Source organism: Spinacia oleracea, chromosome 2 (genome assembly GCF_020520425.1).
Source record: "Spinacia oleracea cultivar Varoflay chromosome 2, BTI_SOV_V1, whole genome shotgun sequence".
In the NCBI taxonomy this organism is placed as follows: domain Eukaryota; kingdom Viridiplantae; phylum Streptophyta; class Magnoliopsida; order Caryophyllales; family Amaranthaceae; genus Spinacia; species Spinacia oleracea.
In genome coordinates this window covers 108,988,029-109,057,499 of record NC_079488.1, presented here as the reverse complement: position 1 = coordinate 109,057,499, position 69,471 = coordinate 108,988,029, and the positions used below count along the sequence as shown (strand labels likewise).

At 36.0% G+C, this 69,471-nt stretch overlaps 7 protein-coding genes across 16 annotated transcripts; 5 read left to right on the top strand and 2 right to left on the bottom strand.

The window, feature by feature from the left end:
- Positions 1–2,852: 2,852 nt before the first annotated feature.
- LOC110782100 (probable galactinol--sucrose galactosyltransferase 1) lies at positions 2,853–12,184 on the top strand. Of its 6 annotated transcripts, none has more exons than XM_056837763.1 (13): positions 2,853–4,684; positions 4,894–5,144; positions 5,455–5,545; positions 5,724–5,772; positions 5,887–5,978; positions 6,104–6,211; positions 6,332–6,457; positions 6,565–6,987; positions 7,085–7,226; positions 7,558–7,625; positions 7,733–7,867; positions 8,056–8,273; positions 11,572–12,184. In XM_056837763.1, exons 1-13 carry the CDS (start codon positions 4,491–4,493, stop codon positions 12,036–12,038), a joined length of 2,364 nt encoding a protein of 787 aa, XP_056693741.1. In that variant the 5' UTR covers positions 2,853–4,490; the 3' UTR covers positions 12,039–12,184. The 6 variants fall into 6 exon arrangements, with proteins under 6 accessions (XP_056693741.1, XP_021841876.1, XP_021841877.1 ...); XM_021986184.2 differs by lacking the exon at positions 11,572–12,184 and adding an exon at positions 9,897–10,473; XM_021986185.2 differs by lacking the exon at positions 11,572–12,184 and adding an exon at positions 8,841–9,896.
- Positions 12,185–13,742: 1,558 nt separating this feature from the next.
- Positions 13,743–16,751, top strand: LOC110782101 (probable amino acid permease 7). The gene is made up of 7 exons (XM_021986188.2): positions 13,743–13,932; positions 14,035–14,268; positions 14,383–14,476; positions 15,302–15,516; positions 15,612–15,745; positions 15,908–16,135; positions 16,225–16,751. The coding sequence occupies exons 1-7, from the start codon at positions 13,842–13,844 to the stop codon at positions 16,627–16,629; spliced, it is 1,401 nt and encodes a 466-aa protein (XP_021841880.1). The 5' UTR covers positions 13,743–13,841; the 3' UTR covers positions 16,630–16,751.
- Positions 16,752–17,748: 997 nt separating this feature from the next.
- On the top strand, positions 17,749–21,766 carry LOC110782104 (probable amino acid permease 7). Its single transcript, XM_021986193.2, has 7 exons — positions 17,749–17,927; positions 19,006–19,242; positions 19,323–19,416; positions 19,608–19,822; positions 19,920–20,053; positions 20,162–20,383; positions 21,093–21,766. The coding sequence occupies exons 1-7, from the start codon at positions 17,858–17,860 to the stop codon at positions 21,492–21,494; spliced, it is 1,374 nt and encodes a 457-aa protein (XP_021841885.2). The 5' UTR covers positions 17,749–17,857; the 3' UTR covers positions 21,495–21,766.
- LOC110782102 (proteasome activator subunit 4) lies at positions 21,327–46,569 on the bottom strand. 4 transcript variants are annotated; one of them, XM_021986190.2, is made up of 36 exons: positions 46,230–46,569; positions 44,236–44,338; positions 44,043–44,155; positions 41,815–41,937; positions 41,575–41,676; positions 41,313–41,478; positions 41,085–41,201; positions 40,904–40,971; positions 40,705–40,806; positions 40,405–40,621; positions 40,033–40,266; positions 39,832–39,959; positions 39,449–39,566; positions 39,152–39,367; positions 38,912–39,067; positions 38,718–38,794; positions 38,386–38,594; positions 37,832–38,045; positions 37,357–37,436; positions 36,703–36,820; positions 36,437–36,607; positions 34,642–34,810; positions 34,458–34,501; positions 34,283–34,325; positions 34,032–34,177; positions 33,758–33,852; positions 30,522–31,414; positions 29,303–29,581; positions 28,976–29,071; positions 28,303–28,481; positions 28,136–28,217; positions 26,648–26,772; positions 25,903–25,992; positions 24,786–24,939; positions 24,588–24,661; positions 21,327–21,345 (listed from the first exon to the last, which is right to left on the bottom strand). In XM_021986190.2, the coding sequence occupies exons 1-35, from the start codon at positions 46,388–46,390 to the stop codon at positions 24,620–24,622; spliced, it is 5,430 nt and encodes a 1,809-aa protein (XP_021841882.1). In that variant the 5' UTR covers positions 46,391–46,569; the 3' UTR covers positions 21,327–21,345; positions 24,588–24,619. The 4 variants fall into 4 exon arrangements, with proteins under 4 accessions (XP_021841882.1, XP_021841883.1, XP_021841881.1 ...); XM_021986191.2 differs by lacking the exon at positions 21,327–21,345 and adding an exon at positions 23,607–24,078; XM_021986189.2 differs by lacking the exon at positions 21,327–21,345 and adding an exon at positions 23,607–24,003.
- LOC110782202 (transcription factor MYB80) lies at positions 22,678–24,772 on the top strand. The gene is made up of 3 exons (XM_021986329.2): positions 22,678–23,060; positions 23,185–23,314; positions 23,744–24,772. Exons 1-3 carry the CDS (start codon positions 22,928–22,930, stop codon positions 24,447–24,449), a joined length of 969 nt encoding a protein of 322 aa, XP_021842021.1. The 5' UTR covers positions 22,678–22,927; the 3' UTR covers positions 24,450–24,772.
- Positions 46,570–47,860: 1,291 nt separating the features above from the next.
- Positions 47,861–53,908, bottom strand: LOC110782105 (protein MOS2-like). Its single transcript, XM_056837762.1, is given in 5 exon segments — positions 47,861–48,304; positions 50,152–50,225; positions 50,744–50,853; positions 52,569–53,592; positions 53,595–53,908. Coding segments are annotated over 2 exon segments (1,080 nt in total). The 5' UTR covers positions 53,689–53,908; the 3' UTR covers positions 47,861–48,304; positions 50,152–50,225; positions 50,744–50,853; positions 52,569–52,606.
- Positions 53,909–60,224: 6,316 nt separating this feature from the next.
- LOC110782106 (KH domain-containing protein At5g56140) lies at positions 60,225–68,553 on the top strand. 2 transcript variants are annotated; one of them, XM_021986196.2, is made up of 7 exons: positions 60,225–60,678; positions 61,862–61,947; positions 64,359–64,504; positions 65,153–65,272; positions 65,382–65,501; positions 67,241–67,384; positions 67,928–68,553. In XM_021986196.2, exons 1-7 carry the CDS (start codon positions 60,563–60,565, stop codon positions 68,075–68,077), a joined length of 882 nt encoding a protein of 293 aa, XP_021841888.2. In that variant the 5' UTR covers positions 60,225–60,562; the 3' UTR covers positions 68,078–68,553. The 2 variants fall into 2 exon arrangements, with proteins under 2 accessions (XP_021841888.2, XP_021841889.2); XM_021986197.2 differs by having other exon boundaries at positions 60,322–60,678; positions 65,385–65,501.
- Positions 68,554–69,471: the final 918 nt, after the last annotated feature.

Below are 69,471 nucleotides of genomic sequence, written 5' to 3'. Positions count from 1 at the left end.
TCCTTAACTAAATACAAAAAAAGTGTAACTAAAACATTACAATTCTTAACTAAAACTAAAACTAAAACGAAAACCACTAGCGAAGCCATCAACCACTTGTGCCGCATAACCAGCAGCTTCGTTCCTTCCCATCGCCGCAGGCGCATCGCCAAAATCGCCGCAAAACCAGCAGCTTCGTTCCTTCGCATCGCCGCAGGCGCATCGCCAAAATCAAAGCCAACAAGATCGAGTCAAAAAACACCAACTCCTCCACTACCACCTCCATCGACTGCTCCGCCTTGACCTTCGCTCATTGCCGACGACGAAGCCTCGCCTATGCATACGAAACCACAAAATCGAAACCAAAATCAAATTAAATCAAACACAAACACAAAATCGAAACCAAAACAAAATCACATAAATATTCACATTAGAAAGCAGAATAAACTACTAAAATTGAAGTAGCAAAACCATATAAAAAACCTAAACCTTAGATCTGAACAACCTCCTTCGCAGCCACCAGCAGGGATTAGCGTAGCCACCGCAAGACTGGGAGTGTTCCTTTGATCTCCATATTTTACGCGGCGGTGGTGATGGAGATGCGAACTTGAATGCGCGGAAACGAGGCTCATCCGCGCTCTGCGATCCCCCCATCGATGGTCGTTTGCTCACCAATATGCGGCTATGGCCGCGGTCTTCCGTCCGGAGGCCGACTTCTCCTCCATCACCACAGCCGCCACCTCTTCTTTTGTTACAAGACATCAACAATTAGGGTTTTGAAAATCAAAATTGTGAAAATTGAAGATTTTCAGAGGTTAGAGAAAAGAGAGAACCAAATGAAGGAGAGAGATGACAGTATTACCTCAATAAGCCACCACCGCTGCCTTTTCCGTCGTCTTCTTCGTCATCTACGACGGCGATTTTGACGGGAGAGATAGGCGGCAGTTTCGAGGAGAGAGAGAGGCGGCAGTTTTGAGGAGAGAGATGCAGAGGAAATTGTTTAGGAGAGAGAAATGAATTAGGGATAGAAAATGAAAATAAAATTGTTAATATGTACTTCCTCCGTTTCTGAAAGTTCTTTACGCTTAGGAATATGTGTTCAAAATATGAAAACTTTGATTGTAAATTCTCACTATTATATACATCAAAACGTTACATATAATATCTTGTTAGATTGGTCACGGTATGTATTTTCAGAATATCAACTTTTTATATTCTTTTCACATACGAAATTGGATATATTAGTAGTTAAATATTGCATTAGAGTCCGTGCAAATAGTAACTGTAAAGAACTTTCTGAAATGGAGGTAGTATATATATTTTCCAGAAATTCGCTGATGTCATGTACACGTAAGCAATCCGTGTGGCAGTTTAGGTGACAACAAGGCGGTCTTTCCTGTAAGACCGTCTTTTACAAAAGTTTGTAATATATATATATATATATATATATATATATATATATATATATATATATATATATATATATATATATATATTAGATTTGAGTTTTTGTGGTCAATTTGTCTCTAAGGTAATTCGGAATCCACAAGTAGTCGTGATGGTGTTTCAACTCTTGGTGAAAGTAACGAAATTTGCATGAATCTCATATAAGTGACTCTTTTATATGGTAATGACATTTAATTTTTTTTTTGTTATAACGAAAGCAAAGAAAGATTAAATAACGTAAATAAAGAACACAAATATTTAACATGGTTCACTAACAATGTGTTAGTCACGACCACATGCAGAGGGGGGGAGTTTTATTGATATTGAGAAGTACAGATTACCGAATACAATTAGGTTATGACCTAGAGAGTTTATATAGTGTTCTCTAGATAGATGCGGAAAAACCCAGAAAATAGGCTCAAAACAGCGAGATTGCCGTGCTGGGGCGTTGCAGTAAGGGGTTTGAACGATTCAAGACATTATTCTAACATTTTTTTTAGGTTTTTTTTAATGATTCTAATATATGTGTTTCTATCAGTCTCTTTGACTCAAGGGAAGTGTGAAGTCAAGCCACTAATGATTGGTTTTACAAGATCTTGCATCGTTAAGAAATGGGCCAATGAAGGTGGCCCAACTAGGCCCAAGGAATGACTTACACATCCTCCTACACACTTTCGGGAATGGAGGAATTTAAATTTGACATTGGTACAAAAGCTTGCATCATACGTGGGGCGTTGGAGGAAGAAGAGAAGGGTGATTTTCTGCAAACTGAAAGGAGTTATTTCATTTCTATGAAATTTGATTGTGGTTGTTGCATGTTTGATAAAAAAAGGACTAAGAAGAGACATCAAATTCTTAAGGATGAGTTGCTCCGTCTCCAGTTGCGAGTTATAAGTTCATGTAAAGTTATGCTAGACAACTAGGCCAGTCAAATGAGTCTACTTGGGTTTTGTTAGGGTTAGGACGTTTTGGCTCACATATCATTTCATTAAACACCCATATAACAAGTCTATAATGGGTTGTTTGGTGGACCAAACGAACTTGGATTGAGCTCAAACTTTTGGAGTCCCACATATTTTGGTCCAATAAAGACAATGGTTGTGTTAGAATATATTGGGTTTTGAGGCCCGCACGGGCTGGATGGTGCATCAAGCTTCTTAGGATGCCTCCATAAGGTTCTAGAATACTCTTGTTTATCTGTTTGTTTCTAGTTTGAATGAGTCAAGAACACCTTTTCACAGATTTGTATAGAGTTTTATAGAAGTCTCCTTGTATTTTCCGGTTCCTTTGGAGGTGAGAACTTTCTAGATACTTAGAATACTCTTTTGAAAGAGGGTTGTAGAATATGCTAGAGTAGAAGTCTCTAGGACTTAAAGGGCCTATAAATACGCCTACATTTATTTGTACAGATCATCAAACACGTTCACACCTCTCTCAAGTGATACAAAGAATTCTTTTAAAATCCTAAGCACTTGTGCCTCGTAGAAGCATTTAAGTGCCTTGACTAGTTAGTCCGATGTAGAGCTTTCAAAACGGTTACACGGGTCGGGTCACCTCAGGTCTCGGGTCATGGGTCATGATCAGGTCGGGTTGTCACGGGTTACTTTGTCACCCAGGTTTAGGCCGGGCTCGGTCGAGTCATGTCGGTTTATTTTTTCATTTCGGGTTCAAGTAGGGTTTAGGTCGAGTCATGTTCATGTCGGGTTCAGTTTCGGTATCGAGACTTATCTATTTGGGTTGAATTCGATTTTCTAGCAGGTAATTTGGGTTCAAGTCAAGTTTGGATCGGATAATTATCGAACCGATCAAAATTCAGGTCGGGTTCACCCCGTACACGGGTCTAGATCTGATTTGATAACTATCAGGTCTGGCCAAATTTTTAACTTATGATTATTTTTTTCTTTATACTTTAATAATTAATGTTCAATTTATTTCAAATTTGAGTTTTATTCAAATCAGATCATCAATTGTTCTTGTCAAATCAATGCATATACAAAGTTAAGATGTATTTTGAGTCAATAACTGATTTGTTCATCTCAAAATATTCAAGCGTAAATTTTTACTCCAAAGATCGGGTCACTAACATGTTATTTCGGGTAATAATGGGGTTTAGGTCATTTGTTGCGTGGGGTATCGAATCGGGTTCATATCATTATCTGGTCGGGTCAGTTCGGTCATCAGTTATCGTTTGATCGAGTGTCGGGTTCTGGTCTTACAACACAAGGTTAAAATGGGTCATCGATTTTTTCGGGTCGGGTCGGGTATAGGTCGGGTTACGGGTTACCATTTTTACCAAAATTTATGTTCATAGTCGGTTACGAATTCGGTCGGTTCAAGATGAATTTTCGGGTCGAATTAGTTTTGGACAATTTTAGTTCGATGAGAGTGTTACGTTAATAAGCAACATGTTAACCAAGGAAAAACAGGTTACGACATGATATTTAGCCGAGTTTAAAGAAATTGGGTTGACAAAGAGGAGTGTTTTCATACTCAATCTGGTGTTGTTAATTGGTTGTTGCGTGGTGGAGTTTAAAGGTTCAACGTTATGTAATAAAATTGATTTATTCAATCAATTGAGTATGAAAACATTTTTTTTGGTTGAGTAAAACTCTAAACTATCCAATCGAAGGGTGCGTTCTATTCGCCTATGTACTCATTTGAATTAATCTAAACTTATTTTATCTTATTTGAATTTATTTTTCTGTGAATTACGACTATTAAATCCATTATCATTGGTTTAGGTACAATCAGATAATATTTTATGCGAAATTATTAATAGAATTTGTGATATTTTTTAAGGATCACTTCAGGATATCGATCCGATCAGATCCGGTATGACATGACTGAGTTTAGTCAAGTTCATGCGTTTTGATTGGGGAAGTATTCCCGCCACCAAATTAAAAAAAGAAATATAAAATATAAAATATAATTGGAGTAAAATATTGGGGAAACCCAGCACAAGAACTAAAATTTCCTGGTTGCTTTCGTATAATTATTGGAGAAAATCATCCCAATCTTCACCAACACAACCATTACTATTAGCATTATTGATTAGGAGATCGAAGATGACAATTGGAGCTTCCATTAATGTCACACCGGATAAGAAGCTGGTGGTGTTGGGGAAGGAGGTGCTCACTCAAGTGCATCATAATATCCTTCTCACTCCGTCTGCCGGAGATGCTTTCGTCTCCGGCGCTTTCATCGGCGTTCATTCTGATCGTATCGGAAGCCGTCGTGTCTTTCCAGTCGGAAAACTTCAGTTTGTCTCTCTCTTCTCTCTCTTACATTTCCGATTATTGATTCCATTTTTTGTGATGCATTTTGGTTGATGTTTCTGATATTCTATACCGATTCAGTCACTAATTTAGTAAATTCACTATATTACATTACTGGATTCTTCTGAAATCTCATAAATTTACAACTTATTAAGACTGGTTTTATAATAACTAAGTTCTTAATTACACGCAGGGGGTTGCGGTTTATGTGTGTATTTAGATTCAAGATGTGGTGGATGACGCAAAGGATGGGAGATTGTGGACAACAAATTCCCTTTGAAACTCAATTTTTGATTGTTGAAGCCGATCAAGGGTTTCCTGAGTCCGGTGAAATTGGCATTGGCGGCGCAACCTATGTTGTTTTCCTGCCCATTCTTGAAGGCAACTTCAGAGCTGTGCTCCAAGGAAATGCCCACAATGACCTCGAAATCTGTCTTGAAAGTGGTATCATCATCATGCATTTTTGTTTCTCATTACTTAGCTATTTGTACAAATACTACTTTCAGATGTTTGCGGATTTGTTCTGTTCAACTTCTTTCCGCTTATTTTAGGGAAAATAAGTTTTGATAATTTCAATTAAGTTCATAATAAATAGCCAAGTACAATTTATAACCAAGTTTTAATAAATTTAGATAAATTCGGATAAGTTCAATTAAGTTCATATATATTCAAATAAGATAAGTCTAGTAAAAACAAGTGAAAATCAGGTGAATAGAAAGCACCCTTAGTGTGTATTTGATGAAATTGTTGGCAGGGTGTCCTGAAGTTCAACAATTTGATGGGAGTCATTTGGTGTATGTGGCTGCTGGTTCTGACCCATTTCATCTCATAACCAATGCTGTCAAGTAAAGATACTCTTTGTGTTCATTCATCACCTTTTATTGCTATTGTTCTTCTGTTATTTCTAGCAGAGGCCACTTTTCTATTGTTTACATGCTGATTAATCCATCGTAATTATTTGATGTATCTAGTTGTAATGTGCCTACTAAGTTCTCATGGAAGAAATCTCTTAATTTTATGCAGGAGTGTAGAGAGACATCTTCAAACATTCTGCCATCGTGAACGAAAGAAGGTATCATAGGTTCTGATAAAAAAACTTATTTTCCTCGTTCAAGTCTATAGTCTTGTATACATCTTGCTTTTGTTGTCTAACAAGTAACAACATCTTTGTTATATTGGGATTCAGATGCCAGATATGCTGAACTGGTTTGGCTGGTGTACTTGGGATGCCTTTTACACCAACGTTACCTCAGAAGGAGTTAAGGAGGGATTGCAAAGGTATTACTATGATTCCAATCTCTTTTTGCTCGTGTAGTCATCTTGAATTGTAATACTAAATTACTCAACTGATCTGAGATTAACCAAAATTATACTGTTTTTCTCTATATTATTATACTTATTAGTTTTGAAGAGGGTGGAATTTCTCCAAAATTTATCATCATTGATGATGGATGGCAATCGGTAGGCATGGATTCCGAAAGTGTTTCATGTGAAGAAGATAATTGTGCCAAGTCAGTGCTCTTGCTCAACCTGATAATACTTTTTTTCCCCCCTGTAGTGTCCATCATTTAGGCGTTTGAGAATTAAGTTTCTGATTGAACATTGTTGCGTACTTTTTGGTCCATCAAAAGTTTTTCTAATAGGCTAACACACATCAAAGAGAATCACAAATTCCAAAAGAATGGTAAACAAGGACACAGAATGGAGGATGGCTTCCGTGACACCATTACAGAAATTAAAGACAATCATGCTGTTAAGTACGACTTTTATTTCAATTCCTATCCATACTTATTAACAAGCTACCCACTTGATTAATTAGTCCTTAATTAAATTAATTGTGGGGTTTATGTTTGTTTATATATAGGTATGTCTATATGTGGCATGCAATAACAGGGTATTGGGGAGGTGTTAAACCGGGTGTTGCTGAAATGGAGCATTATGAACCCAGGTTAGCCTATCCAAAAACATCCCCAGGTGTTGAGTCAAATGAGCACGCGGAGTATGTTGATAATTCCTTGGAAACCATGAGGAAGAATGGACTCGGGCTTGTGAATCCTGAAAAAGTTTTCAACTTCTACGATGAGTTACACTCGTACCTTGCCTCAGCTGGTATTGATGGGGTGAAGGTTGATGTCCAAAATGTCCTTGAAACACTTGGTGCTGGTTATGGTGGAAGAGTTACTCTTGCTAGAAACTATCACAAGGCTTTAGAAGCTTCTATTGGTAGGAATTTCCCTGATAATGGGATTATATCTTGCATGAGTCATAACACTGATGGCTTATACAGGTACTCAGATCAGCAATCCTCCTCAAGATGACCCTTTCCTTTTATATTTCTTCTTCTTCTGTAGGATTCATTTTGATGTAATTTGTTTGCCATTCAGTGCCAAGAGGGCAGCAATTATAAGAGCATCGGATGATTTCTGGCCAAGAGATCCGGCATCACATACCATCCACATTGCTTCAATTGCATATAATACCTTATTCCTCGGAGAGTTTATGCAGCCAGATTGGGATATGTTTCATGTAAGTTCATGTAGTGTGGTTCTATTTTCCCCTTGTACATTTTTCTCATATCCCATAATTTGTCTCATTGAACTTGAGGCTCCGTTCTATTGGACTTATTTAGTCTGAACTTATATTATCTGAACTTATATTATCTGAACTTTAATGAACTTATCTCAATTTATTTTGTCTGAAAATTATTTATTGTGTTGAGATAAACTTATTTGTGTGTGAAAATTTTCTGAAAAAAATTTATTTTCTTTAAACTTATATTATATGAAATAAGTCAAAATAAGTCGAAAAGAACAGAGCCTAAAACAGTAAAACTAACTGCAATCTTCCTTCCTGTCAGAGCTTGCACACTATGGCTGAATACCATGGAGCAGCTCGTGCTGTCGGTGGTTGTGCAATCTATGTTAGGTATGTTGTTTTACTCTGAATAAATGATTAAATTACCGTAAAAATGATTGTTATCAGTTCGAGCATATCATTTTACTTATGGTTATATATATCTGGTTGATTTACAGTGACAAGCCTGGACACCATGACTTTGATTTACTGAGAAAGCTTGTACTTCCTGATGGTTCTATATTGAGGGCCAAACTGCCTGGCAGACCAACCAGGGATAGCTTATTCTCAGATCCTGCTAGAGATGGTAAAAGGTAATATAATCAAGCTGTTACCTTTACTAAGCCATTTTTCTCCTCTGATTTGGCTGTATGCCAACTTATGTGATCCTGTTTCCTTCTCATTCTAGTGTTGCCTATTGTTAATGGATCCTGTTTCCTTCTCATTCTAGTGTTGTCTATTGTTAATGGATTTTATTCAATGGTGAATAATCACGCTGCAGTCTTTTGAAGATATGGAACATGAATGATTACACTGGGGTGATTGGTGTTTTCAACTGCCAAGGAGCTGGTTGGTGTAAGGTTGGAAAGAGAAATTTAGTCCACGACGAACAACCTGATGCAATTACTGGTTCTGTTAGAGCTCATGATGTAAATTATCTTAACAAGATTGCTGATGCCGGATGGAATGGGGATGCTGTTGTATATGGCCATCTTCGAGGTATGTCTTCTCTTGGCATGCGTTCATTAACCTGATTTTCACTTATTTTTCATAAACTTATTTTAACTGAACTTATTTAAACTTATCAAAACTTAATTTAGTTATAAATTTACTTGGTCTACTTTATTTTTCCTAACTTAGAACTTATCTGGACTTACCTATGTGAACTTATTTCTCCTGAAATAAGTGGAAATAAGGCGAATAGAACACAACCTTAGCTTTGTTCAAAATAGTCTACTGTTTCTTCAAAATAGTTCAGATAAATTCAAATAATATAAGTTCAGAAAATAAGTTTTTTCAGATATTTTCACACACAAGTAAGATTATTTGATTTTGCAGATAAAATAAATCCAGATTAGTTTAGATAATATAAGTTCAGACAAAATAAGTCGAATAAAACATTTTTTCTCAAATGGTTTACATTATTATTATTATTTTTTTTTTTTGACAAGAAGGACTAAGAACAAACAAGACAGAAATTAAAAAGAAAGCAAGAAAATCTGACGCCGACGAGCCTGGCCGGCAAGAACATGGGCGTCCCTAACCATCGATCTCGGCACCTTACAGATGGTGAAAGAGTGAAGAGAAGCCAAAAGACGCCGAACCTCCGCAAGAGACCAGGAAATCGACATTGGAGGGAGGACCAACCGTTGCAACAGTCGAACCAACGTGGTTGAGTCTGTGAAAATCAACAGAGAAAAGAACCCTCGCTTCACAGCAGCCTAAAGGCCAAGGACACAAGCTCTGAGCTCTTCATGAAGAGGAGAGTCCACAATACAAGCCCGAGCACCGCCTCCAAGCGAAGCAAAGGAGACAAAATCCGCGAAAATCCACCCTGCACCAGCTTGGTTAGAAACTGGAATCCAAGAACCATCAAAGACAAGGCGGACAACATGCTGAGGGGAAGAAAAACCCTGCAGCCCATCGGAGAAACGAAGCGGAGGAGACTGCGGCCTAGACACTGACTGGTGAACCTCAGGAGACGAACCAAACCCCACCACATCCTTAAGTCGAGCAGACCAAGAGTCGAACACTACAGACAAGGCTGCCTCCGAAAAAGACGAACCACAGAATCGAATGTCATTCCTGACAACCCAACAGGACCAAAGGGCAGCCAAAAAAGAACCCAACAACAGCCGAGGCATGCCATGTGAAGAAAACCTAGAAATCATATCCGCACACCATGACGGAAACATGCCGGGAGAGGGACGCGGAAGCAGACTACCTCCGAGAGAAACAGGCCACCAAGCGCGAACAAGAGGACAACAACAAAATAAGTGCTCAATCGATTCCTGAGCAGAGAGACAAAAACAACATTGCGGATCCAGAGGAAAACCCCGAGCCTGAAGAACAGCGGCAACTGGCAAAGCGTTATTCAGCAATTTCCAGACAAAGATTTTGAACTTGGGGAGGATGGGAAGACCCCAGAACCGCTTCCACGAGCTGACCGGGAAGGAAGGCAAATGCGAAGCTGAATATAACCCTTTGATTGTGCATTTAATTGTCAATTAGTTACTAAAGAGTCAATTGATTGTGCATTAGTTACTAAAGAGTCAATTAGTTTACATTAGTTACTAAAGAGTCAATTGATTGTGCATTTAATTGTAACGTTTTTCATTGCAGGGGAAGTTGTGTATCTTCCACAAAATGCATCATTTCCTGTCACACTGAAGGCAAGAGAATATGAAGTTTTTACGGTGGTTCCGGCGAAGAAGTTGTCGGACGGTGTGATTTTCGCCCCGATTGGGCTGATTAAGATGTTCAACTCAGGAGGTGCAGTTAAGGGCTTGCAATATGAGGCAGAAGAAAACTTTGTTGTTTGCCTCAAAGTTAGGGGTTGTGGTGTATTTGGGGCATATTCCTCAATCCAACCTAAGAAGATTAGTGTAGATAATCAAGAAATAGATTTCCAATACGAAAAAGCCTATGGATTACTAACCTTTACATTGACAACTCCAGAAAGGGAATTGTACCTCTGGAATGTAAGTATTCAATTATAAAAAATGTCAGTATTTTATGGGTGCGAATAAGCCCCAAGAGCATGCAATTTAATACAAATTATAAATGAGATTTAATTTTTTTAAAAAATATGTGACGGATATACATGCTCTCAGTTCTAACCACTTCATCAAGATATTATAATTATAAAAGTGTTGTGCTTTCATCACATGATGCAAGAAATAAACTCTTTAGATTGATTACCTTTGGTGTTTCAATTAGTCTTAATTGTCTTGTTAGTTTGTTCTTCATTTAAAATACTTGGTTGCAAGCTTGATTAATGAATTTAAATTATTATTAGGTTTTGTTTATTTTGACGGATAATAACTTTGACGATGAGAAAAGTTAGTGGGTCATGGTGGAGAGAGTAAGTATATTTTTATGATGGTTTCAGATAAAATAAGTTTAAAGTTCAGTTGAGTTCAGATACAATCAGTCAAATAGAATAGAGTCTATAGTAAATTGTTAATTTTCACCAATGAGATTCGGCCCAGTGATTAAGACGAAGCGTTTAATCATGATAAATATCAGGCTCAAATCTTTCACACTATTTCTAATTTGTATTGCCCTTACATCGTATTCACACCTACATGATAGTAAAGTGTTAAATTTTTTGAAACAGACGGAAAACAAAAGCGTGACATTTATACTGTATGTAACGCATTGATTCGAAACTTAGTGTCACTACTTAAACGAGAGCTTGTTTGATTTATTTTTATCTTGCAAAACATAGGTAAGATAAAAGACAAGGAATCATGCATAAAATAGGTCGCAGTAGATGCCACGTTATACAGGCAACATTGACACGCAGACCTGCGAGGCATCAAGCTATGCATGGTTATATATACAGCCACTATACCACTTGTCACCTCGTTAACCACCATATCAAAAGTATCATACTCTAAGAAAACATACATGCATTATGTTTAGTTAGTACTACTTGATAGTAATCCAGAGAAAAAAAAAAGAGAAAAGAGAGATATGGCAATGGATTATGAGTATAATTATGATCATGATTTTCCACGGACAATTCCAATTAGTAGCGGTGATGATAATGATAATGATAATGATTATTACTATCAAGAGAAGTCGTCAATTGATGATGGGTCGTTGTTAATGAAGATAACAAGAGTGGTTGGTGCGACGGCGGCTGCGGTGGTTGTTGGAGGACCATTGTTGTCGGTGACGGGGGTAACACTAGCACTGACACTCACACTGGCGGCGATTGGGATCCCTTTGATGGTTCTGTTTACGCCACTTTTGATATTTCCGACTTTTATTCTGGTGGCTACTGTTGCAGGCTTTTCCGTGGCGGCGGTCATGGCTTTGGCTGGGATTTCCACTATGAATTCCGTGTTCCGCTCCGTCCGAGGGTTTTACTCCGACGGTGATCGCCGGAAATTATGGGAATCCGCCGCAGATGAGACAACCACCAAGGAGGAAGAGGAAGATGAAGATGAAGATGAAGATGGTGTGGTTTCAGACACTCTTGATCGGCAAAAGCAGCGGAGGCAGGAGGAAACAGTTGGTAAAGAGGAGGATGTGGATGAGGAGGAGGAGGAGGAGGAGGAGGCGGAGGGAGTGGAAGAGGAGCGGCGCCGCCTGTCTTCGGAGGCTGATTTGGAGGGAGAGGAGGAGGATGTGACGACGGCTGCACCACCTAGTGCAACAGCTAGTGTTACTGTTACTGCTGCTGATATTACAGAGAAGAAACCACAAGCACAAGCTCAGAAATCGAAAAAACAAAAGAATCCCAGAAAGAAATAACTAGCTAGCCATTTACTATTTTGGAAATTTGGTGAATTTGGTTGTTTTTCATGGTGTTTTTGAATGTATTTCTAGAAATGGTCACATAATATATGTTTTAGTTTGGTGGTTTGATAATGCAACTGTTTAATTGGAGTATAATTAAATCAGTAGATCTTCTTTCTGTTTCTGGTTTTCTTTCTAATCAGAAATGGAAATGCTACTTCCTATTCTAAATCGATTCTTAAAGTAGGTAGAGTGGGGTAGGAATATAGGATCATATCAATTACAAAGGGTCAAAGTTTTTTGAAGTTTGACAATTAAATTGTAGGAAGATATTCAAGGATCAGAATTGATGTAACTCAAGAAATTTGGAACTAGTTTTTTAATTAGCTTACTAATTTTGCGGCAACTATCTTTTACGTTTTTTTTTTTTTTACAAGTAGCAACCTTAAAAAATAGTTGTCAGTAAAATTGATAAATGAAAAATAGTTGTTCATCAGATTTTACTTTAGAGAACATAAAAATGTATAGACAAACCCAGGGAGAGTGGTATATGTAGTGGAACCTTTGATAATAATATTTTCATAAATATTTTGCTTCAAAATCGTAGGTGTTATAATGTTAGTGGTTGATTGTATATTTGTAGTTAATAATTGCATATTAGTGTAAGTTGATTGTATATTATTTGTCGTTGACTGTATATTTTATGATTATTGATGAATTACTATAATGCAATATTATTTATTGGTAAGTGATTGACTGTATATTTATAGTTGTAGATTGTTTATTACTCCGTAGTAGAAGCTTATTATACATTGTGAGCTGTTGAATGTGTATTATATAGTTGTTGATGTATTATGATAATACAATAATGACCGTACATGCGGTCCATATTTGATGACATATCACTATACTTTAACCCACATTTAATGATATTTTTATAATAAAATCATCAATTATTTACAAAAATGCCATTTAATTGGAAAAATTTCTCAATCACTCTGATTAACTAAAAACGTCTCACAGAACCCACTGTTGGTCCCATCTTTCCCAGACTTATGCCGAATTTTCAACCACAGAGAATGATAGAAACAAACAGACTCAACAATACAATCAACTAGGACCTTGTTTTTCACTTTAATAGTCAATGGTAATATATCTTCTAAAACAAGAGTTAGGACAATGAAAGTCATTTTTGAGGCCACAATTAGCCAAGCCAGAGAATATATAACGTCTAGCTCCACTAGATACAAATCTAAGTCTGAAGTGAACTGTGTTCATATAGAATACAAATATTTTTTTGTACCAACACATAATATGTTTTTGTATTACTAAAGATGGTTGTATTTGAGTCATTTGTGTCCGTAATCCACTTAGAAGTTTAGCATTTATGTGCTCCATATGTTATTAAGAGTTGGGTGAGTGAAATTGAGACAGAAAGTGGACGGTAAAATTTATTCTATGTGAGAGTAAGTTTATTTTCCCGGCCTTGACCATTTTTATTAATGGGACAATATATCTTTTGGAGACAGACTGAAATGGCAAATGGGGCAAATAAATAGGGACAAAGGGAGTATCTATCACACTGATCGAGACATTCATCGGTTATGATTGATTACCTGACGTGTCGTCGTGTCGAGGTCAGACCGGCAGGGTATTACGTAGGTAGGACCCTTGCATATGGACCTTGGTAGAGATTGAGACTTATCGCCAACCACATTCCCAACTTGCAAGAGCCCATGCTACCCTAGTATCCTGCCTCTGTTCTTAATAACATAAAACATGACTATTGCTGAGTACTGAGAGAGTTGCATTTTTCTGATGGCAAAAACCAGTACTTTAGAGATCTATGCTTCTGCTTCTGCTTCAACTTCCCCTTATGATTCTGATGAAGATGCTACAAAGAGAACTGGTAATTAACTAACTAACTTACTAGTTCTACTTTCACTACATATATACTGTCTTTTTAGCCTGCAATACTTTTCCTGTAACGCGAAAAATGGAATTTTAACAGGAACTGTATGGACGGGTGTAGCTCATATAATAACAGCAGTGATTGGATCGGGTGTGCTTTCCTTAGCATGGAGCACCTCCCAACTAGGATGGATTGCTGGCCCGGTCTCTTTGCTGTGTTTCGCGTTTGTTACTTACCTATCTGCTTCCCTGTTATCTGACTGTTACAGGTCCCCCAACCCTGTTACTGGTTCCCGCAATTCTTCCTACATGGATGCTGTCAAAGCCATTCTTGGTATTCATATATCAAATATATATACACAATCTTGTCAATTAATGCCTTTTTTGCAAGCTAAAGTACGTGCATTTGATTCATTCAATTCTTATTTTAATTAAAGTGGTTGTACAGGAAGGAAACAGGTGTGGTTCTGTGGTTGTTTACAATATCTAAGCTTGTATGGTGCCGGTGTTGCGTATGTCATCACTACTGCAACCAGCATCAGGTATACTAAGCTACTTATCTTCCTTGTACTAACTTACCATATGTTCTTTTTCATGTTTAATTATGCGCGCCCTTCTTTACTCACTAATTTCCTCTGTCAGAACTCAGAAGTAATGGAATAATTTTGTTGAAGAAGGATGATTAGCTGAATTACTCGTTAATTTAAGCTATAATGCAGAGTTACTAGTTAATTTAAGCTAGAATGCTCATGTTTTCTCTTTCTCACCTCTTAGAAAAAGGATGACTAGCTTCATTACTCAGTTTGTTTAAGCTAGAATGTAGTAACGGTGACAAACAGGTCGAGTATTAAGGGATGGAGGGAGTATTATTCACCTGGTTTGGTCTAATTTTTCTAGTTCTTTGTCTGGTCTGATCTAAATGTTTTCTATGAGTATTTTTTTTGTTTTTCCTGGTCTGATGTAATAAGCAATAAGATTAAGGTGAACAACACAGCCTATTTGTCCGTTTAATTTCCCATGTCAGAAGTAAGGGAATAGTTTTGTTGCAAACGGATGATTACTGTTAGTTTAAGCAAGAATGCAGAAATGCTCATGTTTTCTCTTTCTTACCTCTTCAAAAAAAAGGACGACCAACCTAATTATTCGTCTGTCTAAGCTAGAGACTAATAGACTTTGTTCTCTTCACCTGGTCTTGTAGGATTTTTCTAGTTTCTTGTCTGGTTTAAATGTTTTCTGCGAGTATTTTTTTATTTCTTTGATCTCTAATACGGATTCATCAATAAGAATTAAGTGAAGAGAACACAATTTATTAGTCCGTTTAATTTTCTTCTTGCTCTATGATTTACTTAACTTATTTAATGGTACAGAGCTATTAGAAAATCAAACTGCTACCACAAAGAAGGGCACCAAGCAACATGTTCATATGGGGATGGCGTTTACATGCTGCTATTTGGGTGTGTTCAGATAATAATGTCTCAAATACCTGATTTTCACAACATGAAATGGCTTTCTATACTAGCTGCCATCATGTCATTTGCCTACGCAACCATCGGATTAGCCCTTGGCTTTGCTACCGTGATTGGTAATCAATCAATCCCAAATACTTAATTTCTTTCTTTAATCTAGCTTAAAACAACATCTGATTTCCCTAATCATTTTAATTTTTTGGAAATGCAGGAAATCGAGCTATAAAGGGAAGTATTACTGGAGTTCAAGCTACTTCTTCCTTTAAAAAAATGAGCTTATCCTTTCAAGCAATTGGAGATATTGCATTTGCCTACCCCTATGCAATCATTGTCCTAGAAATTCAGGTTAAATTACTACTACCTCCATTCCTGAAAGTTATTTACGCTTTAATACGTGTCCAAAGTATGAGAATTTTGACTGCAGATCTCATTATTATATATAGAAGTACATCAAAACGTTATCATGTAAGATCTTGTTAGATTTGATTACGTTGGATGCATGTGCAGGACACAATGAAGTCCCCTCCAGCGGAAAATCTAACAATGAAGAAGGCCTCGATGGTAGCTGTCTTAATCACCACCTTCTTCTACCTCTCATGCGGATGCTTTGGCTATGCTGCATTTGGGAATGATACACCTGGTAATATCTTGACAGGGTTTGGATTCTATGAACCTTACTGGCTCATTGACTTTGCAAACGCCTGCATTGTTGTTCATCTGGTGGGAGGATATCAGGTATAATACGTTATTACAGTAATCTATAACTTTATACTAAAACAGACACCAGGAATGAACTTCTGACTCATCAGTGTGGGTTAATGCAGGTTTACAGTCAACCAGTATTCGCATTTGTGGAAGGATGGTTTGCTAAAAAGTTCCCAAATAGCAAGTTTGTGAATGATTTCCATTCAGTGAAGCTGCCTTTGTTGTGCAGTGATCTGAAAGTGAACCTGCTGAGAGTGTGCTTCAGAACGGCTTATGTTGCATCGACAACAGGGATAGCGATGATTTTCCCGTTTTTCAACCAGGTTTTAGGGTTGTTAGGGGCCATAAGTTTTTGGCCTCTTGCCATATATTTCCCAGTAGAAATGTATATTGTCCAGAAAAATATGAATGTTTGGACAAAACAGGGTATTTTACTTCGAACAATTAGTGGTTTTTGCTTGCTGGTGAGTATAGTTGCATTAGTTGGTTCAATTGAAGGAATTGTGAGTGCCAAGTTAAAATGAAAAAGACGGTACTTTTAGTTATATAATGCTTATCCATGAATGCATAAACATGTTTTCCATTGATGTAAACACTACACAGATCAATTGCTGATGATATGAACATGCTAGGACTAATTATCAAAGTGGTGTACAAAGACTCTTTTAACTTATTTCATGATCTATTGCCTATATTGCACGAACACAAGTCAAGCGACTCAAGTGTAGCAAATAATGCAACCATTATTTATTTTTTTTGGTGTTAGTGCCCTCTCAATTGTTATTACGGGGGATCGAACACGAATTCTCCCTACCAAGTTCAACCCCAATCACCACTGAATCAACAAACAATTGGTTGCAACCATTATTTGTGCATCACGCACTATATGGCTTAATCGTGTTAATGGTTTATATGATTCATGCATGACCTCTGTCCATTGTTTATTTATTAGAATATAATAACAACCACAATAAACCAACACACGTTGATGGAGTTGATGGAAAATTTAAGGTCGATCCTCATCAGTTGTAAATGGTTAGGAGAATAGGAGTGGCTCAAGCTTAAACTTATTTAGCTTGGATGACTAACCTGTGATAGGCCAGTACTGGTTCAAGAGAGTCTTTACTCAATCATTTTAGGGAGTGTTTGGTTTGGTATGAAACATTTTCCTGAAAAATATAGTTCCCCTTTTCAATCATTTTCCATTGTTTATAAAAAACGATTTTTTAATAACTCACACAATAGTGAAAACATTTTCTATTTAAAATGAAGGGTAATTACTTCTCCTCCTTACCTTCCCTCTTTATCCTCATCAACCCCCTCCCATTTTCCTCTACTCTATAAATTTCCTTTCAAGCAACCAAACAAAGAATATATGTTAGAATTCTTGATGGTTAGTTTCAATTTAATAAAAATGAAATAAATATATGCATTGTTAGATAGCACTAAAATAAAGAATATATCCATTCCTTACATTTGTCCTCAATTGGATGGCATTCTAGTACTCCGTAAATGACGTGCACAACTAAAAATGTAAAATCCGTACTTACTAGAACTAACCACAAAGTTAGTTGCTTACGGAACTCATTAAACACCAATACACGTAGTAACTAAAATCCAATAATTGAATGTTCGGTTTCCCGCTTTTACTGGAATTCTTCCTTAAACAAACACCATATAATATTCCCTTTTTTCTTATTTCATTCTCCTATTTTTAGTCACTTTATCAAGTATCAAGATTAAGGTTAGATTATGGGAGAAGAAGAACATAACAAGAACACCCCTTTACTCCAATCATCATTAACACCCCAGAAGAGAACTGGTAATTACTACTCCCTCCATTTTTATTTTCACTTGCATCACTTTGAATGTATCATTATTTATGTACTAAGTTTGATTTGAATATTTTACCAATATATAGTAATCAAATGTTGTTATGTAAAACGTTGTTGAATTCAATACATAATTTTTTATAAACATTAGCTTTTTATAATTTGTTCAAATAGAAAATTATAGATAATTAGCGGTCAAATGATGCACCGTCAAGTGTGGCGGTCTAAGTGATGTATTGAAGTTTGTGCAAATAGTAAGCGTAAAGAACATTAAGGAACGAATGTAGTACTTAGTTTGATTTGAATATTTTACCAATATATAGTAACCAAATGTTATTACGTAAATTGTTGTAAATTAGTCACAATACATAGTTTTATATATAATATCAATATTTTTTATACGAAGTTTAATTTTTACATATAGAAAATTAGAGATATTTAATGGTCGATCAAATGAGGCATTGTCAAGTGTACCGGTCCAAGTGATGCACGAAAAAAAAAACTAGAAGGGATAATTTTTTTAATATTTCCTCCATTCCGGAAATATTGCACTATGTTGACTTCACGCTTCCCAATACATGACTTTTACTCGTTATCTCTCGAATTATGTACAAGTAAAAATTATAAAAAGTTGATATTTAGAAAGTATATATCGATACGAATCTAATAAGATCCTACATAATTACTTCCTCCGTTTCTAAAAGTTCTTTACGCTTTGGAATACGTGTCCAAAATATAAAAACTTTGATCGTAAATTCTCACTATTATATAAGATTTCTTCAATTGGTCTCAGTATGTATTTTCAGAATATCAACTTTAAAAAAAAAAAATCATATACGAAATTGAATATATTAGTAGTTAAATATTGCATTGGAGTCCGTGTAAATAGTAACTGTAAATAACTTTCTGAAACGGAGGCAGTACATACTTTTTACGTATGTTTTACAAAAGATGGTCAAAGGAACAACGTGAATAGTGTAAAAGTCAACATGGTGCGATATTTGTGGAACGGAAGAAGTATAATACAATATTTTGAAAGATTATAAACAATCTAGTTGAAAAATGCAGGGACATTATGGTCAGCAGTAGCACACATTATAACAGGAGTGATAGGGTCAGGAGTGCTATCATTGGCATGGAGTTTGAGTCAATTGGGTTGGATAGGAGGTCCAATTGCAATGCTTGTCTTTGCTTTCATCACCCTCCTTTCTGCATTCCTCCTTTCTAATTCTTACAAATCTCCTGATCCTGAATATGGCCCTCTTCGTAATCCATCTTATCTTGAAGCTGTTCGCTTCAATTTAGGTAATTAACTTTGACCATTAATATCTCTGGACTTATATATATACTTGTCTTGATTCTCAACTGTAAGTTTAATATTTTAGGAGAGACGAGGGCTTGGCTTTGCGGTTTCTGTGTGCATATTAACTTATTTGGGATAGGAATTGCTTATACTATCACTTCTGCTATCAGCATCAGGTAATTTTACTTGTTTTCTACTTCACTTTCCTAGTTACTCGTTCTATGCACCTGATTTTCACTTATTTTTCCTGAATTTATCTTACCTGAACTTATTTTCCCTGAAATAAGTGGAGCAGAACATAACCTTACATGATGCATGCTTAATCATGTTTATCTCACTCGAGCATCACTATCATCTTGGCATGCAGGGCGATACAGGAATCGAACTGTTATCACAATCAAGGCCATCAGGCAGACTGCAGTTTTGGGGATACTCATTACATATTAATCTTTGGATTTGTACAGATTCTTATGTCTCAGATACCAAATATGCATGACATAAAATGGGTTTCACTGATAGCTGCAATTATGTCATTTACCTATTCCTTCATTGTACTTGGACTTGGAACCATTCATGTTATAGGTATAAAACCACATTAAATTACACCAAATCAACTCTAGTTTATCTGAAATTCGTGTGCTTTAGTAATGTGTTACATCTATTTTTACTGTCATCTCAGAAAATGGTATGATTAAGGGAAGCATAAAAGGAACACCCACCAAAACTGTCATGGAAAAAGTGTGGCTGGTTGCACAAGGACTGGGAGATATAGCATTTGCTTACCCATACTCCTTAATTCTTATTGAGATTCAGGTGCCTTTCTTTTTCTGAAATCTGATGTATATGCGAAATATAATACAGAGGTTGAACAAGAGTTTAATGTACCCTGTTTGTAATGAACTAATGATGTGTGAAATGCAGGATACTCTGAAGTCACCTCCGTCAGAGAATGAGACCATGAAGAAGGCTTCAACGATATCTGTTGCAGTGACCACCTTGTTCTATCTCCTTTGTGGAGGGTTTGGGTATGCTGCTTTCGGGGATGATACACCAGGAAATCTTATGACAGGATTCTATGAGCCGTATTGGCTCATCGGCCTTGCTAACGTGTGCATTGTTCTTCACCTTGTTGGAGGATATCAGGTACTGAATATCTGATTTCATGTTTCATAGTTCTAAAGATTTAGGTTGTGTTCTCTTTCACCTGGTCTAGTTTAATTTATTCATTTTCTAGTTTGGTCTGATTATTTTTTGTGAGTGTTTTTTGTTATTGTTTTCTGCGAATGCTTTTTGCCTTTTCTGGTCTGGTCTAGTTGAATCTCGCAATTTGGATTATACACCCAAGTGAACGATGCTCACTATGCACCATAATGAACATTCATTGAGCACCTAATGAACATGGACAATGATTTCAATGTACGTACAAGTGCAATATTTCTGGTCTGATGTGGTCTGATTGTTTTCTGCGAGTGCTTTTAACTTTTTCTAGTCTCTTCTGGTTGAATCTCGCAATTTGGATTATACACTAAGGTGCACAATGAGCACCTAAAGAACATTCATTGAGCACCTCATGAACACAGAGAATGATTTCAATGTACGCGTACAAGTGATATATTTTAATATATGTTCTTTGGATTTGAACTATATGTTCATTTACGATATGTTCTTTGGGTACAAACTATATGTTATTTATATCTGAACTTAATGTTCATTTAAAAACAGGGTGCACAGTAAGCATTGTGTACCCGGGTGCATAAACCACATTTTAACCGATCTAATAACCAATAAGTATAAGGTGGATAGAACAGAGCCTTAACTGGTTTCGGTAGTTAACTGCATTCTTCCTTGGCAGGTATTCAGCCAGCCGCTCTTTGCAGCCGTTGACAGATGGTTTGCTCAGAAGTTCCCTGAAAACGAATTCATCCACCATTCACACACTTTGAAGCTTCCATTGTTGCCGTATTTGAGGGTGAACTTCTACAGGCTGTGTATTCGAACAGTTTATGTTGCATCGACTACAATCCTAGCAATAGTATTTCCCTATTTCAACCAAGTGTTAGGGATTCTTGGAGCTCTCATCTTTTGGCCTTTATCAATATATTTCCCTGTGGAAATGTACTTGAATCAGAGAAATATTCAAGCATGGACAGGATGGTGGATTTCTCTAAGAACTTTCTCTTATGTTTGCTTAGTGGTTACGTTATTTGCTCTATCGGGATCAATTGGAGGGCTTGTAAATGCAAAATTAAGTTGAGAGTTTACTGTTTTCGTGATCGTTGTATTAAAGGAGACACCGGAAGATTTGCTTAAGATCTCATGAAGGTGACCTTTACACATAGTGTAGTTTGTTTGTTTTTTTGGTGCAAATGAGCACAAGTGCAATAATAAATTATAAATAGGGATTCAAATCTGCGACTTATTGTACACATACCCTCAATTAGACCAAGACATTATTGGTACAGAAAGTGCAGTTTGTAAATAAGTGTTTTGCTTACTTAAGAAGTTTGTCAAGAGATTTGTATTGAATTTTATAAGTTTGTAGACAAACCTTACTATTGTTAGGAAAAGTTACGAACCCACGGTTAGTAAAGACTAAAGAGTAAGTGGTTATTTTTTTTTCTTTTTTTGTTTTGCTTTATATGAGATGAATGATAATAGGTCCCACATGCAAACTTTCATATAGGTTTATCTATTGTTGGTAGAAGGTTCGTTACAATCAAGGTTTGTAAAATGATGATGTGGCATGAGAACAAACCTCATTGAAGTTTCTTCTATTGGTATTGCCCTTAGTGACTGTAAGATAGATGTGCATTTGTTTGTGAAAGGAAGATATGTTATGTACTAGTATTTCTAACAATGCAGCACTACTAATCCTTGGCAATAAAGTAAAGATTTAACAAGTGATCAAACACACATCCTTCTTATAAGAGAAATAATACAGAGAACAACCCGCGAAACATAAATGCATACATAACGCAATATTTTTCTCTCGTAATAACACAAGATTCCGGAAGTATACAATGGATTACGCGCCCAAGATTACCCGCCTAGTATATAGGTGAAAAGAGTGAATTCGAAGCCCCCTAACAAAAACGAATAAGAGTTACACTTTGAGCTGCGCACGTGTGGGATGAGGAAACAAGAGTTAGAGAAGTGGATATTGTGTGGAATTGGATGATGGAAACTGGGGAAATCTGAAAGCCAACTAACACACATTCGTGCAATAATCCCAGATTGAAAATGGAGAGAGAATATGAGAGAGAAGGATAGAAGGAGAGAAAGAGAGAGGAGGGTGTGTTGTGATGTGTGTTGACCAGGTGTCTTGTGGGTGAGCTACCAGCCTCTCCTCTCACACACTCTCAATGGCGTTGAATTCTTTAATCAACTCATGCACCTTTGGTGCCCCTTTTAATCAATCCCCTTTCCTCCTTTATTTTTCCTTTCTTCCTTAATCTTCCTTCAACTATATAGTACTAATTCTTAATTATCAATTTCTTAAACCCATTTAACACTTCTTAATCTTGTTTCTTCCTCTCTCTTTTCTTTTTCGATTTCCTTAATTCTTGTCTTGACTTTTGATTACTTATTCCTAATTAAGCTTTCTAAACTAGCAAACACCAACATCAGCAAAAGCTTCCCCTGTTTTTTCAGAAAAACACAGAAAACAATATAACAGATCGATCGACCATGGGTAGAATTCCCTGCTGTGAGAAGGAAAACGTAAAGCGAGGGCAATGGACACCTGAAGAAGACAACAAACTCTCTTCTTACATTGCCCAACACGGCACCCGGAATTGGCGCCTTATTCCTAAGAATGCTGGTTAGTTAGACTCTCTTTCTTTCTTTCCTCTGTTTTTCTCTACAGGATATTTGAAACAATGAACCCAGAAATAGTACTAGAAATCTTTCTTTATAAAAAATTGACAATCCAAACACATAAACAGGTCTACAAAGGTGTGGAAAGAGTTGTAGGTTGAGATGGACAAACTACTTAAGACCTGATCTTAAGCATGGACAGTTCTCCCAAGCAGAAGAAGAAACTATTATGAAGCTTCATGCTGTTGTGGGCAACAGGTAAACAACACATACCACATTCTACAAGGCTGTTTTTGACTTTTTCCCCCTACTACTCCCTCCGTCCCAAGATGATAGTCTTGTTTGACTAAAAACACGAATTTCAGAAATGTGGAATATAGTGTGGGAAATTGAAATAGAGTACATTGATGATTAATTTGTATGAGAAACTAGAATATAGTACATGTAAAAAGGAATAAAGTACATGGCGAAAGGGAATATAGAACATGGGAGGTTTTCAATGCAGTATTTTTGTTTTTTGGGGTCTCAAATGAGGGTAATATGGAAAGTATTTTACGTTCAAATAAGGAAACAAGACTATAATTATGTAACGTCCGATTTGGAATACAGGATTATAATTTTGGGACGGAGGGAGTAGTTATACAACAACAATTAGTGATGAATAATTTGGAATTTTGTTTTTTACAGATGGTCACTAATTGCTGCTCAACTTCCCGGCCGAACTGATAATGATGTCAAAAACCATTGGAACACCAAGCTTAAGAAGAAGTTAACAGGAATGGGAATTGATCCAGTTACACACAAGTCTTTCTCTCACCTAATGGCTGAGATTGCAACCACACTAGGACCCCCACAGGTCGCCAACCTAACCGAGGCGGCCCTCGGGTGTTTCAAGGATGAAATGCTCCACCTCCTCACCAAAAAGCGGGTTGATTTCCAGCTACAACCTACCAGTTCACAGGGGGGAAATATGAACTCCGCCTATGGAATGAATAATACTAAACCAGACACCAAGGAAGATACTGTAGAGAAGATTAAACTTGGATTATCAAGAGCTATTCAACAACAACCAGATATGATACTCTCAAACAAGCCCTGGGAATTGGAAACTACTAATGTAGGAGCAACACAAACTCATGTTAATGGGGGTTGTAATGCATTTACTGCATTTCAGTATGGTCAATCTGCTTTTGTTGCTGAAGAAGATGGATCACCATGGAACCAAAGCATGTGTTCCACGGCAGGAGACCAATTAGGGCATTTGAAACTCGAAGATGAAAATGGTGAAGAGTCTGAAGGTGGAAAGGAGATTAGAAACGGATCTAGCTTATTCAGTACTGATAGTATTCTGTGGGATTTGCCATCAGATGACCTAATGAACCCCATGGTCTAGGGTTTCCGAAAAGGAAGAAACAAGAGAGAGAGAGGGGGAGGGGGTTGCATAGCCAGTCTTTGAGAAATAATGGATTTTATTAACCTCAATATTATAAATGTAAATAAGCTACATTTACGGAGGATTTAGTATAATTACCATCTATATAGCCTATTCCTATCAGTGAAACTTCAAGCAAAATATGATGAGGAAGATGATGTATCAGCAAGAACCTGCGATGTGGTACATAATTGATGTAAGCCCACTAATTAGGGAAAGATACCAATAATATCAAACAATGTATGTTTCAAGGTCTAGTCAATAGAAATTCTATTGCTACAAAATTCAGATATATACCTCTAGCTGCTCTTCAGTAAATTGATCTTTCTGGAAACTCCATGTGTCTGCATGAGTCCGTCGAAACTCTGCAACAGCTTTAGTAACAGTTGATCTCACAGGTGATGGTTCAACAACAAAGCGAGCCAATAAGGTAACATGCTCTGGCAACCAACTGAAACAAAATAATGTATGTCATAAATATGGCCCAATCAAGTCAAAAGACCATAGGTAAGCAGCCAGAATCAAGCTTTTCAACTGATACTTGATCAGAGGCAGATTTATTTCAGAATAAAAAAATTGTTGAGATTTTTTCCGTTGAATTCAAATATGAAAAGCTAAAAATAAAGAGTTGCATAGGAAATTGACCCCCTAATGAGTATGCAAATTCAGATTTTTACCACATTGCATTACAATCCAAAGACAAAGGTGAGGATAAACTGCAACTGCAAACAATATGGACAAAGTTTCTCACTCGCAGCAAATCAGTACCCCTCCCTCACTGTTTAAATAGTTATCTCACTTCTTCGATCACATTGTAATGTTTGGTTTATATGATACCACCCAAAACCCCATGCTGGCTAACAGATTACATGGCTTTTTTCGATACACAAAAAGGGGATTCAAAATCATCAAATTCATTTCCAGCTGAACTTGTCAGAGAACACATTTTTAGACAAGTGGGTGATAGGTAATACATTCACCATTGAAAAAGAAAAGATAGGTAATATATACAATAAGGAAGCGATTCTCTAGCAGTAGCACTTTCCAGATGCAATGTAATTGCTAAAACTAGCCTGCTTCACTGCCTTGAAAAGGATTAAATATTAGTGATACAAGTTGGATCCTAGGTCACTCATCAATGGTAATGGAAAGAAAGGTATTTAAGCCCTTGGCACAAATGATTTCCAGTAGGAGAAATCTTATAGAGAAAAATTATCCCTTCAAAAGAAATCTAGAACTGACTCTGTGGAAAATTTACAAGCAAACACAAAAAGCACTTATATCTAGGCAAAGCAATCAGAACTCCACTTTATACCGTGAAGTGGAAACCAGACATCTCTATAGATATGGCCACGGATTTCGAGATTTGGCAGCAACAGTCAAGAAAATCTAAACTAGGAACTTCAATAATTACCTTGGCATATCATATGGAACCGACAAGACACCAGCTGCCAAGGCAAGAACAGCACCATGAACAGAAGCAACAGAATATCCAGCTCTTCTGCTATTTCACAAAGAGAAATAATACGTTAATCGTGCATTACATAGCTGAATTAACAGAAAATGCAGACACCAGACAGACTCAGTGTACTACATTACTTATTTAACAGAAAATGCACTGACGGCAGATGGACTCGGTGCATCAGATGCACAATAAATATGGAGTATTCAAGTAGGCAGTCCAGATGCATTGCATCGTACCGAGTACTAAGCTTTGAAACGTATCGGCATGAGAAAGAATCAAATAAACAACAATACCTAAATGCCATATTTGTGAGCAAAAAAGCATGTGGTAGTCACTGGCAAATTTTCTACAGCAACCAATTAGATAAGGGAAGTTATTAGAGTGATCCTCATCAGCTGCTTATGTTAAAAGATTAAGTTATGAACTTCTCAACCTCCGAAGCAAGCAGATACATCTCCTTCAAAGCTAGAAGACAGTCTAAAAGCACACAAAATGGAGTAATGGACAATCACTGTCCGGAGTTAAAATGAAAACAAAGATGACGTGAATGATATAGTTTTCATTCAAGAGCTAAACACACTGCCTTACTCTTCCTTAAACAACCAAACATTCACAACCCAAGTACAATGAGAGAAATCACAACAAAAGTTTACAGCAGATGAATGTCAAACCAAAGGCTTATCAAATATCCAACCTCTGTTTTCTCTTCTTGAGAATAAGAGTCGCCTCTGAATACGCCCTTTCACGGAAGTCTCCTGCAAGAATTTCATCCCCACCCTTCATCAACCCAGCCAAAACTGCTGCAGCATGCTCTCGCACCTGAAACCAATTTATTATCAGAACAACAACTACATATAAGGAAGATTACTGAGACAAGAAGCCGAGTAACCGTAGAAGAAGACACAGTTGATATCAGTTAACAAGGTACAGATTAACTTGGATAAATTGCATGGATGTATGCAGATATCAAGCAAAGAACCCAAGGATAATAGTTGGACTAGAGAAGGGATATAGTTGGACTACAGAATCCCTTGTGAGGAAGATGACAACCAAACTGAAGTGAAAATATCACAAAGATGCTAGAAATTTCCTGATATAGGTTACTTTATTCAAAACATGCCAACTACGAACTACCTACAAATCTACAACATGTGGGTTAAACATGTTAAAGAAACTGGGTTACAGAGATACGATGAATGAGATGGGGCAGTGAGCATTTAGAGAGAGTGAGAGAGTGAGAGACTCGATTAGATGTGTAGCATTCAAAGAAATTTAGAAGTACAACTGACTATGCAAATGATCTATCCTTTGCATGTTATATATATGGTGGCCATGTGAGCCACGAACATACCAAGCTTGAAGAAAAACAAGCTAAGGGTCTGTTTGGTTCACCTGATTTTTGATTGAAATTAACTTATCTGAAAGTATCTGAATTTATTTTGTCTAAAGACACTTATTTTTGCTGAAAAAAAACTTATTTCTATGTTAAGTTGTCTGGAAAAAAAAACTTAATTTTGCTTGAACTTATTTTGCCTTAACTTAAATGAACTTATTTTTTCTGAAGTAAAAATAAATTGAAGCAAACAGACCCTAAACCTTTTAGAAAGTGAAGCATATGATGTAGACACGTTGGAAGGAAACAATTATGCATATTAAGTTGGGTATTAAGAGTATGGATAAAACAAATCCATGTGCTTAATACCACTTGGTTTGATGAGAACCCTTTCATTTATTCTCCTAATATGTTCCGACTGGTACAGTTGTTTACTTGCCCCGTCCCTCTTGTATGTTTCTATGTCCGTACGTCTGTCATGGTCTTACATCTCATAACTCTTCCTTCCACACAGTTCCACTAACTAACACATCTTAACCTAGCACCACCGGTATGATAAGATCGGTATCTTTCCAGAAGGAACTGCATAGAAGAGAATCCTTGCAACTGATTCTCTATTTTAAAGAATTTGCTAAGTTTGGTTTAACGAAAATATGGAAATGCATTGTTGGAATCTCTCCCCTGAGTCTCATAATGTCAAGACAACACCAATACTCCCGGCTTTAAAAAAATCTGTGTGCTGTAAGTTTTCCTGTTCTTGGTGCAGAAATTGAATATGTGATCTTTAAAATTAATATCTACCATGAAAATAATACATTGTAATTTACAAGTACAAGGGAAGAAACTTGCCTCCACTTGGCTGTCTATGAGTAACTTCTCTACAGTGGTCCAAATTTGTAACTTGTCATCGCGTTGAAGGACAAAACTGTGCCTGTTATGAGTAAGAGGACGGGTAAAAATAAACATAAAAAATATTAATCAGAAAAGAACCTTGCATGACATTGCCTCATCATTACCTATACATAAACGTGCGAAGATACGTCAATGTAGCAGATCTGGTCCGCCAGTTAGAATCATTAGCTGACTTAAGAATAACAGCAACAGCCTTTTGGAGATGAGGTTCTCTAAAGACACTCCATTTTAACAACGCAAAAGCAGCCTTTGCCAATGTTGATAAATCTTTATTTGATGTATCCTTCAAATTACAAAGACAAACCTTTATTTGACATATTCACATAATCCACAATCAAATTTTACAGGACTCTAGAAATCAGACCTTTCCTAATCTCTTCAATTTAGTTTGATGAATAAAGACACAAATTAGTGACTTTTTTTAAGGTCCTTTAACCCCTTCGTCTTTGCCATAGGACAATAAGGCAAATGAGATAACCAGTAAGTGCAAACAGCTTTAGTCATACATTAAAGTCCTTAATACAGATGGGAGAGACTTTATAAAGAGGAAAGAGAGGAAATAGCAAATCAGAGAAATCCTATTACCAATGCAACTATGCAAGACAATCTTAACAAAAAAAAATCCATCTTTTCAAAACTACCTGTAACATATTCGATTGCCCTTGTTCCTTAAACTAACGAGAGACATCTACGGACTACAAGTCTAACTTAAAGAGAAAAAGAGGATTTCCAACATGCAAACATACAAAAAGAAAGGCAAGAAATCACTTTGCGCACCTGTAATGATATTATGGGATAAAGAACGCCGACAATTGTCTCCATCAAATACAATGATCTACCTGACTTCAGCGATGCAATAACAAAATGGAATAACTGCACATTGTAAAATCTTCAATTAGAGAAATGATTGTATCACTATCAAGTATATAAACATCAACCAACCATGCCATGACACAGTTGGCAAAGAAAAACCCTGCCTTTTCCAAGATAGAGGCAGTTATGTTCAATTTCCTCCATCCCCAACAAAGCCAAGCCATCACTAAAGAGAACTATTGCAACAAAGCTTAAATTTTGATAAGCTTTCTCCAAAAAGAAATGCATTACCGTTTCCATCCATTTTAAATCCTCCTCAGAATCATTTGTGATCCCATTTTCTGGAACTACATCTTCTCCTGCATCCATATGGTCGGAATGAGTTGTATTCTGGATTTTAATGGCACGTTCAGTAGCTTGATCTGACAGGAGCTGACTCCAACTACCACCAAAAAATTCATCACCCACACCACCGCTTCCCCTTTGGTCAGAATAAGAACTAGCAAACAATTTATGGAGCTGAACATTTGAGCACAGCACACAAAGGGTAACACCCACAGCTTCCCTCACCTGTACCAAGTAAAGTTTACTCTTTATGATCAGAAATGACAAGGCAAAGAAAGTCATGCAAAAGATGCACAGTCATGTGATTTTTCCAGCCAACATGACAGCAATTAGTAAAATTTCCAATTACATAAAAATAATAAATTTGAACAGATAAAAAAAAAACTTGAGTTGATATATGGAAAAATAAGAAAGACAAAAAGAAAAAACAACAGAAGTCCTCGCTTCACCACCAACATATGGTGAGTGGTGAAAGCCTACAATAACAGAGTCACAGACTAACAGATGAACCATTGAATAGTTGAATGACAACAAACTTAAACATAGCTAAAGCAATCACCATAAAGTCAATGATAGGTTATGTTAATGTTGTAATTAACACAAGTAATACGATTTACTTTGCTGCCTGCTGGAGAAAAACAGTTAACAAGCTTAAGAAACAGAGACAACTCCAATAGAGGAAAAGAAATGCACTGTAGTAAAAGAAATCTGAAGACCGAAACAAATAACGTTACGTGATCTACAACAAATAGGTAGACTTTCCAAATTCTGTATTTCATGACAAATGTGAGCTAAGAGCAGATCAACATTGAACAGAATGTGAATTTCTGTAGTTATCCTTATAGAATTTGGGATTTTAGGGATTTTTCGTAGCCAAATGTACTGCTTGCCTACACCAAAAATGTACAAATTTAGTTTTTCCCTCAATAAATTTTTCTGCCTCAGCCACTGATAAATCAAGATAAAAATAAAAAATAAAAACATGTCAAAAAGACCCTTCCATTGGGATGCAGAGTAGTCAGTATTAAGCTTACCAACATGCCACTTAAGAAGCAGATTAGTATAATCAAGTTTATTAAACAAGGAGAACATATCGACGAGGAACACCTTTCAGATTCCACCCTGAGAGAACTATGAAGTAACTAGCAATAACAGAGAGACTTACTTGAGCAGATGAATGACTCATGTTGACCAGCAACTCCTTCAGCAGTCTGTTGTGAAGCAGTAGTTCAGTTTCTGGCATTTTTGGAGGTGACACTTCTATAAACACAGCTGCTAAAAAAGCATAGCGTTTGGAAACAATATTAGTAGTCGCAGTCTGGGGTAAAGGTGTAAGAAGACAATCCATGATTTTCTGCCTCAGAAGAGGAACCCGTGCTCCGTTCTTTCCCTTCCCAGTCACAGCATAACGTATGCAAGATGCCCACTCAGGCACAGATTCCACTGACGGTGCCATAATGATATCCTGGAGTTTAACCATTATCCAATCGTCCCATGCCTCAAGGAGACCATTTACATCAGAATGCAAAATTCCAGCAAAAGCCTCAGCAGCAACACATTGTTTAGATCTCTCCTGAGAACTCCCAAATTCATCTACAGCACTTTTCAGAGCTTGTAAAACAGGTGTTCCACATTCTTGAATCAACCGCTTAAAAATTCGAGCAAAGTTTGAATAGAAAGTATCACTTCCCAACAAAGAAATCCAACTAGGAGTTCGGGGCCAAGAAGCAGTGAAGTCAAAATAAAAAAAGGTAATTGATTTGTCGGCTATACTCTGGAATGAAGAGTTCCCATAATTTCCCCTAGAAGATGTGGTTTCACCATCAGTGATTATATGAACATGGGAAAGGCTGTTGAAGGTCTCATTAAAAAATCCCTCTTCCTGAAAAATTTCAACTAAGGCTCCTTCAACAGAAGATTGGGTGATCCCTTCAATCTTTTCTGAGGAAGACTTAGCTGACATTTTATGAGGTGACTCCTTCAATAATGTATTTAGAGCAGAGATTGCAAGAATCCTAGTTTGGGGAAGCTGACTTTTTAAATTCTTCAAAAAATGCCCTGAAAAGGAAACAAACATATTTGGTACGTGTGAGGATTTCATATAACATAGAGAAAAGTAATTCAAGACAATATCATCAGCATTTAACAGAAGGATAATTGGATTTTCTCCCTTAAACCCCACATAAACACAAACACACCAGAACCCTAAGATTTCCTTTGATCGAGATTCCTCACGAGTTTTTTTTGGTTACTCTATAGGACAAGAGTTGTGTATTACTGTATTTAGCTTCTCTCGGGGTTCACACCCATGGGGCATTCATTAATGTGTCCCTTTCTAGTGTTTTGCAAGATTGGAGTTCATTTTTATCTAATGCCGTTGAAATTGTTCACCAAGACCATCCTTGGTTCTAAAGCACCTAAGAAGCCTTCTCCATGGAAGAAATTGATAATGTTTTATCCCCGTACCTGTGTCCAAATTTTCAGACGGAGTCATCATGTTTTAAATTTTTGAGCCTTGACAAATCAGAGACTCTGATATGGATATTGATTCTTGCAACTGTACCCGAAACCAATTGAACAGGCAAAGAGAAATACTAGTTCTTACATAATCTATGCATCATAAGCTTCAAAAGAGGCTTCTTGTGCAACGCTATTAAAACTACTGTTGATCCTAACAGCCGTCCTGAATTTCTGCCAAGAAATTCCAAGCTTTTGAACTTTTGACTCCATGCCTTCTCTTTCTATACAGAATTCAAAATCTCATGGGTATCACTTATAGGGTATTGCCTAAATGGCTTCCGTATCTTTCTACGATGTCATTAATTGTCCCAATGGCAGTTTGAGGGTTTCCAAGTGACCTTGGAACCCTTCCTTTAAAGTTCTTTTCATAATTTCCATCCACGTCCAGATATTTCTAGGGGTGCAAACGAGCCAAGCCGAGCCGAGCTTTACCCTGTTCATGTTCATGTTCATTTAACTTATACGAGCTCGAGCCCGATCCCGAGCTTTCAACCGAGCTCAAAAATCTGTTCAAGCTCGGTTCGTTTAAGAGATTTTGTGTTCGCGAACTGTTCGTGAACGGCTCATTTGTTAATCGAGCCGAGTTTATAAACGATCTTTTTTCATGAACGAGCTTTCTTAAACGAGCTTCAGAGTTTAACCACTTGAAAATCTCACAAGTTATAATCATATCAAATAATAAAGATTAAAGTACATTACTTTATTTTATAAACAAACTAATAATTTAAATTAACAATCCTGAATAACATTATAAAAATTAAATTATGTCCTACAGAATACTCAGCTCCTCAAGCGACATCATAGTTCATGAATAACTTTATTGCTACGTCCCTGACTTTTTATAATCTAGAGAGATATGATACATAACATATAGACGAGCTTTTTCACGAAAATAAATGAACGAGTTGTTCATGAACATAAATGATCGAGTTGTTCATGAACTTAAATGAACGAGCATACCTATGTTCATATTCAAGCTAAGCGAGCTTCAAAAGTTGTTCAAGCTCGGCTCGTTTAATAAATGAACGAACATGAACGAGCTTTAAACGAGCCCGAGCCCGAGTAGTTTATTGACCGGCTCGGCTCATTTGCACCCCTAGATATTTCCTTTAAATGAGAGCTGCGGCCTTCAAATGGCTTCACCATGAGTAAGTTTTAGATTATGTGCCATCTAGATTTTTATGTCCTTCAGCAATGGAGTCAAAAGACTCTACTTTTGGATCATAAGGTACTATATTATAATAGCTCATTGAACTTCTCGCACTTGTATTCATTGTGAAATAGCAGTCATTACCTACTGGATTCATAGTGAATCTTTAAACAACCGCTTTGATAAGGGTAAGGCTTCACATCTCACCCCTCTTACCCTACCCATGATGGGACTTCTTTAAGGGAATTTGGGTAAATCGTTGTTGTCATCATCTATGTTTTTAATAGCCATTAATTAGGCCATGAATTAAATAACTAAGGAATTTATAAAGCTTGGCCTTGATTAATTTTCAAGTCTGATAAAACTTCCCATCTATTACCAGAAAAAAAAAAAAAAAAAAAAAAAAAAGAAAAAAAAAAGAAAAAAAGAAAAGAAAAGAAAAGAAAAAGTTAACACTCTAAATAAAAGACAATAAAAGTGTAAAACAGTACAATCATAATTCCACATGCCGGAAACATGTGGACTCTTCTTCACAAACAGTAGCTAGTGCAATTCTTCATGTCTATTAATTTATTTTACGGCTATAGATAGCTCATTTTTAATAATAATGTTAATATAACATAAGACAAACAATAAGTTATAGCTCGTTTTGCTCAAGCGGCTAAATAATATGGTACTTTCCAGTACCAGCCTAACATATTGCAGGATATACTAAAACAAAGCTCACTCACCAGCAGTTTCGCTTACAACTGTTGTAGAGGAATGTGGATCATTCCTAGATGCCATCACCACTAATAGCAAAACTCTGTTAGCCATCAGATTGTACCTGAAAGGTACGATAACAACAAATCTCGAATCAATTTCAGGATCATGAATGACAGACAGCCCTAACTTTGACTTTATTTACTAGGAAAATAACTCTCCATCAAGCATATTTGTACTAATCACGGAGAAGTACAGATTGCAAATTGTGGCATACATCAGAATCATGAGATAACAATTTACCTCCAATGCAAGCCACTGGTATCAAAACTCATAGAACCTATCTGAGAAATCAAATCTTCAAAAACTTGCCCATCAGACAGGCTATCCGATGCCTTGAAGATATTTCTAGGTACTCCAGCAAAAAGAATGTTGAATTTCACAAAAAGCTGCATCAATCAGGAAAATAGTTCAATAAGGAAAGGCTACCATTCAAAGACATACATACAAGGGGAAACACAAAACAATTAAGTTTGCGATTTGCATGATGTTACCTCAGTGATAGCTTTTTGAGCTTTTAGGGATTCGTGATGTGCACTACATAAAGAAAAGAAGAAGGATAAGACAAAAGCAGGGTACTAAATACTGGGAAAGAAAAAAAAAAAGGACATAATAAAAAGCAACACGCAAACTAATAGTAAGCCTACATTTACCAAAAGTCCAAAATACCTCTTCAGAATGCCGATGGTGAAGGAAGTGAAAGCCTTTACATCCTGAATAGTTATAGGAGGAGAAAATTTCAGAAAAATTTAGTCCTTTGCACGACGAACATTACTAAGTTAAAAGGCCAAATTAAGTGATCTTAGCCTTGTAAAAAGAGAAATAAAAATATAACTGATTCTTGAATTATTACCACTGTCAAATGCTTGAGAAGTGTCTGATTAGATAGAATGGTGCAGGACCCAAGAACAGCATATTCAGGTGAACTGGGACTTGCTAAATTTTCAGTCAAGACAAGCATGCACCTTGAGACCATGGACGGCCATCTCTTCAACATCTTGAGGAGACTCTTTCCAGCAAGCCTGATTGCCAATACAATTCAGAAAAAAATGAAATCGTAACATGGCGAATAATAAACATATAATAAAGTAAGAGAAGAAAACGATTAACAAGTATTCCATTTGTACGGAGTATTTTTGAAGGGGGTGGGGGGTCGACCTGGTCATTTCAGACGTGAACTAGGAGAACAGGAGAATTTCTAGTACTTCCGTTTCTATAAGAAAATCTTAGCGCAAACATAAGTCTCCAAGAGTAAGGAGGACTATTATCACCATAAAGGGTGTGTCAGTCTGACACTATACTCTAACTAGAATTTTTCTAGTACTTCCGTTTCTATAAGAAAATCTTAGCGCAAACATAAGTCTCCAAGAGTTAGGAGGACTATTATCACCATAAAGGGTGTGTCAGTCTGACACTATACTCTAACTGCCAGATACTTTACCTAGTTTCTGAAAATATCCAGCAGCGTCATTCCAAAGTATTGCTGATTCAGCACATATTGTCAATTATATTTCTCTCCAAATGGACAAACTAAAAATTCACCGACTTACTACATAGTACTACATAGCCAGCAGCCAGTACTGAGATGTTTCTCCTCTGTCGGGAAATATAAGCAGCATACCAATACTTGGATTCAACAGCATGAAACCTTCATTTCATCCAACCTAAAGACCCTCCAATACCTTGCACTCCATGCAGTACTCTATTCATAGTCCTAATGACAGCCAACTTTTTCAGTCATTTCTGACACAGAACGCCTCCTAAGGGAATAATAGCCCCTCCATCTCAAATTTATTGTTCCGTAACAAACTGGCACACAATTACAGAAAGCAAGTGAGACACATAATTAACAGCCCCACATCACTTGTACCCTCTCCCCCTGTGAGGCCTAAGAACACTTAGCCACCAGGCCACCACCGACCAGCCACCATTACCTACGGCCAGCCCCTCCTAGCTAGGCAGCTACCCACCATCATCTGAAATCCTCCACAGCATCACCTGAAGTCCTGCACCCTCTCCATTGCCACTGGGAAGCCACCCCGCCACTACCAAAGCCCTCCTCACATGAACTACCCCCTAGCCGCTGCAACCTTACAAATTGCTGGGGAAGACACACCCCTATCTCCCTACTGAAATTAACTCCAGAAATACCAGCACACCTAGGCCCATGGCTAGTCTGAGTTCTCATATTATATGGATCCTAAGTTCCTAACAGACAAAAGACGAGATATCTGTAAGCAAAAGAACCATTGCCTGAGATGCCATTTCGGGGGTGACCTTGTATTCATCAACTTCCTCCAAAGTCCAAACAACTAAAGCAGCGGAGAAGGAACATAATGATTGAAATAAAATTAGAAGCATTTATCTAAACAGACGGAGAGCCTGATGTCAAAACCCTATGCCTCCTACATCAATCAACGTATATTAGCATTCTAAAATGTGGCAAAGAATGTTCAACGTATATTAGCACTCTAAAACAACCAAGATCTCATTACCCTTAGGTTGCAAGCACTCACCCATAGATCCTCTATCCAGATAAACTTATGGAAAGTGTCAAATTGATAGTGCCAAGAGTCATACAGATCCAACTTTTAGTTAAAAAATATCATACATTTGATAGAAAAGAAATAAAGGATATGGACACTCACGCTCGAACAGTTTCATATCTATGCAAAGCCAGGGTTAGAAGATCGTCCATTAGAAGAGTAGCATGACCTGATGGAGAGTAATTTCCACTTGTACGATACAAATGAAAAGAGGACTGAGATGCTCTCCATGTGTTGTGCATATATGCCTTGTCAGCAAGTGCCCAGAGAGGCCTGAATTAAATATTCAACAGATAATTAAAAAGAAGAAACTCGAGACTGTATTGCATTACTTGCATTAAATAGAGCAAGTATAAAAGATAATTGACCTTCTTTTTCCATTAGAATGAGAAGATGTTAAAAAGTTAATTGAAGGTTCTACAATTGCAGTAGATTCCAGTTTCCAAGCCTGCCTGTGATTCGCCCATTCATCATATTCAAGACTTCCTACAACAGAAGAAAAAGGACAACCAAAGATTGTCAGAACAAATAAAAAAATTGTTTTTCCAACTTAAAAAGACAAGTTCAGCAAAATAATTTAGTTCGACTAAAAATTCCAAGAAACTTTTGACCTATACAATCAATTACACTTTGTAATTATATTCTAGCAAGTATATGTTGTTATAGTATTAGTATAAGCATGTAAACTGTTATTCATTTGTACTATAGTATCAGAACAAGAATAAGCGTGGGTGAAATTTAGTGTTATTAACATTTATTGTCCTTTCATTTTAATTAAAATAATTATTAATTAATAATATTATAACTAAAATTTAAAGTAGTACTAGTACTAGGAATAAAAATAAAAACAACAAAAATTAGGAAGAAAATTAAGAAAACTTCGGCAATTATGTTACAAAAATCAACCATGTTTAGCAGAATTTTATACACCAGGAAAATCAGTGTTCATAAGTTCAGTTCAGCTCAGCAAAATTCAGAATATATCACAGCATGTATCTCATTTAATGTGTCCGAAATCTTACCATAATTTATTAGAGCATCCATAATACGGATTATGAGAATGAGTAATATGCTATCATCTGATTTTTCCTCCAGCAAGTATCTGACAACCACCATCAAAAAAAAATTAGCACAGTAACCCAGCAAACTTTTGAACATTTTTGTTTTCCAGCTCATATGTATATTCTACTTTCCTTCTTTCAACTAAGAAGAGATGAAAAATTGTAACCTGAAGCCAGGACCGGGATGCACACCATAGTCCCAAATGAACATATAGTTCAAGAAACAATGAACATATAGTTCATATTATTCAACATTATGAACATAGAAAATATGTTTGTAAATTGTAAGCATTGAACATTTGAACCTAATGTTCATAAAAATTTTGAGCTATATGTTCATTCGGGATTAGGATTCGCATTACGTTCTAAGATCACTACTAGAGAAAATGAAACCCACAAAGTGAATACTCAAAAATGATGATTGTTTAAAAACTACCGGCAGGCTGCATGTATGACCTCAGCTGCCCTCACTCTCATCTCGGTACTACCAACTCTAGCACCTGCAGCACCTGCGAGCAAGAATCCTTGCACTGTATCTTCAGCATCACCAGATGTGACAGATGGATTAAAATCCGGCAAGCAAGACAATATGCCTTGCAATGAAGAATCAATCCGCAGAAGGGTCACCTTGAGATGGTCTTTCTCATATCCTACACAATGCCACATACTAGTCAAATACCTCTCTCGAAAAATAAATCAGACATCACAAACTATGTATGATTTTCTAAGATCTCTTAGAAAGGCACATGATTTATGGCATAAGAGGTGAATAGAATATTTTGATCATAAATGAAACAGGTCATCTGGTGGAAGCAAACAACAAAGGCTATTGTACAACATTAAAGTAAAAGGGCAACACTCAGACCCCAGTTCTGGAGCAATCCGAGCACATCCTGGAAAAATTGAAGTACAACAAAACTGAAAACTAAAACATTCATCAAGAACAAGGCTTCGGAATCAATCGAGTTTCACAAGATAGAAATCAGTCACCTGCATCAGTATGAATTCTATCTTGGCAGATTTTCACTAGTGCATCAAGTGCTGATTGGAAATGAAGAGATAGAAGCTCATTTGCATATAAAATTTCCTCCTCTATTGGAACATGCCATTTTGGGTAAATGAGTGGTTCGTCCTTTAAACAATCCTTGGTGCTGATCCATTTCTCCATGAGAGGGGCATCAGGATGTTGCCCTATACACCTACAGAACCAATTTGTGTCAGATAAACTACCTCAAAATTAGAGGACATGAAACAGCTAATTGTTTGTGATTGTGCATATGATGAAAGATGAATGTGAATGTCCAAAGCCATAAAGGGAACACCTGTACTGGTCAATAGGATAATAAAGCACCAAGCTTCCAAGGAGAGACCGGAGTACATGATCACCAGCTCCGTTAACCTGTCTCACACGCAAAATACAAAACCACCCAATTTAATATGGAACTGGAGAAAATACTTTGACCTGCATGGATGATAGCCTAATACGCCTAAGGCAAAAAAATAGCCAATACACAACCTTCCAAGATGGTGATTCAAACGCTAGGTCGATAGCTTCTTTAAATTGATCCCTGAAGCGTAAAAGATGAGGGCCCCCATAACTGATGCAAACGGACAAAACTTTCAACTGATAGTCAATTGCAGTTTCAAGAGCCGGAGAAATTGAAGGTTTTTCCTGGAAGATTCAGCTCAATTTTAGACAAAAGAGATCCAAATACAAGTTAGAATTAAAAGATGGAGAAAATACAAAGACCAAAACCTTGCTTAAGACAGATGTATCAAAAGTTCCTCCTAGGAATCCTGTTCTAGGCGTCCCTTTCATAGATGATATAACTGATGATAGCATAGGTTCAACAAGATAAAGAACAGCCTCTTCTGGATTTGAGTGCACACATGCACAGCAAAGAAGGCCAACCTCTGCCACAGCCCCAGGAAGAATGTTGGTTTGCACAAACTTGGAAATTTTCTTCAAAGCCTGTGAAATAGAAACAATTGGAGTGACGTTCCTTTTCAAATTTAACAGTGAGTAAAACACTGAAAGATTAACAGCCAAGACCTGAGTGAAGAGTGATTTTGACAGTCGTCCAAACAAAATTTCCAGCATGCAAAAGTAATAAGGACCATCTTCAACAAGAAAAGTACCAGAGGTAGCCATGGTACTAAGTCCTTCATTCCTAGTATCACAAACAATTAATAAATCCTGCAGCATAAAAACAATAATGGAAAAACATGCATGCATACTGAAAATAAATTAAACAAAAGTTCATAATATTCCAAGAGATCCTACTAATCATTCTTGAAATTCTTAATTTCAGGATTCCTAGGCTCCTAGCATTCCAATAGAAACCCTGCCTCTCATATAACTTGGCGTAACACCAAATGCAATATTCAAAAATGATGTTACTAATGGTATGAAATAATTACAACTATGACACTTACGTGGCAGTATTTGGCTCCAGGTGTAAAAGTAAAGAAAACAGGCGACATAGAAATTCATCAAGCCACTCCGAGAACCGGATAGCAGAAATTGGTGACAAATCATCAGTACTATCTTCTATGACAGCCATCTGCCAGAATTTAACAAAACAATCAGCTATAATCAAAGATTAATATAGTGAAGTATACTAACACGGTCCTCACATTAGAAAAAATGGAACCAATTAATTGCATGGTTGCGCAAGTCTTTGGAGGATCATTGGCATCCATGCCCAGCAGCGCATTGGATAATGAGATGAACAAAAGATCAATAAATGAGTTCTGACCATCAGAATCAGCAGGTTTTTCTACTGAAGCTGAAAGAGATGTGAAGAACAAAGGCCGGCCAGCATATGCTACAGATGTGACTGCCGTCTTCAACTGGTGGGTGGCTGTCATCTGCATAAAAGAAAATAGATTGAACTTACATAACTATCTGGTTCCCCACTTTTCAGGTTAGAAAATTATACTTTTCCTTTGCACAAGAAAGTATCATATTATATATTGTGGCGAATGATGAGTGATAAGTCCACTGACCGTCTCCAAAGCCATATGAAACCGAGAAGCTACGAAGGGAAGGACCAGAGAGGGTTCTACATAAGACAATATTGAAGTTGCTGCAGCAACTGTTTCAGATAAATGTTCATTTTTGCTGTATTGACCACGGTCAATCAGCTTCAACACAGTGTTCACAAAAGAAATCCTTTCCGATTTTCCCAAATACAGCTCCGATCGTCTACGACCGTTGGATGCCCTACATTAAGATTAAGAGCAATAAAAACTTATAACAGGGCCCTTGCTGACACGGATGATATCATTCAAGTATGAATTTCTTACTTTTGCTCATGTTGTAAGCGCTTCTGAAACATAATAACCAGATACAGCAAAAATCGCTCCAAAGAATAGGTCCAGCGACCACCATTAGAGGGGTGGTAATATCTAAAACAGTAAAATGAGTGAACATCTCAAGAATAAGTTATCAATATTCAGATGCTAGTCATGCAACAAACTTAGAGAAAAGCATGAGACTACGCACTGTTCCAAAAGATTGACCAACTTGTCAAAATGCTCTTGAGCTGAACTCCCAGGTCTAAGCAAATACACCTGCATCAAATAAACTAGCAAATTACGCCCACGTATGATCAATGTATAGATAATTAGATATTGGATTCATTTATTAACTTGAACAGCATAGGAATGAGTACACGTGATCTTACAATAGATTTTGCAATGGCCTTAGATGGAGTTGATGTCTTGTTGGAAAACAAGAACCTTGTATTTCTTGGAACATTAACAGAGTACGGGTACGAACTAGAACCATTAGCCACAGGAACCTGGAATTACCAAAGACGTATCATGTCATTCTTTTCAAGCATGGCGATGAAAGTGAAACACCAGAGATGAAGTAATATAAATGGACAAAATAATTTCCCAAAAAGCCTCACCTCAAACATATTCAAATATTTAGCAAAAAGAACAGGCAACAAAGGCTCCCAGGTAATGGTGTCATAGTTCTTTATAACACGAGCAAGTACAGCAGCCCATTGACTGTTCCAAAATTGACAATTTGGAATAGAATTCCATACTTCTATGCATTTACCAATCCAATCCCTGACATGCAAACAAAAGTGAATTATTTATCCAGGACAGAGGACTTATACAAGTACCTGCCCGTATTGGAAAGTTTCCAATCATCCAAATTCTTACTGAGAGAAGAAATCCTGGTTGTCCAAATTTGTAGGAAGAAAAAGTTTGATGAACCCAGAACCTTCAAAGGACGAATTATGCCATGGATTTTCCAAAAGGGAGCTACAAACGTCAACAGATCATGGAAGTCAGAATGAGATAGGATAAAAAAGATGAAAAGAAACGCAGCTCTTAACGAATATTTCCAACAGAGTCAAGCCATAAGTCAAATAACAACAGAAACAGGTTCAAAAAAGTTACCCAAACTCAGACCATGTCTCCAAAGTAGAATTCTGCGGAAAGAACCTCCTACAAGCTCGAACAAGGGAAGTAACTGTCTCAAAGTGTCTCTGTTTAACTCTCCACCCTTCTGGGCCAGTATTTCTGCGGAAAAGTATTTTCGAAATCACATCATAGATCTTTGAAAAGAAGTATATAAACAACACTGCTAAAAGCCTAAAACGATTTTGGCACCACTGAGGCACTGACAGAGCTTTGGTACAGAAAAGCGTGGAAAATATGAGGTAAAGAACCACTTAGACATTAGAAAAACGGAACAAGGAAGAATAACAAGGACGCCATATATGTAACAACTTAGCTTCGACATGGTCTCTCTATTCATCAGAAGGATACCATATCCTATGGAAAACTTCCAAACCCACCAGAATATTTGGTCTTTCGGCTTGTCTGTGTCTTATTTCTACTTGAGGGGTACAAAATGCAGATTAAAATTTCCTTAATGCAGGACAACTTAATTTTATTTATGTTTGCTACTTCCGAGATTTCCCTTTTATACATGTTCTTTTTCTATCCAATATCTAGTTATGTGGCAGCAAAATAAATGAATTTTGGTTATAACCTTATAACTTTCACAAGATGGTCTTGAATGTGAAAAGTGAAAACAGGATATGTATGCAAAAACCAACTCTTAATCTAACTAACTGTAACACAACACCCACAATAACAACAGCTTATGATTTTCGATACAACTATAGCTATATACACATTTTTTTATTTGAATTCCCAGAGCTTGCTACCAATCACTGGTCAAAAGTTCCAGAGCCAATGCATGACTACCAATTGGTACAGACCTCCGAAAGAAAATTCTGAAGCCAATGCATGACTGCTGATAGGTTTTAGCGGTACTTGGTTTTAGATTTTTTGGCTTTCTCTTGGTGTTGTTAAAATTTTTACATTTAAAAGAGGTGGGGAGGATTAAATAGACATAAAGTAAAGAAGGATTATGCTCATACGGAAGGGATGCTCTTGCAGAAATGCAGGTACACTCACTGTGGAAATTTATGTCTTAGGTTGGCACCTTTGTTTACCTTAGGCTGGGGGTAAAGAGTATAAAACTAACTCTTCTGAGGAATTCTAAAAAGAGGAGATATCTCTTTCTATTTCTTTCCCTTAACGACCAAAATTTTCATTTATTGGGTTGAAAGGGTCCGGACAATCACGGAATTTTAATTTTTTGGAAAATTCCTCAACATTCGGAGATAAGTAAGCTCACAGATATGTTAGAGTGCTAGAGCGCCAAAGACTTTTGCTGGGATTTTTCAAAAAAAAGAAGTTTATCGTGAATCTCTGTTTACAAATACCTACTAATCCTGTCTTTGGCTTCTCTTTTCCACTCTCATAGTTACATAATGCTAAGGTCCCTGAGAAATTTACGGCAAGTATAATGAGTTAATGACCACGTGTTTAGATAAGGTAAACACTGTTGAATGTTGATAATAGGAAGAAACAAGTGCATATTTCCAAAAATATGGGTCATGCATCTTGGTAGTTGGAAGCATAAAATTATATTATCGTGCATTGGCAGTCGTCCTTTCTGTGGGAAATGGTGTTTTCCATCAGTTAGGTGTGTTTGCAGTCTCTCATGGAACACAGATTCTACTCTGTGCATTATAAGCCTAAGAATCTACTCTGTCACTGATTCCTAAAAAGTGTCCATGGCACAAGAACATAGAAAAGACAAAAGGATATTTAGACATTCAAGTCCGAAGAAACCCGTAGAATCATTTTAGACAAAAACGTGGAACTAAAGATACCAAATCCTTCTCTCCTATAACCAACTGTCATGCATATTCATCAACTGAACCAAGTAAATTTTTCAATGGCTTAATCACAAACTGCTCAGATAGAGAGCAAATTACAATATTTAAGGTGGCTTTTGCAAAACTAAAAATACTAGGTGGTTTAACGCAACATATCCATCCTTAAACAATGACATTTTACTTTGAACTCCCAATCCAGCTTCCAACGCTTATTTCTTGAAAATCATTCTAGTGCAAAAGGTGGAAAAATTTGAGCAAGACTCTGGGCAAGAAACTAAAAGCTCCATTCTTCATATGGCACTATGGCTCCTCAGAGTCATAAGTACAGCAGTTAAAAGTATAGTGTACTTCCTCATGGTAGCCAATTTAGTACTTGTTCAAAATGCTCGAAATATAAATAATAACCTTTATCAAGGAGAAAAAAAATACCTCTTGAAATGTGTGCGGACCAAGATATCATAAAGAGGGCGCCACTGAACTGTCAGAGACAACTTCTTTCTGTACTTGTTTATGATTTTGACAAGTAAATTGCCCCATCTAACCTAATCAACCCAAAGAAGAGGATAATAAGCCAAAAGTAGTGCTATCATAGAGAGATTGTCATGCAGAAAGACAAAATTACCTGCGAATAGAGTTTGCCGCTAGATGCATAGAATATATCCAGTCCTAGTTCAACAAGAGGCCCTACATCCTCAAGAGACAACTCACTTTTCGCCTTTATAAAACTGCAGAAAATTTTTTACACGTAATAGGAAAGAACAATATCAGTTTGTTGCTGGCAACAGCATCAAGCAACAAGCACTTTCTCACTGCAACAGTTGGCATGACCAGTTTGAAGTTTCAGCTCATTTTCTCAGATAAGAAAAAACATATAAACGGTGGGGGAATTACCTACTCAAGTAATGAGACAATTCCACACTATCCAATCAGATACTTTATTTGATTGATTCAATGTCGAGAACAAATTAACTGACAACCATACAGATGCCTAGAAAACAAGTACTCCCTCCCTTCTCATAAAGAACTTCACATTTAGCTTCGGCATGGAAATTAATACGGAGTATTAGTTTATCAAGGTAATACAAAAAGATTGTAAGTGGGCACGGAGAGATGACGAGTACTGCTAGGATTTAGGACGAGAAAAATATTAGATCGAATAGAGAGAGAGAGAGAGAGAGAGAGAGAACTGTAAAGTTTATTTAGTTAAAATGTTTAGCTTTAAAGGAAGTGTGAAGTTGGTTTAAATACATTGTAAAATGGCAAATGTGAAGACGGAGAAATTGACATACTTACAAAGAATATCAAGTGGCATAGCCACCGTGTGAAAATGTAAAATACTATGTACTCCGTAGTTGTTAATTGAAGTAGAAAACTATATTTAAGAATAAGAATGCAGGTGGAGATGAAAGCTTCCAGAAAATGTGCGCTTTTGTGTATGTAAACATGTGTGTTCGAAATTCGAATACATCACATGTGGACTAAGTGGGGGTGTATTTATGTGTACATATGTAGTTGAAATGATGAAATCCAAGAAACTGATACTGGTAACTGATTTGGATTGAAAGTGATAGTTTCCAGCCCCTATATTAAATCTGAATTTCAACAAATATACTATGCTTCTTCCCTTGAAAAAAAAAATATTACTATGCTTCTCCTCTGGATCAGTAGTTATTCACATGAGTGACATCTATCATTAGACAAGCTTCATTCTGAAATGTCGCGAGTTTGAATGCTACTACAGCTCACTTTTCATATTAATCTTTTTTCTAGAATTCTTGAAGTCCTTCTGTGTTGGTTTTATATGGAGTATTTTAAGTTCAGCTTTTATATTTCTTGGTCATCCTGTTTTTCAAGATCTACAAAGAGTATATAAGTATACTTTTCTATGCTTATTGTTCTACAAGTTCTTTTCTAAAAGCATTATTTTGAGGGAGCTTCAAAATCAATAATTGTTATTTGTGAATAGTATAAATCATATGGCATAATTGTAAACAAATTGAATTTCAAGTTGGACCAAGTTATTCATTGAAGACCAACTTTTATTCATTAAGCTCCAATTTTATTCATTTTAGCTCAAATTTTATTCATTTAACCTCAAATTTTGTTCATACAATTCACTTTTTTCTTTCTACTTTTTATTTTCTTACCTATTTAATTACGAAAATGCCATGTGATTTAAACTATTCACAAATAACCGCTACAGAGTACTAATTTCAATTTCCCTTATTCTGCAGAGCTCTAAACCTTTTCCGACTAACTATAAACCGCACCCCCCCCCCCCCCCCACCCCAAAAACGAATTCCTGCCTCCGCCACTGACTACTACTTGAGTCCCCATAGAGTATACTGACATTTCAATAACAGGTAGATTGAATACAATTGAATTAGGGTCGCAACGATGTTAACAGCCTATAAAGATAGGTTGCAATTGAAATTTGAAAGTCGAAACATTTGACGGAGATGATCTTACAAATAAATAGAATCAAGTTTGAAGAATTCCAGAAAGCAGAATATCCAATTGCATAAAACATAATAAATATTAAACAAAAAAATGCAAGAATCAAGAATAAATCCCAAAATGAGAATGAGAATGAAAATGAAGGAATCGAAAACTGACAGGTCAAAGACGGAAATCCATTTGAGAGTGGAATAGACGGAATCAGGATCTTGGGGACGATAAGAATCCTTGAGCAAATGGACGCATCTTGAGAATGATTCCTTCTCTTTCTTTGAATCTTCTACGATTGGAGGCGGAAGCCATGCATTGTACAGATGCATTTTTGATTTCTTATCTTGTTCAAACTTTCAATTTCAATTTCAATTTCAATTTTGAGGTATTTATTATGATCAATTTGGTTTTGTTTACTTTCTTCCCAAGACAGAGAAGACTAATACTCCCTAGTTAAGCTTTCTCACTGCTGCTCTGCTGCATCACCGTCCACTAAGATTTGGAGTACATTTTTTTGAGTCAATGCCAACACACTAGAAAAAAAAGGACTGGAAAAGTTAACTTTTTTATTACAAAATACTCTATTTCATTCAGGAGGATTATGGTCCGTTTGATTTTGTTTTTATTTTATTTTATCGGGTTTCTGTTTTTTATAAAAATATAAATTATTATTATTGCAATAGTCGGATAGTTTCATAGGTGCGAAAGTCCAGTGGATCCGGAATCAGAGGCTAGCTAATCAGAGTCGGACTAGGAGTCTAATATTAGGTCTGTTTATTAATCGGGTCGGATGCGAAACTTGTTAGGTCCAACACGAGGCTAACTTGTTGCTATCCCTAGTGACAAGAGCGGTGTCTAAACAAATGGCTAAATTGTAATTGATCGAAGTGCGCAAGGGCAAATCTGACAATACACTATTTTCAAGAGAATTTTGATTTGTCCAAGGAAGAATTTTTAGGGCAAGGCTGTCAATTCATTGTTCCAAAAAGGAACTTCTTGCTTTTAGAAGTGTTGAGGATTTAGTAGTTTTCATGCTTTTAGAAGTGTTGAGGGTTTAGTAGTTTTCAATTTTCTGCTGTCATTTTTTAAAACCAATCAAATTATAAGTATATTTAGCATTTCATGGTTCAATTTAAATCACATACCAAACGAGAGTTACTGTGGGCTATTACAAGTATCAATGAGAAAACCATACGATGGAGTAACTTACAAGATGTCAAATATTTTCTATTTTTTATACATAAGGACTTGGACGCTTTAGGGGTAGAATAAATTTATTTTTACATCGGTTAACTTTCATCCAGATTTTTGTAACTTTTATTCCAAACTAGTTCTCCTTTGTTTGTTGCCTTAAAAGAAAATAATACAAAAAAAAAAAAAATGAGTGAAGATTGAGGGGATGAAGAGAGCCAGAGAGGGGAGTAGTTTCCCTCCATTTCAAATAGAAAAAGTTTTTACAGTTTGAGAGTTATGGCAAATTGTTTTTCATACCTCGCCCAATCGAACAACGTAAAATGATTGAAAAGGAAAAAATCGTTTTCCATGAAAACATTTTACACATAACTATCGAAAAGTTCCACGTTAAATACAGACTACAATAATTAAAATAAGGTCTAAAATAGCGCAAAGAAATAAAGACTACAATAATTAAAATAAGGTCTAAAATAACGCGAAGAAATAAGCATGTTTTTATACAATTGAAAGTTTGAAACTATGTAAATTCATTAAAAGTTAGCTTAATACGAAGTATAATAGATATTACAACTTGACCACAGGGAAAGATAAACCAGAGGGAAAGATTGTGCATGCTAACTCATTACTGTAGATATTCTGTATGCTCTTTTGTCAACTGTTACAATAATCTGCAACAACCAACCGCCCTGATAACTAAAGGTTCAACAAAACAATTGATAGCATATTCAAAGAATAATCGAACACATGAAAAAACTTGCAAAAATAGTACTTAAAAGAGTCAATCACAAACATAATGGCAAACAAAAAAACCTAGACCAACTGAGTTCTAGGTAAAGGATGTCTTCACTTGAGAGGAGTAAACGGTGAAGAGTGAGTAGCACCAATAACAGTCTACCGTGCTTGCTTCACAGGCTTGTATGAGATGGAGAACTCCGCCAAGAAATGGGCAATCATTTCAGGCTTGATTTCGACCTGGTTGACGGTCTTTCCGTTCGTTGGAGGTGAGTCCTCATTGGCTCGGGCTTCTTACCAGGTGGAGCCTCTCGTTTCTGTTTCAAAAAAATATGAAGGAGGGTTAACCTTACAGAACTTGAAATAGATGCCTACAGGTCAAAGAGAGAAAGAATCAAGGCAACAGGAGAGAACCACACTGAATTCCAACCAAAAACAATAAGAACGAGAAAAGGCACGATTTGGGGCATTTAAGAATTATCTACCAACCAATTGAGGTTGGCATGAGCGGTTAAGGGTCTCTTCCTCCTTAACCAAGGTCTCGGGTTCGAGCCTTGGGAATGGAAAAAATCAAAATGGGGAGGGATGTTGCCCATCGAGGTACCCATGCAAACTCCCGCGGGAGATTAGTCCACTCGCCGAAAGCGGTGGGAACTCCTCGCAGTAGAACCAGAAAAAAAAAAAAATTATCTACCAAATATTTTGATGAATGCCATTTAAGGGAAAGAGCTACTTTGGGATTGACGAACTATGATACTTTGTTTTATAGTTTTTGTCACTTTGTCCTAGTTCAATCTTCCACAAAGATTGAGAACCGAGGGAAAACACCAAAAGGAAACTTAGAATTACTTGAATACCCATTAAAAGCTTAGAAAGGCAGTGGGAAATCTAGAGTCATTTTGAAATACGATAAAATTGAAAGGACAGTTACTACAAAAACACAACGAACTCCTTTCCTCAGGGCATGATTGGATTGGGGTTATTGCATTATGGGGTAATTAAGACAAAACGTAGAAAAAGAAGATGGATTCGGGGGATGGTAGAAGTGTAGAACGGATGACGTAGTGAATTAGTGATAGTGCAAAGGGAGAGGGAGAGGGAAGGGGAAACATTATCCTGTTTTTGGGCACAATACATTATCCTAGCTAAATGGTGACCCGTTGCATGCTAGATCTCAACAGTTCATAGCACGATAATACCTCACAGTAACGCAGAAAATCTTTGAATCTCATAGTAATAGAACTTCCCCTCCTGACTCTATCAAATTACACTAACCCTAATGATATTTTCTAATTGTTTCCAATATCAGGAAAGTAGGAAACCGTTTACATGTTCAAGCTTCAGCCCTTCATATTTATTTCAGCATACTCTGGTGTGATAGTTCTTAATTTTGCTGGATTCCTCACTGAAAATTGATAGCGGTTCATATTATGATCTGTCAATACATTTAGATTTCACTTCATCAGGTTAAAGGATAACTGACCCAGAAAATTATCTCAAACATAAGGTCGCATGCTGAAGCCTAAATGCATTCAGGAACAAAAATCTTGTGGTCCCACAAAGTGAATCTTTAAACGGCTCTGCGAGTTGTGGTTCTATTGCCATGACATCTCCCTTGATGTACGATTTTAGACTCCATTAGTCCTCAAAATTTAACTTAAAAGCTATATATATTACACTAAAGCAGGCTTCCCCCCTATAGTTCTCTCCTAAACTAAAGGAGGTGCAGGAGTAACAAATGACATGTTGTTGATGTGAGCATGATTCTTTTTAGTTGAGCATGGATTAATTTGACTGTACATTATAATTTGGTCAGCCAATGCCTAATTTTCAAATGACTGTAGTAGACTAGTAGTTCACTAGATATTTTAATTAATACCTATCTATAAATAAAACAACCAAGGATGGCAAGGGAATACCTAGTAACATATTAAAGCATTCAAAATACCACAAGTCCAAATATGCAGAAAATAACTAAAGTAGGCAATAAGCCCATTTGTGTCTTTGAGTTTGAGGCTGTAATCCATGTCAACCAGGATACCGTTTAGCAAAATCCAGCAGTTCTGATATGAAACAAGAGATATTGCTTACACAATAGCTGGCGTCTAATATAGATTTGAGACTAACTTAATAGGGAAGGGGTGGAGAGAAAAAAAAAACTTACAGCAATAAGTTCTCCAGCATTCTCAGGTCTCCTTGCTACTTTTATTGCAGCAGTACTACTGAAGATATTCCAACCTGCAAGCAAGCATATGATATTCAATTAGAAACAGCATAAGAATGCACTACAGAGACTCAAATAAAATGTCTAAATCAGAAAATTATTATGCTAAATGCTCAATGTTTTATGTTTCAATTTTTTATTTTCAGTTAAATTATGTTGGACCTTTAAATGAGTTCAAAGTTGACAGGTTTGAAATCAAAGAGACTTTGTTGATGAATGTTTAATTACGCCTATGAATAGAGATGGAAATCAAAGGAGGCAGAAAGGCAAGCAAGGCTGATTCCAAATTCACATACCAGCATCTGCATGTTCATAGATAGCTCGAGTTTCAGAGGAAACCAGCAAAGAAGAGTCATATCCGAAGAAGCAAATAACACTTGCAATAAATAAACCAAGTAGACAAAACAATGATGAAGACATGAAGATATATTTGTTTCCTGACAATCAGAGGCTGCATGAACAGGTACAACCGCACAAGTAGCAAAATAAAGCTAAAAGGTTTTCAGCAGGGTAAAGTTCAAGAAAAATATACCTGTCCTTTACACTTCGGCAAGGTTCCATGGATTCAACTTTTGCAGCAATGTTTTCTAAACAGCCTTCGGTAACTCTGTTGAGTTATACCATTGGTGTGCACCCAATCAACTACTCAAACATAGAGATATACGTTGTTAAGTAACAGATTTAACATCAACATTCTAGAAAAGTGAGCTGCACACATTCTCGTAGCTATAGCTTACAAAGCGATTGATCAGAATCAAGCGAAATCATCAGGGACAGGGGTAATGTTATAAGAAACTGATTAATTTTCTCGAATCAAAGAGCATGTTGCAAGCTTTCAACATTACTCACATAGTCACATTTAAGACTCCTTCAAAACATATGTAACTAAAGGAAGAACCAGTGAATACCCACTAAATACGCACACAACGAGGAGTATAATATACATGAATCTCTGATATGTGCTTATTGTGGCATTTTCATAATTTGACATTAAATTGGAACTTACAAGATAAATTTATGTTACTACGCCACTTCATTTCTCCTAAAGTACCCATGACGAATACTCGAATTCGGACATGGCATGTATAAGGCTCTTCCTTTTTCATAAGATGGTTGTCTCTAATACTTGAACCAATACCCATTTCCAACACTTCTGGACCTCTGGTTGAGCCTGAGTAACATAGACCTAAGTTATGAGAATAAGCTCCCTAATCCTCACAATAACAGTGCTAAAATCTATGTTAACTATTCGCAGCAAACGCATAAACCGAATCAACACCAGCTTGCAAAAACCAATGTCACATTACTCCAACGTACCAAATTAGGCAAAAATAAGAACTATGGAGTACAAAAATGTATCATAAACAACAGGAACTAATTCAAAAAAATAAGTAAAACCCATGAAAAACAAATGAATAATCGAAAGCGGAATACGAGAAAAAACCACCTGAGTGACATCATCTGCAATATTCGCAGTATTGGTGAATTTCACAAAATTAGAGGGTTTAGATAATGAAAAGGGTTTTGGAAGTGTTGAAATTGTCAGAGTTGAATCATGGTGTCGCCACCTTGTGCTGAGGTTTGCAACACCAAGAAATGACTGAAGAAGATGATGTAGCTGCCATGGATCATCATCATACAGGAGAAAGTTCCTGAAGCCTAAATTAACTGACCGGTTAATGAGTGATCAACACCACTTACATGATGTTGAACTCAGGTATGAGCTGTCTTCTGAGTTCTAACACAGTAATCTGGTAAACAATTTTAAAGTAAACAATATTAATGCTATGTTTTGTTTGACTTATTTTGACTTATTTCAGACAAAATAAGTCCAGATAAGATAAGTTCATATAGTATACGTTCAGTTGAGACAATTTCACACACACATAAGTTTTTTTAGATAAAACAAGTTCAGATAAGTTAATATAAGTTCAGTAAAGTTCAGATAATATAAGTTCACAAAAATAAGTCGAATAGAACGGAGCCTGAGTTAACTATTAGTCCCTCCACGATAACTCATTATCTTCTATATTAAAGAACTTATGACTAGAAATGAGTTGGTTTATTATCAATTCAAATTAACCAGTATCAAACACTTCAAGATCACGATGAGTAATAGTGATCAAAAACTAATATGTTCAACAAGTGCAAAACAAATCATTAGAATTAATCATTGGAGTTCAAGCTTGATCGACAATAACATAGTATATCACCAAGCAATTTTAAAAAAAAAACAGTCTTATAACAGCTTGCTTGAATTTTACACATCCAAAATCACATTCATAAAAGTATCAGAGGCATAAGATATACATGATAAATCAGAACAACCCATTAGTTTAATGTAGCAGATAAATCACCTTGCCATACTGGTTTAAATTAAATACAGCATCCTTGTTTAGTAACCAATGTCGCTTGGATCTCCAAAAAATTCAGCTATTTGTTCAAGCTGCACATGGAGCATTATACCAGCATCTTGAACTACAGCAGTTTCCCTCTCTGTATCTCTTTCCACGAGACTGCCATATACACCCTTATGCTTTCCAAAGAGAACAAGAACAGGACCACCTCGCCTAGGAAGGACAGTTTCCAATATATCCTGGTTTACTCCCTGAACAATCTCCCTATCTTCTTCCATCAATATATCACAAGTCCTGGCTCCAATTGCATCCATTACTACACCCTTCTTCAAGTAAAATTTTCCACCTTTGAATGATTTGCTAATAATTCTAACCCTAATATGACTCCTAAGCCAAGAAACTCCACTACTAGTCCTATTCTCATCTACCTGGATCCTTTCATGCTTAACTTCACCCGTATCACCTCTTCTACCCTCCTCTCTACCAATTTTCAACTCAGTCACTTCATTCACATTATCATCAATAAACCCTATCCCCTCTTTCGCGTTGCGCCGTTTATACTCAACAACCTCGACAACCTCCTTAGCATTCCTTCCAATTCCCATCCCTGGTCTCCACCCATACCCAGCCCACAAAGCTTCCCCAAAACCCTCGATCGGAACCTCCTCAAACTGATCAAAACCCTCATCATCAGGTAACTTATCTAAATCAGTCTTCAATTTCCTAAGCATAACAGCATCAACTGAATTAGGAAAACCGGAATCAACCTTACCATTGACCGAATCTTGCTGCCGAAGAATCAATCCATACGAAAGGTTTGATTCGGATTCTGGGGCAGCAACACCGGAAGATATAACCTCGAATTCAAGGGGTTTACCATCGGAATGAATAGGCGAAAGGTCGAGATTCTTCATCTTCTTGGCGGGACGCCATTCGTTCGGCTTAGGAGGGATTACAAATCTTTTGGGGGCGTTTTGTTCTAGGGTTAGGGCTTTAGATGGGTCGAATTCCGTTATTGATTGCGATTGATTTGGGGTTTTTGAGAGGTAGAAGCAATTAAGCTTTGTTTACGTTCGGTGTTCGATCGATTTGATGAAACAGAAAAAGAAATCTTCTTCATCGTGCTTCAATGGAGGAGGACAGATAATACCCAGCAACAAATTGCGAAAAAAACTGAAAAATCAAGCTGAATTCAAATTCGAAACCAAAAATTGAGTAAAAAGGAATTCGAATAATCTGGAAATAGAAAAGAACTGAACTTGAGTTCTAGAGATGGCGCGGGATTTGGAAACCAAGCAGTTATGTTAAAAATATTATTGAGGGAAGTTGGGTTGTGGATTTTATAATGGCATACGCCTCTATTTATAATACAAACAACGAAATCTCCTATTTTTGTAAGGTTTTTTAATTTATATAGACTTATAAAGTTATATTTTATATCACATGTCGTATATCCCCTACTCTTTGTAGGTTTTCCTAATTCATACAGACTTATATCTCATATCACATTAGTAAAGTCTTAAGGTTTTTTTAATAGTTGATCTTTTGGTGTCCCTTTATAGAATACTAGTATTGAAGCCCGTGCGATACACGGGTTTATCAATTTTCGTACATATTTGTCTTATTATATCATCGTATACAAATAGTTGTTTTATAAAGCATACGTATAATACAAATCAAATGGTTAGTTCAATAATGGTAAAACTCGAGTTAGTTATTCATGTGTTCTCTACAAAATTATTACATATACTTTGTATAAGTATAGTCGTATAGACTCACTCTGTCCTTATATTTTTCGCCCCATATTATGTTTAGTCCATTCGATTGCTTCATTTTTGTATGTTGTATTAAATTTACCCTATAAACCCCATTTACTTTGTATTAAGTTTCCTTTAATATAACGTTAAAAAAATATGGAAAAAGTAAAAGTAGGATAAATTTACGTTGAAATCTACTATCTTTTTATTTGTTATCAGCTTTTTAAATATTTATCTTATCACTATGTGTAATATACACGGAGTATAAAACATGGTAGAGATATTCGTATGGAGTGTTTTAAAGTAATAATAATTCTATGTTAATTATCATCTTTTTAAAAATTTATCTTATCATTATGGGTAATATATTATAGATTATAAAACATGGAAGATATAGAATATGAAATAATGCAAGTAGAATTCTATTAATAATATAAATTAATCCAAATATCAAAGGTTTAATGAAATAAAATCTACTATATATTTCAGTAAAAATTTGCAAAAAAGAATAAAATAAATTAGAATATGTGTTTGACTATTTGGTACGGAGTATAACAATCTCAAGGATCTTTTTGTGTACGTATTGATATTTTCCATCATTCCATGTTATTTTGTAGCAATTAAACCCATGGCCCTTAATCCTTATCGCATAATGAAAACGATATGTACAAAATATGGGAAAAGTAAAAGTATGATAAATTTACGTTGAAATCTTCTATTTTTTTATTCGTTATCATTTTTTAAAATATTTATCTTAATATGAGAAAAGTAAAAGTAGGATAAATTTACGTTAAAATCTATATATGTATGGAGTGTTTTAAAGATAATAATAATTCTATGTTAATTTGTGGAATCTATGTTTATCATTAAGTAGTCAATCATGTCGACTCTAATATTATTTATTTAATTAGTTAATAATTTAATTATATACGATGACATTTCATTACTAATTCCGAAAATCAATTTTTTTTTTATTCCACAATTTTTTTTAATGAAACATAGAACATTAGAAGCGAAGTATTATTTAGTGTTGTTTAGGGATCACTACGAATTAGACTATCCAAGAAACTCGTTCACCATCTTTAGCTTGCAACGATTGCATTATTGCTTTCATATTAATTAATTGTAGGGTTTTTGTTTTGGTTTTATGATCTATCTCTAAATCAAAGTTTGGTAAAAGGTTTTATATACTAAATGTACATGTTTGTCATGGGTATTGAGAGGAAACATAAAACAAAGTTGTAATAAAACATCAACTTAATTATTAAACCAAATAAGATCATAATTGACTTGAATCTGCGTAATTAGTTCAATAGTTCATCGTTTGACTTCCATTGATCTCAATTCCTCGCTCGTCTTATAACATGTAGTATTGAGGTTGTTCTTTCAATATTTCCGGGTCCTATAATTCTTGCGAATCATCCTATTCTTCTTTGTAACCGAGCTTGTTTTTCCTCATCTTAATTGGCAATAATCTTCGCATCCATATCGAATATCATCATCATCAATATTGTCGTCGTAATATAAATCCAGCTGATCGCTTTCATCGGCATGATCATCATCATGATCATTAACCCTAATTACAGCATTATTATTCAGTTCTTGTTTCGTGGCCTCTTTCTCCATCATCATCTTCATCATCTTACAATCTTACAATAAGAAGTGTAATCGTCAATGAAAATAGAATCGTTAGTAGCCTTGTTGACGTGTACATACTGCTTAGTCTGATGATCCAAACATGGCATAGCCACATACAGATCTTGAAGATATACGGGCTCGAAACAATCCATCATCAGCCCTGCTAAATTTTCGTAATGGTATAAACGTGGTATACGTCGTTAACATCGGATAAAAGTTAACGACGTACCATTCCAAGTTAGGAAAACAAACAATATTCACAATCATCATCCAAACCGGTATCATATCATATAAGAGAATACCAAATAGCAACTGCATCAATACTAATCCTCATACTAATCATAATCACATATCAATTGATTAACAAACAATTAAACAAAGCAGCCAAATTCAATGAAATTATAGTACTCCGTACATGCTAACAACAGCGAAATATTAGCGTAATATAAAAAATTCGAAGACTACCTATCACACCGGAATTATTTTATTTTGTTTCGTGAAGTTTATATGTATATATATATATATATATATATATATATATATATATATATATATATATATATATATATATATATATATATATATATATATATATATATATATATATATATATATATATATATATATACAAAAGGGTAGAAGTTTGTGAAATCTATGTTTATCATATTAAGTAGTCAATTATGTGAAGACTCTAATATATTTATCTAATATTATTTATTTAATTAGTTAATAATTTAATTATATGCGATGACGTGAAAATCCTACGTGGACGCTCCGAAATCTCTTGAAAAAACCCCCCTTTATATATATATATTAGATTCTATAATTCCCTCACTTAATTCACAATTTAAGTAATTAATGCACCTACTAATTACAAAGTTTAAATTACTATTACATTAATTATAAAAAAAGGCGAGAGTGATGGATAGCTCAGACGGAGGGAGTACTTTGTTTAGTTATACTGAACTGAGCTGGACTAAAATAATTAATAAATAATAAATAAATAAATAAAATAATCGATTTGGGGCAAAAAAAAAAAATGATTTGGGGCAAAAAAAAATCGATTTGGGGCCAAAAGAAAAAAAATTGATTTAGGGCAAAAAAAAATATTGATTTGGGGCAAAAAAATCAATATCGATTTGGGGCCAAAAGAAAAAAAATCGATTTGGGGCAAAAAAAAATTTGATAAAAAACTTTTTTTTTGGGGGCAAACAATTTTTTTTTTTTTTTTGTTGGGCAATTTTTTTTTTTTTTTTTTAAAGCATTAAAAGGACAAGTGGCCTTCTCCGTTTGCCACGTGTCAAAGTCGTTGTCGGAATCTTGGGTCAACTCCAAGAAACCGGTAAAAGGTCCCAGTCAACAAAAAAAAATTATGTTTTAGGTCCCATTTCACCAATTTCGTCATAAAAGGTCATTTCTCGCAAAAAAACGTTTATAAAAGGTCCTTTTTGGCAAAAAACCCTATTTAATATTTCTCTTTTGTTTTATAATAGAGAATCTATACCTAGTCTATAAAAAGGAACACCAAAGATTATTAGAAGCCATGTGGCATCTCATTATTAAATGACATGTGGCATCTCTCCTTTCATCAATCATTTTGTTTTATTTTTTTTCAATTTTTCTTTATTGGTTCTATGATTTACAACTTTTAATGCTTCTTCCACTCCAATTTCCTTATTCAACATCAAGTTATTAGTAGTCTAATATACTCATTAGTCTATTCCACTCCACCCCTTTAACATCCAATATTTATTCAACATATATTTTTTATATTTTTCCAACCTTCAAATTACACCTCTATTTAATTCATATATTACCAAAAATCAAAAGTACTCACTAATTAAAATTTCAAAAGACATATGAACAACCACTATACAACCGCCCGTTCTATGAACGGGTTCAAAAGCTAGTTGTTATACATTACACAGTCGTTTTCTATTCTGTCTTTCTTTAAAAAAACTAAAATAAATAAACAATCCATCAAATACATATAGAGTAGACAATTACAACCGTTGTCGGTGTAGCGACTCTATTTTAACCCCCTTTTACAAATGTACTGCAAAATCAAAATAAATCATCACAATTAACAAACACCACAAAATTAGAAAATTTTGTGCTTCAACTTACGTGAATTGCCAAAGGGAAAATAGCTAATCGATTCGAGCAATATGCAATTAGTAAAAGAAGGATAATATTACGTGTATTGGTCTAATTGCCAACAAAAATACAAATACCATAAAAAGACTACCTTAAAATTCATACGTGTGCCATCACTTATGATGGATACCTAATCTTAATCTATCCCCAACTCACAAGTCCATCACCCACTGACCCACCTCATCTTCATCGCTTAGTTAGGGAGAATGTAAGACGAGTCTCCTACTTGACCCGGTCCGCTAACATATATGAAAAACTCAAGTCTTCCTTCTTCCCTCCTATGAGGTAGTCAGATTAAGAAATTAAAGTCACTCAAAAGTCAAAATCTATAATTCTAAACTATGTCCTTGCCGGAAGTTACCATCACCCTTGGTCGCTGTGCTCTGGTAGTCAGGCACACAGTTACACCTCTATCTCATTTCATCTTCTTCATCTCCAATTATATATTGCCTCTTTTCCTAATTGAATTCCTTTTACTGATTCATTGCGCTTTAATTCGTCATAACTATGATATTTTTCTTCATATATCCTCTAATTTTGCATCTCTTGATTAAATCAACATTTCTTGCGAAATTAAAAACATAGCTTCAAACTCTCATATAGAGAGAGATAAAACCCAATGATGAATAGATATAACCCAATAAATAGGTAAATTAAGAAACTCTTCAAAAGGAAGATAAATGAGGTTTTATTCAATCAAAAGATAGAAAAAACAAGACAAGAGAGGCTTACCATTAACCTAAAGGTTGGTGGTAGGAATATGAGATTGTATAATATTAAGTTCAAGAGCATTAGACCCTAATCTTTTTGGTTGAGTTTTAGGAAAATTTAATTAAATTCACTAGCATTCAATTCAGTAAAATTCAATTCAGGTTATTATTATTATTATTATTATTATTATTATTATTATTATTATTATTATTATTATTATAAGGGATAATGATAATGATAATATAATAATAATTATTATTATTCAATAATTTATTGTTATTACTATCTATTAAGTAATTAAATAATTATTATTTATTTATTATCATTAATCCTATGATTTATTACAACAACAACAACAACAAAGTCTTAGTCCCAAAATGATTTGGGGTCGGCTAACATGCATGAATCGTCGTAGGAGATCGTCATTGTCACCAATCAAACCATAAAGGAGCAGGAAGTAAAAAGAAAAAAGCAAGGAAGAGAAGGTGGAATTAATGAAAGTAAGATAAGAGAAAAATGTATATATATTATAGAAGAAATATTGTAAGAGATAATAAAAAATAAATAAAGTTTAAAATAAATGAATAAGTAAAATAAGTACATTTCAAAATAGCATATAAAAATAAAAATATTCAAAAGAATTTTAAAAATAAAATTAAAAATAAGAATAAAAAATAAATTAAAAAATAAATTAAAAAATAGAAAGAAACAGAAACATGAAAGTTGTATTAATCATATGATTTATTATTTATGATTATTTTATTTATTTATTTATTTATTATTTATTAATTATTTTAGTCCAGCTCAGTTCAGTATAACTAAACAAAGTACTCCCTCCGTCCCTTAATACTCGCACCGGTTTGACCGGTGCGGAGTTTAAGACACTTGAATTGACTTATTAATTTAATGGATGTTAGTTGATAGTGGAGTATTTTTTTAATATAGTTAGTGGAAAATGGGTAAGGGGTGGGGAGTGGTGAGTGAGGGGGGTGAATTTTGAAATGATTTTTTGTAGGGAGTAGGGGTGTAGGTGAGTTATTAGGTAAGTGTGAGAAATAATATTAATATAAATAAAAATTTCTATTTATAGAAGCAGTGCAAATATCAAGGGACAATCCAAAAAGAAACAGTGCGAGTATTAAGGGACGAAAAGAGTACATAGTAGTATACTCCCTCTGTCCCTTAATACTCGCACCGTTTTGATTTTTTGCACTATTCACATAATTTACTGTTAAAACAATATAAAAAAAATCAAAAAAAAGAAAGAAAGAATATAGACCACACATAAGGGAGATACTACTAGAAAAAAAGAAAAAAAAAAGAAAAAAAAAATGAACAGTGACAACAACATAAAGCAATAACAACCGTGCATGAGAGTGAGGGTAGGTGGCTGTGTAAGTCGGACTACTGTCCTGTTTGCACCTCTGCCCCCTGACCCCTCTCATTATTATTTTAATATTAATTTAAATAAAAAAAATTAAATAAATATCAAAAGAGAGTGATTGAAGTGAGTGAGATTGTTTGGGCTCAATTTCATCACCGACGCCCCCTTCTATAGACTCACCTCACATCGTCTGTAGTTGTTTGGTTTGGTTAGTTTGGTTGGTTGGGGTGATTTGGGATTCAATTGATTTTGGGTTTTAAGGGTTCTTCTTCTTCCTTGTTTGTCTTCATTGTCTGTCGGCCGTCGCCGTTGGATTTCTATCTATCTTTCTCTCTCTTCTTCTTCGGATGATCATGGCTTCTGGGAGATATATGGCGTATTCACCGTCACCTTCAACAACCCCTCACTCACCCCACATCTCTGGTCTTCGTTCTGCCTCCTCCGCTCTCGGTGAACCAGAGAAGTACTCTTTCTCTCTCTTTCTTTTTCCCCAGATCTTTCACTGTATACTACTTTTAATTGGGATTTCATTTTTTTTAATACTACCCACTATTTCGTTCTCTAAGATCTCCATTTTACTTCCATTTTTGGTCTGTTTGTGTTCTTCAATTTATTTTTAGTTTTCCAGTACTATGTGTTTCTGCAAATAGTATGGGTCACTCTTAAAGACTGCTATTTTTTTTTGTTTTATAATGAAAATCCAAAATCAATTTGTTGAAAGGGTTTTACTTTGATCCATGAGTTACTGGTTGTTGAATAGTCTTTTGATTACTTGTCGGACATTTCATTTGTGTGAATAATAATGCTGGATTTTTACTACATGGGTCTTTGTGTTCTTCATTACTATGTGTTTCTACAAATAGTAGGCTGATATATGCTCACTCTTGAAACTGCTGCTGTTTTTTTGGTTTTATAATGAAAATCCAAAATCAATTTGTTGAAAGGTTTTAATTTGATCCATGATCCATGAGTTACCGGTTGTTGAATAGTCTTTTGATTACTTGTTTTAATCTTCAATTCACATCGGATCATTTCATTTGTGTGAATAATAATGCTGGATTTTTACTACTTGGGTTCTTGTGTTCTTCATTCTTCATTACTATTCATTACTATGTGTTTCTGCAACTAGTATGCTGATATGCTCACTCTTGACACGAGTAAGTCTTGGCCTCAAGTGGCTCTTGTGTCCACAAGTGGCTTGTAATTGGTCCAACTAATTTGGTATTGGTACTAAGACTAGTATGGTATTGGTATACCAATACATTGTTAAAAAGTACCAATACAAATTATTTGTGTTATTGGTATTGACATATGTTGTGTTGGTACTAAAAGTAGTTGTATTTGGGTTACTTGTGTCCATATGGACACAAGCCACTTGAGGTTTAGCATTCCTCTTTTTATACACCGTTGTTTTTTTGTTTTATAATGAAAATCCAAAATCGATTTGTTGAAAGGTTTTTACTTTGATCCATGAGTTATTGGTTGTTGAATCAGTCTTTTGATTACTTGTTTTAATCTTCAATTCACATTAGATCATTTCATTTGTGTGAATAATAATGCTATTGCCTTTCACTGGTTGCTGATTCCCACCATGTTTATGTGTCTGGTTGCTGATTCCCACCATGTTTATGTGTATGTGTGTCCAGATATCTCTCTGAGTTGTTGGCTGAGCGTCAAAAGATTGGTCCTTTTCTGCCCGTTCTCCCTAATTGCTATCGTTTGTTAAATCAGGGTGAGTTTCTGTATTACTATATTGCTAGACATCTTCCGTAATCCACTCCACATGTCACCCAAATGCCTTGTCCTACACCGTTGATCTTAGTTTTTTTCCATGGACGCCATCGATGTTTAATATCCTAAGATATCTAACACATGTAAGAATCCTAATTTTGAATTTTGAATTGGGTGCCTTGATAGAAATTTGAGGACGCACGCGGAAGTCTTGATGGACTTGAATAATATAACAAAATTGCATTTTATCATTACTGTACAACAATATTCGAGAGTCCATATTTCTCACTAATCTCTTTGGTAGAACCCTCGTTTCTATCTCATATTTTGTGGAGCTCTCTTGATTGACCCACATCTCAACTCATGCACATACTACATATTTATAGTTGTTGTATCCTAGTTTCTAGATTTCTCTACACTTCTCTAATATTACATATTTCCCACATCACATGTCATATTTCTAGATACATCATTACTTGATTTTTCATTACATATCTAGATTTTTCTAGAGTAAGCTCTGATATTTTCAGCATAAGCAAATGTTTCGAAATATGTCAGTATTTTGGATCGGAAGGTTATCCGTTTTCCTATCTTAACACATGTTAGTTGATAAGGAATGATGTAAAGCTATTGCCAAAATAAGGGGAGAATCTATTTCTCTTAAAGTATTGCCAAGTTAATGCTTTCACAAGCTTGGCACATTTGGCATTTTTAAGGGAATACCTCATATTTGGAAAAATGCACGGCACTTCAATGTATGGACAACTCTAGATGGAAAGATAATAACCGAGTTGTGAGCTTGTAATGTACTAATACAATACTCTCATTAACAATGTTTATGAAACAAGCAATTCCTTTTAATATTTCCATCTACCGTGCATGATGTGGCTGTGTTTTTTTTTTTGTTCCGATAAATATTTATTGTGGTGACATGAACACAAGCTTCCAAATATGCACTCTTGTGTTAATGCTGTGATTTCTCTCCGTTTTAATTTTTTGTTTGGTAAAAGTTAGCATCTACACCCTCTATCTCAATATCAACCGTCCCAAGTTTGGCCTTCCGGGGTGAGAGTACTCCCTAATTTTAATTTTAGCACACCTTCTGGGGCATGGCCTTCCATCACGATTCACAATAGCGAATAACTTGTGACACTTTGTTGTTTTTCTTTCTTTGATATGCTATTTTCAAGCTGAATATCTTTCTTAATCTGCTCGCATAACGGTCTTTGAGTATGGGAAAGAGAGGAGCATAATTTGTTCTCAAGGTCACTAGACATCTTTGTTTTCCATCCATGACCTTCTATTCTGACTTTTTAAATGGGAAGAAAGGTTGGATTACCATTTCAGACCATTGTCCTTTTGTCTACAATGAGTATCTCTAATCAGGGTCTTGCATGCTACAGACTAGGAGGCTACTTAGTGCAGTGCAGAGATATTGGCCTGTTGAACAATTGACTGGAAATACATGGATTGTCATTCTGCGTTATGGCAAATAAGAGGCAAAGGACAGTTCAGTGAGGCGTTTGGTTTAGTCTAATACTTTACTATGACCCCAATCTTAGAGCACGTGTGGTTTTAAAAACTAGACCCTCTAACCTTTACTACAGCACACGGGCCTATTTTTTGCTAGTGATATGTGTTAGCCTGCTATCCTTGGTTGAGCTCACTATGCAGTTTTTACTGGATATTAAGGGTGTATCAGTCCTTACTCCTTAGTGATTCCTGGACAGGATAACATGTATCTAGTTTAAGCAATAAGTACTGGCATAATTTGACTTCTGTTCAGGCAGTTTTGTATCATTTTTTAAGGGCATTGTTAACTGAGGACGGCAAATTTAAAAGTCATTGTGCACCTGTATGTTAACTCATTGGGCGGTTATTTACATCTGATCGCATTGTTAATCTCCTGGGCTGTTGGAGGTTGTGAACGGATGTGGTTAAGAGTTCCAAAGATATGTCCCTGGAGAATATGTGTGTCCCCTGAAACTGTAGAATGGATTGGATCATTTGGAATTGGCGCATGTGTTCTTTCGAAAAAATTTCCTTAGGAGTTTGCTTATGTTCATTTTTTTTGCTTTTAACTTTGAGTGAGTTTGGGAGAATGGATTGCTTGTGATGTAGGATACTGGAAGCTTTGCCCCATTGATTAAGTTGTTGTAGATCATTAGTCCATACAATGCTTTTAAAAATTCTCTATTTACTTTTATGCCCTTTAGCTTGTTACAAATTGTTTCCTTTACCTTTTTCCTTCTCTCCCTCTCCCCCCACCCCAGTGGCGTGTGGACAGGGTGGTGAAGGTGTTTGATTTCTGATCTAACTCGGCAAAACTGTATTGTGTTTGTGGTGAATTGCCAACTAATATTTAACAAATGCTAACTAGTACATCTGTTATTGAAAATTGACATTGAGCAGAAATATTGCGTGTAACTTCACTGTTGGGGAATGCTTCAATTTTAGATCAAACTGCGCTTGAACATGCTAGGTCTCTGCCATCTGGAGGAATATACTCAAATGGAGGAGCAGATATGAATGGATGGGCATCACCTTTCCAATCAGAAGTACGGATTACTGACCATTAACAGGACCTTTAGTTTCCGTCAAATTTTACTGTTTAAAAATCTTTACTGACTCAATTTTGTATTTTAGTGCTAACAATTTGTTGATAGCGTATCCACTCTTCTCATGACAGGAAGTGATGAAGTAGTCATGGAATATATTAGATGTAGGTTGGACTGCTGCTGTTGAGGTGGATAGTTTTCTATTTTTTATGACCCAAGGCATATTTGTCATGATTTTCTTAAATGCATGTGTCCGCATTCAAAATGCCAGCCATTTTAAATCTTTTCAAGAAAATAGACTTTCCAGACTGTAGATTATAGGATCCCCCCCCCCTCGAAATTTTCTGTGCAGTAATTTTCTACTGATACTAATACCTACTTGCAAGCTTAGTTCTTCTGGACATGGCCTTGACTTCAGAACCAGTTTAGCTATAAGCATTGTGGTGAATTTTTAAAAAATTATGGACCTGTAACTGCACTGTTAAAGAACAGATGTGGGTTTCTGATATTATGTTGAGTTATTGTTATTTTCTGAATGAATCTTCCCCAAATTTATGTGGCCCTCCCCCTCTGTAAGAAGTTCGGGAATAAAAGAGTCCCTTTCTATGAATTTTGGCATTCCTTTAACAAGATTAGCTTTCTCTGCAGATGTCTGGTCTTTTACACCAGTCTCCAGCTCAGAACTGGCTTGGTTCTCATGGTAACTCATCAGGCCTTATCGTGAAGAGGACTATCAGGGTGGATATTCCTGTTGACAACTATCCCAATGTATGAAGTTGTTGTATTTCTTATTATATTTTGATTATGTGCTCAAGATTCATGAATGGCATTTTCTTTTGCAACACAATCTCATTGTATCTTTGTTCAATCGCTATAGCAGTACAACTTTGTCGGTCGTCTCCTTGGCCCCAGGGGAAACTCATTAAAGCGAGTTGAAGCTTCTACTGACTGCCGTGTTCTTATCAGAGGACGTGGCAGCATTAAGGATCCGACGAAGGTAATCATTTGATTGTTCATGTACAGTTATAAATGTAATCATTTGATTAGTCTTTAGGTTAGATTTAATTAGTAAATGTTGCATCCTTGTGGTGATTGATTACTTTTATTATTTTCAATTATGTTTTTAGAAAATGGACGTACTTTTCCCACAACGTTAAAAGCCGCTGGAGGGGGGGGGAGGGGGTGTTGAGCTCCGCCATCAAAGTGGTATATGTATGTTTGCGTGGGGGGTTAGACTACCATATGCTTACTGTGGAGATTCTTTGACCAGAATCACCAACAACACTGTTCTTTTAGGCTCCGTTCTATTGGACTTATTTTGACTGAACTTATATTATCTGAACTTATTTTATCTGGAAAAAATTGTTTTGTCTACAATAAACTTATTTGTGTGTGAAAATGTCTGAAAAAACTTATTTTTGCCGAACTTATATTATCTGAACCTATCTGAACTTATTTTGTCTGAAATAAGTTAAAATAAGCCGAACAAAACAGAGCCTTGGCTTCATGCCTTTGGTAGGCTAATTAGAAGTTTTGGCATATTATGATGTCTGAGACGAAGTTCTTCCTTTGCCGTTTTTCTTTTAGTTATCATGTTCTTGTTTAATCTTTGATAATCCATGCTAGATATATTAATACATTGCTGAATGGGTAACTGCCACTTATTAATTATGGTGCTACTATGATAGTTTAATTTACTAAATGCGGATGGAGATGTGGCTAACTCCTGCTTTACCTGTCATAAGTTTCTGGATGTAATATAGACATGTTAGTAGTAAAAAGAGTTAAGGTTAATTCAATTACAGTTGTTGGTAGGAGACTGTACCAATATCCGTTTTCGAAAGGTATATTTGTTGAAACATGAATTATTGCAATAACAGAGGTAGGCTATCCCCATGCAATGCGAATTTTGCTAAGTTCACTAACCATTATATAAGTGCTACTGAATTGTTACGGAGCCCGCATTAGCAGAGGTTCCTTTAGTTAAGCTACATACCTAGGCTGTACTTTACATCAATTGTTATGCAGGAGGAAATCAATATCCCTTCTTATAATATTGTAAATTTGTTATGGTTTATCTAATGTTAGGTTTTTGTACTTGCTTTTAATCTGTTCTGGTTTTGTGACGAGCTGAGAACCCACAAAACTGTAGATTGACAGATAAAATTCCCAGTTTACCCACTTTAGCGACTTCTTTAAACCCTAAATGGACCATCCAAATTCGTTACTTGTAACTGTTATTTCCTTATATGGTGTGCTCTTGCAGCATAATTTGAATGCTGAGGATATATCTTGAGTTAGAACAAAGAACATGATGGGAAAATGTGTAATTTGGTTGTCCAAGGTGGCTTCCTGTAAAAAAAAAAGAAAATTATTTTTGGTGGTTTTTGTTTCAACATGTATAATTTATTTGTTTGTTTTTCACTAATTTTCTATTTGACCCCTCAAAAAAAAAAAAAAAAAATCTATTTGTGAATGATAAAAGCAGGCCTCGTTTTTCCTTGTTTATTCTCTTTAACATAACCTTTAACTTCTCTTACTTATGAAGGTTCATGTTAGCCGACCCCATATCATTTTGGGGACTAAGGCTTGGTTGTTATTGAATGATGAAAGTAGTATGCTTGTGCAGCATCATTGTATTGTTCTGAAATCGTTGCCTATATTAGATTAGTTTTGATATCAATTACTGTTTTTGTTCTTACCCAGTAGCTAAAATTGCGTTCCTTTCCTTTCTAGGAGGATATGATGCGGGGAAAACCAGGGTATGAACATCTCAATGAACCCCTTCACATACTTGTAGAGGCAGAAATGCCTGTTGAAGTAATTGATACCCGCCTGATGCAAGCACGTGACATACTCGAGGATCTTCTCAAGCCTGTGGTACGTCATTCTAGGGTTTGGAGAACTGAGCATAACCTTGTGATTTGGCGTGCTTTTTCATTTTTATGCATCATAAATTAGGGGTGTTCAATTTTGGATATCGGATCGGGAAGATGTGATCCAAATCCGATTCGGAAAATCCGAAAACTATCCGAATTTCAAATAAAAATAATCACATTTTACACTATTTTTTCGGATATCCGATCCGATATATCCGAAACCTTAAAATCGGATCGGATATCCGAAAATTTGGATCGGATTATCAGAAATTTTCTAGTTTTTTTCCAAAATTTTGAAATATTTTGGATATTTCGGATATGCGAAATGGAAAAAGGTTGACCCAATCCGATCCGAAAATCCGATTTTTTAATCCGGATATCCGATCCAAAAATCCGATTTTTTTTTCCGCATATCCGATTCCGAAAACTTAAAACCGGATCGGATATCCAATATTTCGGATTGGATCATCGAATTTTCGGATCGGATATTTTTGCGCACCCCTATCATAAATGGCATTCTAACGTTCTCATCTATGTTGAACAGGATGAGTCGCAGGATTACTTCAAAAAACAGCAGCTACGAGAGCTAGCTATGCTCAACGGTACACTTCGCGAAGATGGTTCTCACATGTCTGGTTCGGTATCTCCCTTTCACAACAGCTTGGGGATGAAGAGGGCCAAGACTCGGGGGTGATACATTTACGGGATTCTGGAGGAAATATTAGCTACGAAAGGGTAAAACCGGAAAATACCCAGGCTACTACTGGTACTGATGATGTATCATCAGCCACAGTGCTTCTGAAGTCCCAACTGCCATCGGGGCACTGGCGCAATTAGTGCACCAGTTCTATTTTTTATTTTAATGGTAAAAGTCAAGCATGTTTAAGCATCTAGTCTGGGTTGGTTGAGGTGGTAATAGCTTATATTCCTGAAAAATGACCAGTTGTGTTCAGATGGCTTGCGTTTGTATGCTTCTTTAGGCTAAGTTAGAAACCTGATTTTCAGTCTTGTATTATATGAGATTGTCAAGTTTTGGTAGGGTGATTGTAGCTGTTATTATTAATATTATATGGTGTGCTTTTGTTGGAGAACAGAAGTGCTACCCATATAGATGGGTTTGAATGTCTTTTAGAAGTTGTAGAACTTGAATGGATTGATTGATTTGTGCCATTTTTTCAAGTTTGATCTTACTATTAGTTTGGGATCTTTTTCACACTTGTTTTGGAGAAGGGTTTGAGAATTGTGATAGGGAGCCAATGTATGAAAAGGCTCAAGGCGCACCTAGGTGATTTGGGGTTCCCTGCGCCAAAGTGAGACGCACCTAATAAACAATAAAAAATTGTGAAAAATGGTTTCGCCTTGCCAACACCACAGAGTGTAGGCTCCATACGCCTTGTTTTACCAAAACAAAGAACATGTCAACTCAATGTTAACTGTTCAAGTTATGCATTGACAAACGTGAAAAGAAAACTGTTGCAAGTAAAAAGAAACGGAGGGAGTACTCATAATTAGATGCTCGCTTCCTAGGCACAATGCTCGCTTCCTAGGCACAACAATTTGAACAGGGACTCTAGAACATAAATGCAGCCTTTTGAATTGGAGCCTTGTAGAGTTGGAGGTAGTAGTTCCATACTTTTGAGTTTCATACTATGGTTCAAAGCAGAGAGATATCGTTGCAGACTACAAAATCTGTATAAACACATTCAAAGAAAGTACAGAAAATGAAATGCAAAACCAAAGACCTTCAGAAAGTATCATGCTACACTTATTAAAAGCTGTACTGTTGGCTGCTGCACACAAGTGGTGGTTATGTACATCAGAAAATGAGCAAAGCAATCAGCAGCCCGTGTGCCGTGGGAAAAAAAACAGCAACCATGCCTTTGTATAACAACTCAACATTTTGTCAAAATTAAGAGTCCAAGGTGCAAGCACCATCCACCTAACCAGCTCAACTATTTGCTGTTACAGGTAGTACATATGACAGAAAACTATAGAGGAAGATCCAAGAAAGTAAGGATTAAGCTTCTCCTTCACCTTCACCCTCATCTACTTCATCCTCGTCTTTAGCTTCATCGATACCAACCCGAC

What these genes read in the sequence shown, in the direction of transcription:
- LOC110782100 (XM_056837763.1), top strand. Translation starts at nt 4,491, where the DNA reads ATGACAATTGGAGCTTCCATTAATGTCACACCGGATAAGAAGCTGGTG. An exon ending in GAAGAAGATAATTGTGCCAA is followed by an intron (nt 6,212 to 6,331) that starts GTCAGTGCTCTT and finishes GTCCATCAAAAG; the next exon opens with TTTTTCTAATAGGCTAACAC. An exon ending in GGTTGTGCAATCTATGTTAG is followed by an intron (nt 7,626 to 7,732) that starts GTATGTTGTTTT and finishes GTTGATTTACAG; the next exon opens with TGACAAGCCTGGACACCATG.
- LOC110782102 (XM_021986190.2), bottom strand. Translation starts at nt 46,390, where the DNA reads ATGCATCTGTACAATGCATGGCTTCCGCCTCCAATCGTAGAAGATTCA. An exon ending in CAAAATCACTCTTCACTCAG is followed by an intron (nt 39,368 to 39,448) that starts GTCTTGGCTGTT and finishes TCTATTTCACAG; the next exon opens with GCTTTGAAGAAAATTTCCAA. An exon ending in TGAGTCATTCATCTGCTCAA is followed by an intron (nt 29,582 to 30,521) that starts GTAAGTCTCTCT and finishes TACTTGGTACAG; the next exon opens with GTGAGGGAAGCTGTGGGTGT.
- LOC110782104 (XM_021986193.2), top strand. Translation starts at nt 17,858, where the DNA reads ATGGGAGAAGAAGAACATAACAAGAACACCCCTTTACTCCAATCATCA. An exon ending in AACACCCCAGAAGAGAACTG is followed by an intron (nt 17,928 to 19,005) that starts GTAATTACTACT and finishes TGAAAAATGCAG; the next exon opens with GGACATTATGGTCAGCAGTA. An exon ending in AGCTGTTCGCTTCAATTTAG is followed by an intron (nt 19,243 to 19,322) that starts GTAATTAACTTT and finishes TTAATATTTTAG; the next exon opens with GAGAGACGAGGGCTTGGCTT.
- LOC110782106 (XM_021986196.2), top strand. Translation starts at nt 60,563, where the DNA reads ATGATCATGGCTTCTGGGAGATATATGGCGTATTCACCGTCACCTTCA. An exon ending in GCTCTCGGTGAACCAGAGAA is followed by an intron (nt 60,679 to 61,861) that starts GTACTCTTTCTC and finishes ATGTGTGTCCAG; the next exon opens with ATATCTCTCTGAGTTGTTGG. An exon ending in CTGTTGACAACTATCCCAAT is followed by an intron (nt 65,273 to 65,381) that starts GTATGAAGTTGT and finishes CAATCGCTATAG; the next exon opens with CAGTACAACTTTGTCGGTCG.
- LOC110782202 (XM_021986329.2), top strand. Translation starts at nt 22,928, where the DNA reads ATGGGTAGAATTCCCTGCTGTGAGAAGGAAAACGTAAAGCGAGGGCAA. An exon ending in CCTTATTCCTAAGAATGCTG is followed by an intron (nt 23,061 to 23,184) that starts GTTAGTTAGACT and finishes ACACATAAACAG; the next exon opens with GTCTACAAAGGTGTGGAAAG. An exon ending in CATGCTGTTGTGGGCAACAG is followed by an intron (nt 23,315 to 23,743) that starts GTAAACAACACA and finishes TGTTTTTTACAG; the next exon opens with ATGGTCACTAATTGCTGCTC.
- LOC110782101 (XM_021986188.2), top strand. Translation starts at nt 13,842, where the DNA reads ATGGCAAAAACCAGTACTTTAGAGATCTATGCTTCTGCTTCTGCTTCA. An exon ending in ACTACTGCAACCAGCATCAG is followed by an intron (nt 14,477 to 15,301) that starts GTATACTAAGCT and finishes TTAATGGTACAG; the next exon opens with AGCTATTAGAAAATCAAACT. An exon ending in TCATTGTCCTAGAAATTCAG is followed by an intron (nt 15,746 to 15,907) that starts GTTAAATTACTA and finishes ATGCATGTGCAG; the next exon opens with GACACAATGAAGTCCCCTCC.